General features: G+C 34.6%; 3 protein-coding genes, 1 long non-coding RNA gene, 1 other non-coding gene and 1 pseudogene across 9 annotated transcripts; 2 read left to right on the top strand and 4 right to left on the bottom strand.

The window, feature by feature from the left end:
* The first annotated feature begins 1502 nt into the window (after positions 1-1502).
* LOC130996309 (small nucleolar RNA R71) lies at positions 1503-1609 on the top strand. The gene has a single exon (XR_009092494.1). It is a non-coding gene; the product is annotated as a small nucleolar RNA R71 (small nucleolar RNA).
* An 11989-nt stretch (positions 1610-13598) lies between these two features.
* On the top strand, positions 13599-14252 carry LOC130993999 (phytochrome 1-like; annotated as a pseudogene).
* Positions 14253-20784: 6532 nt separating this feature from the next.
* On the bottom strand, positions 20785-21678 carry LOC130993998 (uncharacterized). The gene has a single exon (XM_057919037.1). The coding sequence runs from the start codon at positions 21676-21678 to the stop codon at positions 20785-20787; it is 894 nt and encodes a 297-aa protein (XP_057775020.1).
* An 8801-nt stretch (positions 21679-30479) lies between these two features.
* On the bottom strand, positions 30480-33486 carry LOC130993635 (uncharacterized). Of its 2 annotated transcripts, XM_057918598.1 has the most exons (7): positions 32942-33486; positions 32768-32854; positions 32490-32699; positions 32248-32412; positions 31927-31980; positions 31674-31820; positions 30480-31053 (listed from the first exon to the last, which is right to left on the bottom strand). In XM_057918598.1, the coding sequence occupies exons 1-7, from the start codon at positions 33206-33208 to the stop codon at positions 30676-30678; spliced, it is 1308 nt and encodes a 435-aa protein (XP_057774581.1). In that variant the 5' UTR covers positions 33209-33486; the 3' UTR covers positions 30480-30675. The 2 variants fall into 2 exon arrangements, with proteins under 2 accessions (XP_057774581.1, XP_057774582.1); XM_057918599.1 differs by lacking the exon at positions 30480-31053 and having other exon boundaries at positions 31615-31849; positions 32942-33467.
* Positions 33487-48497: 15011 nt separating this feature from the next.
* LOC130993634 (uncharacterized) lies at positions 48498-51646 on the bottom strand. The gene is made up of 2 exons (XR_009091727.1): positions 49854-51646; positions 48498-49753 (listed from the first exon to the last, which is right to left on the bottom strand). It is a non-coding gene; the product is annotated as an uncharacterized LOC130993634 (long non-coding RNA).
* A 5886-nt stretch (positions 51647-57532) lies between these two features.
* Positions 57533-69536, bottom strand: LOC130993633 (alpha-glucan water dikinase, chloroplastic). 4 transcript variants are annotated; one of them, XM_057918597.1, is made up of 34 exons: positions 69369-69536; positions 68515-68841; positions 68046-68087; positions 67804-67913; positions 67635-67713; positions 67426-67517; positions 67192-67345; positions 66551-66790; positions 66056-66394; positions 65863-65970; positions 65668-65766; positions 65414-65554; positions 65227-65315; positions 64482-64616; positions 64040-64202; positions 63860-63949; positions 63567-63752; positions 63219-63281; positions 63075-63137; positions 62929-62988; positions 62676-62828; positions 62502-62585; positions 62046-62222; positions 61854-61960; positions 61422-61635; positions 61228-61331; positions 60910-61042; positions 60625-60750; positions 59912-60022; positions 59453-59551; positions 59155-59328; positions 58695-58787; positions 58304-58419; positions 57533-58046 (listed from the first exon to the last, which is right to left on the bottom strand). In XM_057918597.1, exons 2-34 carry the CDS (start codon positions 68782-68784, stop codon positions 57842-57844), a joined length of 4419 nt encoding a protein of 1472 aa, XP_057774580.1. In that variant the 5' UTR covers positions 68785-68841; positions 69369-69536; the 3' UTR covers positions 57533-57841. The 4 variants fall into 4 exon arrangements, with proteins under 4 accessions (XP_057774580.1, XP_057774577.1, XP_057774579.1 ...); XM_057918594.1 differs by having other exon boundaries at positions 68046-68090; positions 68515-68856; positions 69369-69505; XM_057918596.1 differs by having other exon boundaries at positions 68515-68856; positions 69369-69505.
* Between the last annotated feature and the right edge of the window lie 2553 nt (positions 69537-72089).

Raw genomic sequence — 72089 nt, 5'->3', positions numbered from 1 at the left:
GAGAAAGCATTATAACCACACACAATTATCATAATTACGTAAGAATAAACACAGATTAACGCCCGATCCCCCGCGCCCATCCCCTCCCCAACATGCACATGCAGGGGAAAACATGAAAAGTCACAGATCTCAAAAGCTCGTAGCTAGATCAACAGAAACAACATGAATATTGGTCCCCATTTGCTTGGGTAATCATTTCATCGGCTCAATCGGTGCCTGCGCACGCAAATTCGATCGTAATTACGGGTCTACGTGCACCGGCGATCAAAACTCACGTCCTAGCCCAGATTTCCCACAGACGGCGCCAGCTGGTGAAGTATAATCAAACGGATATAGATTTAATCGGTGATTTATTATCGAACTACAAATTATACCTAGTCTTGCTTGGGAAAAGTGAGAGAAAAGTAAAGTTGAGAGCACGAGAATCCGACTGCTGTAGTATTGCAAGTGAAGTAAGCGTCAGTCTACAAGGTACATGTTCATGGCTATTTATAGATTACACGTTAAGGGTAGAATGGTAACTTCATTGCTGGAACATGCGTCTTGCGTGGTCGGGGGTATAGTCGTAATTATGCCCTCAAGCAGGAGAATTTTCCGTTCTTTTGGTGATTCCTCTGGCGAAGACCATTTCTGTGGCAAGAATGACTTCTCTGGTGCAGACCATTCCTCTGGCAAGGCCCATCCTTCTGACTTCTCTGCGGAAGCCCGTTTCTCTGATGAAGCCCGCTCCTCTGGCTTATACCACTTTTCTGCTCTGCACATATTACTCCTTATCACCTAGTATACTAATAGCTTTGCAATGCTCTTTTGGGTTCACAATTGTGTTGCTTGGAAATTGCCCTTGTTGATGTTGGTTGCTTAAGGATTCGGCAATTTGTCCAACTTTCATCTCAAGCATTTTCAATTGAGTTGCTTGAGCCTCCAACCTCTTATCAGTTTTCGTCATGTGAGCTTGTGTGGCTGTCATGAACTTCATTAAGATCTCTTCAAGGTTGACCTTCTTCTCTTCCTTGATCATACCATTGCTCACCGTAAATCCGGGTAGTGGTTGCAAGAAGTTGTTGGGATTACCATAGGCAAGATTTGGGTGGCGATTTGTTTCAAATCCTTGATTGTATTGCCCTTGATACCCTCCTTGGTGTTGAGGATGGAAGTTCCCAAAGCCTCGATTATTGTTGATGTAGTTCACATCCTCAATGTTGGTTCGTTCCTCCACCATAGGCTCCGACTTTGATGTGGACATAGCATCAATTTTGCTATTCATAGCGGTCAATTGAGCCTTCAAAAGAGCTATCGGATTCGAGCTTGTTGTAGCCGCCACTTTCTTCAAAATAGTCCTCTCCACCGGAAATTGGTAGCTATTTGCGGCTAATTTCTCAATGATGTGGGCGGCCTCCTCGTGGATTTTCTCCAACAATGCTCCATTAGCCGATGCATTCATGTCTCTTTGCATCTCACCATTACACCCGGTGTAGAATACACAAATGATTGTGTTTTGATCTAAGCCATGGTTAGGGCACTTCCTTAGCATCTCTTTGAATCTTTCCCAAGCTTCATAGAAGGATTCTCCATCAAATTGGTGAAATTGGACTATGTCCTTCTTCATCTTCATGGTTTTACCCGGAGGGTAGAACTTGTTGAGGAGCTTTTGAGCCATCTTCTCCCATGTAGTGATAGAACTACCCTCTAAAGATTGATACCATGTTTTGGCCATGCCCCTTAGTGAGAAGGGGAAGAGTCGAAGTCGAATGGCATCCTCCGGGACTCCATTTATCTTGATGGTGCCGCATATCTCCAAGAAGTTTCTAAGATGTCCATTCGGGTCATCTTGAGAAAGACCGGCGAATTGGTTTTGTTGCACCATATTTATGAGGGTCGGCTTGAGCTCAAAATTATTGGCATTGATCCTTGGAGCATGCACTCCTCGTTGGGCCACGGGTTGGAACATCTTGCTAATGGGTGGTGGTGGTGGTGCATTCCTTTGAGCCTCTTGATTGATTCGCCCTTGCATGACCTCCAATTGTCTTTCGAGTTGGAGGATCAATTCTTGATTTTCCGCCATGTTTCCCTCCAATTATTTCTCTCTTCTCGCTCTTGCTTTGTTGTGTCGGCAAAAAGCTTCAACTTCAAGGTCAATGGGTATAAGAGGAGCACCCTTAGACCTTGTGTTCATGCACTACCTACCAACCAACAAGAAACAACGAGTCAAATCACAATCTTAAAATAGAAAACAAAAATAAAGCAAGTAAAATGTCTAAAGTAGTTAAGCACAATGATTCAAAATATCACAAACAATCAAACTAAACTAATCCCCTGCAACGACACCAAAAACTTGTTCGCTAATTATTTTCACTACGCCGCAAGTGTACGGTGTAGTTGTAATAAAGGGAAGCAAGGTCGTATTCCACAAGGATTAGTAGTCAAATTCTAGTGATTACCTTAAGTCATTATGCTAGAGCTATTTAGACTAAACAATGAGGTGAATGGTTCGATTATCTAAACAATTATCTACTAATTTCAAAGACAAATGAGATCAAACAAACAAAGAGAATTAAACAAGTGATGAAGATGGTTTAGGGATTAGACATCGATGGATTAGCAATGGACTTCAATTTAGCTCAATATTAGTCTTGATATTCCTATTTATCTAGAGTGATCTCCCAACTAGTTCTAGCCCCTCCCGAACGACTAAGACGGTAGATTACGGGTCATAGTTGTCGTCCCCGGTCAACTTCTAACCTATAACTCCCAAAAGCACAATAAGATCGACAAACTCTCACCCAACTCTCAACCTCCCGGTCTATTGAGTCAATATGTTTCAAGCTCCTAATCTATCATGATTATCTTCTCCCGATTCAAATCACAAATGAGAAATGCATAGAAAGTGGCCAACAATCCATACAAGAAAGAATACTAGGGCTTGAAAAGATAATGACAAGGAAATAATCAAGACATATATTAAGCATAATAATCAATCCATTACATAATCTACTAGCCTAACCCCCAAACCAAAGGGGGATTTTAGCCTACCATGTTCACAAACAACATACTTAAATCAAAGAAAAACATAAATGAAAGAGATAGTAATGAGTGACAAATCCTATTGATGGGCTTTCTTGAATCTTCTCTCCTCTTCAATGCTTCTTCAAAAGGTAGGTGTGAGCATTAATGGAGGTTAGGGTTTTTGTGTGGAGGATTGGGGAAGATGGAAAGGGAGTGTGTGTATTGTTGGGGGAAGATGATAGATATCAAAAATGGGAGCGAATTGGAGATTGGAGATATAAGGTGGATTTTGGTGAATGGAGAGATGGTTCTTGGAGTGGATGGGGAACTAATTACTAACATCTAACATGACTTTGCCCGATCAAAAAAAAAATATATCAAAAATGGGGGGAAAAATGAGTTTTAGAGCTCAAATTCGCGACTGGGGCCCACTTGGGGGAAGCCCCGCCTTTTTCCCGCGGTCACAGCCCGTGACCGCGGCTAAGGAACGTGGGAAAATGGCAGGGGACTCGCGGTCCCACCCCGCGGCCGCTGGTGGTGACCGCGGGGGTCCTCTAGCGTCGAGGGCGAGTTTGCCTCGGTCCCACCCCGCGGCCGCGGGTAGTGACCGCGGGCTACTGGGCTCTTTGCGCAGTCTGCTCGTTTTGCTCCGTTCTCCCTCGTCCGGACTCGGATTTGGTCGCCGTTTGCGCTCACGGATTCCTCTCGAGACGTACTTCAATCTCATGTCTTCAAAATCCTCCAATTAGTCCTTGAGGTTTCCTGAAAACTCTCCAAAAACTACACCAAGACATCAAATCTTCATAAAACTAAATATTCGGGCACAAACAAGCATTCACAAGCAAATCATGAAGGAAAATGACAACAAATCATGTGGAATTGAGGTACGAAAACCATGTTTGTCAATAAACATAATTGGACATTTTAGTAAATTCTCATTCTCTAAAATGTGTTTTGACATTTATAGCCTTCACCAATTTTATGGAAATAAATTTAAGTATCAAATTTCAAATATGAAAATAAATATCTTTCCTTAATAGTTAAAGATTATTTCCCTATATACATTAAATTAATTATATTATGTTTGACTAATTTATTACTTCCTAATATGTATGGATTTATTTGTTGATATATTGACTTGATTTTTTTGTCATTTATTAATTTTATATAAAGCTTTATATTGACTTGATTATATATCATTATTAATCTATATATATATATAAAAGTAAAATAAGCTCTATCCTATGTGGCGTAATAGAATCACTCAATTCTAATTTTCCCCAATTCTCATTCATTCTTATTTTTTTCTAAATTTTTAATCAACAAATTTCTATATATCTAATTTCGAACCTATCATCAACAAATTTCTATATCTGATTTCTTATGCATTAATTATATTGAGCTCTTATTTTATTTACTTCAATCTATCATCTTTATCTCTTTCTCTTGATTTTAATTATTATCACTCCATTCTAATTTTCTTCAATTATCATTCATTCTTATTTATTTATATATTTCTAATCAATTTTTACATTATAGCAAAATAAATCATATCCTACGTAGCATCGTATAATCACTTCATTCTAATTTTCCTCAATTCTCATTCATTCTTATTTATCTATAAATTTATATATATTATAGCAAAATAAATCTTATCCTACGTGGCATCGTATAATCACTTCATTCTATTTTTTCTCAATTGTAATTCATTCTTATTTATTTATATATTTCTAATCAATTTTTACATTATACTCACAAATTAATATGTATATATATATATATAATACATTTATATATAGATGTATTTACTTAAATAATTAACTATATATATATATATATATATATATATATATATATATATGATTGAATATGATTTCAAATTTGACGATGTTGTTTAAAGTTTGAGACGAGATTATTCTCATAACTTAATTATAGTTTCACAAATTCTAGACAAAATGATACTTACAAGTAAGTTATAATCTTCAAGCTCCATACAAGATGATGCTCAAAATTCAGATATGGTATTTCAAACTTCAAAGAATATGATTTTCAAAATTTTGACGTTCAAATGTCGTATGTGGTCTTTAGAGCTTCATATTATTATCTGGTCTTATTAGGTTCATATGAGATGGTACTCAGATGACATATGTTTAATTAAATTATTTCTTATCCGTCAAATTTAAAGAATTTGAACAAACTTAATACTCCCTCCGTATCCCAAACATCTTCCTAAGAGAGGATGACGCGGGTTTTAATAAAAGTTAGTTATGCATTTGATAAGTGAAGAATGAGTCCCACAAAAAGTGAAATTGTAAGAGTGATAGTGAAAATGGAGAACGAGTCCCACAAAAAGTGAAATTGTAAGAATAATAATTAGTGAAATTGTTTTAAAAAATAGGTTAGTAAGATGTTTTGGGAACGAACTAAAATAGAAAAAAAATGAAAATGTTTGAGGGACGGAAGGAGTAAATATTATCGATATACGATTAACAGTAAATGCGACACATCAATCGTACATCATATCATACTTGAAATTTACATATTTTTTTCTTCTAAAATATTCAATCCCACATCAACTTTTTATAAACTTCATCAAATGAATATTTGTATTAAAATGTATTTCTATTATCACAACCTACATTTAATTGGCGAAAGTGATTAAGATTAATATTATTTCAAATATTGTATTACTAATTTAATTTTATCATATCAAATTAATTAAAGAAATAATTTATATATATACTATTTCATATGTTATAGTAATAAAAATAATTATAAATGATGATATAAAATAATTCCCGTCGAATTTTGACGGATTAGACGCTAGTTTTATATAAAGCTTTAGGAATTTCGTTCTCCTATAAAGTGACTTATTTATAAGATGCATTGTTATTAATTTTATATGTGGCCATTTCAAGATTTAGTTTTTGTAAACAAATATTGCATTACTAATTAATAATTTATATTCTTGATTAAATATTTTTATAAAATTTAATAGTATATTTTATTTTATATAGAAAAAAGTGCATATAATTTGACATATATACAAGTTTTATTTTATTTATTTATTATTGAATATAAGAAATAGGAAAGATGACAATGAGTTAGGTTAATATTTGATAGATCTTAGGATCAATTTCTTTTAGAAGCATTACTCTTTTTCATATTTTTTCATTTCTATTTTCTTGTTTTGAATCTTAATTTTATTTTATATTCTTCTAATATTTTTATTTTATTTTTTTTGTTTTATTTTATATATACAATGTGCGACTCTCTTCATTTATATTTTAAATATCTATTCATATTGAAATTTGAGCATTAGAATCCAGTTTATACTAATATGTAAAACTAGGATTACGATATTTCATTAAGTTCCCAACATCATTATCAAATAATTTAGAGGAATTGATATGTTTATTTTATTTTTAAAATATATTTTGCATTTATTTATATTTTAGTTCTATTTAATATTTATACTTATTTATTTAAACATGTCATTTAATTTCGGTGTTCGCCGTGCATAGCACGGATGAGCGTACTAGTGTAGTAGAATATTCTACTACACTAGTACGCTCATCCGTGCTATGCACGGCGAACACCGAAATTAAATGACATGTTTAAATAAATAAGTATAAATATTATTAAAATGCGATTTTATTATAAAAAGAAAAGAGAAAAAGCCTAAAAGAAACCCTTGAAAGCACAAGAAAAGCAGACTAAGGCCCGAGCCTCATTAAAACCTTGTCACAGAAAACCCAGTGGGAAAAACCGTGAAAAGGGAAAAGAGTACCCGTCTAAAAACAAAAGCAAAGGAGGGGAATAGCGGAAGGGAAAGTTTCCGGAACTCCGGCCTAACCATCGTCCCCAAACGATCCCGGCATTTCCCCCCCAAAAAAACAAAAGAGCAGAGGCAAATGGCCGGAAAGAAGCCGTCGCCAAAGTGCCTACCAAAAAGGGCAACACGGCCGGAAAGACACCGACGCCGATAGCCCGAAAAGAACAAACCTAGGGAGCGAAAGAAAGTTACATGGCCGGTTATACGCTGTCGCCATGAACTTTCGACTACATCCAACACGGAAAAGCACACCAAAAGGATAGAAACACGGCCGGTTAGATGCCGTCGCCGGTAATATCCCTCAAACGAAAAAATAAAAAAAAGACGCAAGGCTGCAAGCATCGGCCGGTGAGACTCCGTCGCCGGAACTAAACAGCTCAACCAAAAAACAAAGTAAGTTACATGGCCGGTGATACGCCGTCGCCAAGAACTTTCAACAACAACAAGCACGGAAAAGCACACCCAAAGGATAGAAACACGGCCGAAAAGAAGCCGTCGCCGATAATATCCATCAAACGAAGCCATCAAAGAAAGACAAAAGGCTGCAAGCATCGGCCGGTGAGACTCCGTCGCCGGATACTCACTTTCGTTCGTCCACCACCAAGCCCACCAAATGCTCACGCAGCCATAGTCCCGAGCACTACCAGAGACACTGCCCAACCCAGCCACCAGCAGTAGTAAAAACGCCAAACCAGAAACTCGAAGCCAAGAACACCAAGTGTTCGAATAAAAACCCCAGCGATTTGTCAACTTACAACAAACTCGATCCACCCAAAAACCGTTAATCCAACGTCCCCCAATCTTAAACCCACATCCAAAGCCCTGAGCCTTACCAGAGACGCTGACCAACTCAGTCACTAACTGCAACAAATGTTCCAAAACAGAAGCACAAAACCCAGAACACCAGTTGTTCGAAAAAATGCCCCAATGAGAATTCAACTTATAGCTATTGCGATCCATCCAAAACCCATCAGCCCAACAGCCCAGAATCGTTATCCAACAAAAGAGCACCACTGAAGCACAAGCGTACAGCCCCGTCCAAGAAGAACCTACCCAACCTAGGACAACAACAAGAGCGCAAAGCATTCGAAGAAAGTCCCCAACGAAACCAGACAACCAGGAACTCAGCATTAGAATTTAATACGAACCCTGCTATGCGTGGCCAAATCAAGAGCCACGGCATTCTTAATATCCTCAGTTGCAAACGGCCACCAGCCCTCGGAACGATTTTGATTTGCCATAATATCCGCAGCCGTGTTTCCTTCCCTGTAAATGTGGGACACTTGAAAGTTAAAGTTCGAGAGCAAACTTATTGTTCTCTTCCATAAAGCCATGAAACGCCACGGGACGTCATTAGATCGGGAATTTAAAAGATTAACAATATAAGTAGAGTCTGCCTCAATCCAAAGGGAACGCCATCCTCTATTATCAGCAATATTAATAGCATAAATGGCAGCTAGTAATTCTGCTTCAAAAGCGAAACCGACTCCACCTTTAAAGTGGAAACAACCACGAACCCATCCAAAATTATCACGGAAGACTCCGCCAACGGCAATATTTCCTGGCGCACCCAACGCAGAGCCGTCAGTATTCACCTTTATCCAATGGCCGGCTGGGGGCCACCAATGGACCTCAATCATGGTGGGGGGCGCCGCAGTGCGTGTAGAGACCCCAAGACGTCTGAGAAGCAAATAATCCGTCCAAGAGTTACTGGAACAACCAAGCTTAGGAAAGTGAGAGTCTATTTCCTTAAACATAGATTTAAGAAATCCCGTAATCATATTCGAATGAAAACCAACATCATTGAAAGTCGCTTGATTGCGACAGTCCCAAATTTTCCAGAGTAAATTCATAATTCCTGCTTTCCAGAAAGAGACCACTTGCGTGCTGAATTTCTCATGCCAAGCCGCGACGAGAACGCTATGAATATCATCAAAAGACAAGTACTCCTCTTTTCCAAACCACGCCAAAAAATCAGTCCACACCGTCTTCAACGCCCTGCATCTCCAGAACAAATGATCAATGGACTCCTCATCCTGACAACAGATGATGCAGCGATTAGGGCCCGCCATGCCACGGCGAACAAGCCCATCGATCGTAGGCATTTTCTTGTGAATAATTCTCCAACAAATCAAATATCGACGCTCCGGGATAAACTTTTCCCATATCCAACGACCCCATCGGACCTCTGGAAAACGATGGTTCTGAGCAGCATAGGCCGAAGCCGCAGTCACCTTCCCAGTAACAGATTACTTCCAGAAACGAGTATCATCCTCCTCCCCAATAGGCAGCAACAAAATATCCACTACAATATCCGGAAAATTAATGACAAAATCAGCAGTGAAATGCCAGATTCCATCAAAAAAATAATCACTAACCGCCTGAGTAAGGAAATCCATCATAAAAGGCGGAATATGAAGTTTATCCCACAACTTATACCCTAGCCAATCATCACGCCAAAAGTATGTGTGCTCACCGGTCCCAACATAAGAATAAGATTGATCAATCAAAATATAAATAAGATTGATCAACCAAAAGTATGTGTGCTCACCGGTCCCAACATAAGTATAAATATTAAATAGAACTAAAATATAAATAAATGCAAAATATATTTTAAAAATAAAATAAACATATCAATTCCTCTAAATTATTTGATAATGATGTTGGGAACTTAATGAAATATCGTAATCCTAGTTTTAATGATACCAAAATCAATATGTTTCACTTGTAAAAGACTAGAACTGTTCGAACTCAAGTGTTAGAGTTCTTTTTCTAGTTTAGTTGCTGTTCTGAAGACTGAAGACTGAAGAACGAAGGACTGAAAACTGAAAACTGAAGATGCCGACTGATGTAACGTTAAGGCAAAGTCAAATACTGATATTTGACTTATCAGTCGAAGGATCAATTTCGACTGATTACTTAATACGCGCCACGTGGATTCAGCGGACTGATACTAAAGTCAAGTACTCCCTCCGTCCACGAAATGAGTACCCATTTGTGGACGGCACGGGTTTTAAGAAATGTATGGAGTGTAGTGTGAATAGTTTAAGGGTCCCACTTTTTGAGTGTATTAATTAAAGAGATGTGTGGGGTACACTTGCCAAAAAGGGAAATGGGTACTCATTTCGTGGACGGACGAAAAAGGAAATATGGGTACTCATTTCGTGGACGGAGGGAGTATCAGTTAAACATTCTTCCTCGGACTGAACCTCTAACGTTCAAAGAAAGCCACGCACTTCAGAAGTACAGCCGCATTAAATGCAAAGATCTCAGGATCGTCCTTTCTCTACAGACACTACAAGAAACACGACTTTTTGCGACACGAAAAATGCGTTGCAAACTTTAGTTTTTATATCGCAAAAGCTAATTTGCGATATTTTGTGCGTCACGGAGAATTTTATCGCAAAAGGTTATGATGTTAATTTACGACATTATTTTTCAACAGTGACGCAACATTTACAACACTGTTTGCATCACTAAATTAGACGTAGCGTAAAATTTGCTACACATTACGTGTCATTAATCTTAGTGACGCACCTTAGTTTGCGACACATTACATGACATTAATTATAATGACGCGTCCTAATTTGCGACACTTGCTTGTGACATTACAAATGATGTGACGTATCATTTTTACGACACTTCTTAAATTTATGTCGCAACATATACGAGACTTTATGCATCACTAGTTCTAATGATGCATCATAACTTGCGACAATAGTTCGTGACATTACAATTAATGTGATGTGAAATTTTACGACGCTTGTAGTATCATATTTAAAGTGTCGCATAATATTGCGACGTATAACATTTGTTGCAATATTTAAAGTGTCGCATAATAGTTTTCCCTTCAGGTGCTCACCAATAAAGGCTATGATGGCACTTCATCAACAAATATATGGTGTAGTCTGGTTTTTATTATATTTGACCTAGTCTCAGGTTCCTCTCTATATAAATAAACATATGACCGTGTTTAGTTCGATGTTTCTTTCTTCGCTAATGGGAGTTGTATCCTGTAATAAATTATTTTTTGAATTAGATCTTAAATGAGATGGCAAATTAGAGTAAACAAAAAAGTTTAATTTTGAGTGTTCATTTAATTTCTAGATATTGATTAATTAATCAATTACAGGTTCACATATGTTCTATATAATTTTGAGGGTCTGGTTGATCTTTGTTTCCTTTCGTCTAGCACCTGGTCTGCCTGCTGCTGGTGCTTTGGTTGTTGGTTTTGGAGATTTGGACGTTGGGGGGTGGTCTGGCTACTTGTTTTGGATGTCGGGTTCTTACTGCTCATTGTTTCGTCCGAACTTGCTGGCGTGCGTCTCTGGCTGCTGGAGGGTGGAGTTGCATGAAAGGTTGGGTGTTGTGTTTTTGGCGGCTGCCGTCTTCTTCGCGGCGATGGATGACTTTGGTGTTCGACACCCTTTGCTTCATGTTGGTTTGTTTTCTCTTTTCGTGGTTTTTCTTTGCCTCTTTTTTATGTTTTTCTAGTCCGTCTCGGGTGGTTTTGAGCCGGGATTGTTTAGGGGCGATGGTTAGGCCGGAGTCCCTGAAACTTTCCTTTCTGCTCTTCCACCTTCTTTGGTTTCGTTTATGTTTCTTAGACGAGCACTATTTTTCCTTTTTGCGGTTTTTCCCTTTGGGTTTTCTGTAAAAAGATTTTAATGAGGCTTGGCCCTTAGTCTGCTTTTCATGTGCTTTCAAGGATTTTTAGGTTTTTTCTTTCTTTTTCTCTTTTATATGTAATCGCATTTTAATAAATATTCTATATGATTTCTCGAGTGCAAAGGCTTACATTTCACAATTATGATATGTCTCATTTATATTACAAAATGAAAAAGAAGATTTTGTGTGTATTTAAGTAAATTATTTAGAATTTTTTATAATAATCGTAAAATTCAATTAGTTCGATACGAAATTAATATACAACATCCAAATATTATTTGAACAATTCTCTATAATTAATATAATCTCTGTTATCTGATTGGTCGATTTAAATATGTAGTAACTTGGTGTTTTTGTATTTAAATTGATAGCTTGGGATAAAAGATGGAGACAAGATATATAGATGTAATGGGGCATCAAGTTGGGGATGGCAACCCAATGACTTTTAGTACTTAACTTTGTTGTAAAAATAATAAATTACTACATTTATGTAGTACTCCCTCCGTCCCAAACGAAATGGCCTATTTCTTTTCGGCACGGAGATTAAGAAATGTGTATAAAGTAGATAAAGTGAGTTGGTAGAAATTATTTAAATATTAAGTATAGAGAGAGAGTGTATTGCCAAAAAAGGAAACAGGACATTTCGTTTGGGACAGCCCAAAAAGGAAAACAGGACATTTAGTTTGGGACGGAGGGAGTACATGTCTATTAACAACCGTGGCTTTCTAATTTTCTTACTTTTGTAGAGGCTTCAATTTTTTTAAAATTTTCTTCAGAATAATATATATGTTGAAAGTTTAGTTTGATCTCCACAAGTGTGAATTTTTTATGTTGAATTTTCGATATTTAATCATTTCAGGACTTTTATATTTTTGTATTTCAAACTCATAAATGGGTCAACTTTTTTTTTTTTTTTAAGATAAAATGTTTATTTTGAAAGTTTGCGATTATGACAACATAAAAAGGAAAATTTGAACAAAAAGTTAAAATTTGTGCAATCTTAAATAATGATAAACTAAATTAACTTACACATTTATAAAATGAAGTAATAAATTCAACTCTTAAATTTTCAGGTTAACATCTTTACTCAAATTCCTAGTATTAGTACATAAAGTAGTCTAGAATTATTTTATTTTATTTTATTTATTTTCATTCTACTAAAAATTATTTAATTATATTGAATTTAGTAAAATTTCATATGAGATGGTCATGAATATAGCTCTACTAAAAATGTAAAATGATGTCGTATATCCGATGTTACAAAGATTATGCAAAAAAATTATGTCATAATTAGAAAATGCTGAAAATTGTGCCACAATTGTGCAACATTATTTTAAACGTGTTGTATAATTATGATATTTTATTGAGATGTCGCGAATTAATGTCGCATTTTTGGGATATTAAAATAAGTGTCACATCGATGTCATAAAATTGTGACATAATACTTAGATGACAAATAATTGACGTAAATATATGACATTGAATGCAACGCTATTCTAAATATGTGGTATAATTAAAACATTTTATTGTGGTGTCGCTAATAAATTATCGCAACTTTGAGACATTGAAATGACTGTCGCATATGTGTCACTAAATTACAACACAATATTTAGATGATGCACAATTGACGCAAATATATGACACTAAATGCAACACTTTTATCAAAATGTGGTATAATTATGACATTTTATTGAGGCGTCACGAATAAACTGTTGCAATTCTGAGACGTTAAAACGAGTGTCGCATTTGTGTCACTAAACTACAACACAATATATAGGTGACGCACAACTGACGTAAATATATGACACATAAAGTGTAAGTGTGGTAATTTTACATCACATACATGTAGTGTCGCATGTGCGTATGTCGCAATAGGTCTGTTTTCCTGTAGCTATAGGGATTAGTAGTGTTCCACCACACGTCTCCACGCTATGTCTATTTTTCTCTTCGGTATGCTTGTGAGTTCTTGATGCAGGCGTTTAGTTTGCAACTTTACATGGAGCTTTAGGTGGCATCACAAATGGCCGAGAAGAAGATGATCCATATGAAAACATTGTTGAGTGACATGCTTCTTCGAGATGCTTGAATTTGCATTGTGACTCAGTCCCCTAACATCATGGATCTTGTGAAATGTGATGGGGCTGCACTTTATTATGGTGGGAAATGTTGGTTGCTTGGTGTCACTCCAGTAGAGGCACAGTTAAACGATATTGTCGAATGGCTGTTGAGTAGTCTTGAAGACAACATGGGATTAAGTACAGATAGTCTTGCTAATGCTGGCTATCCAGGAGCAGCTTCTCCATGTGATGTTGTTTGTGGCATGGCTGCAGCGAGAATTTCCACTTTAGACTTTGTCTTCTAGTTTAGGTCGCACACTGCAAAAGAACTCAAGTGTGGAGGGGTTAAACATTGCCCAGAAGACAAAGATGATAGTAAAAAGATGAATCTCAGATCTTCGCTTAACGCATTTCTTGAAATAGCTAAAAGCAAAAGTATACAGTGGGAGACAATTGAGATTAATGCAATTCATTCTTTACAGATTATAATGAGATATGCTTTTCAAGATATTGAAGACACTGTTCCTAAATCTGGCTTGAATTCTAATTCTGATGGTACACACTTGGTTGAAATTGTTGTAGTGGCGACTTAAATGGCCCGATTAATAGAAACATCCACTCTTCCAATTTTTGGAGTAGACTCATTCAGTTTGATAAATGGATGCAATTTACAAAAACAAAATATATGAAGTGTTCTCCAAGTTTATGCTTTCTCTGAAATATCTATGTTCAACTTGATCTTAAGCACCCAGGTTCCTTCTTATCTTATTATTTTGTGATTAATGCTTGGTGAAGGTTTTTATTTCATCACCACGCGTGTCATAAAAAGTCAAAAACCCGACAAAGTCTGACACATCGCCAACACAGAAGTCGTTACCGTGCATGAGGAATACATGATATAGCTAGGAACTTACCATTTTGCCTTCCCGCCTATGTATCTTATAAATAACCTCTTGCCTCATTTTGTAACGTACGATCACTACTTTTCAATATAGTACAATCGATATTCCTCAATCTTGCATCTTTTGTGATTTGCCTATCCTCGGTGAATTCAATTGTGCAGGTAATCAGATGATATAAATTGTAATCTCATTTTATTATTCAGTACATATAATAAGCACTTCTTAAGTAAACATACTTTACTCGCTCTTCAAGTTAATTCATGTATATAATTTCTTCCAAATCGTCAAGTAGAAAAGTTGTTTTTACATCAAGTTGCTCTAATTCCATTTCTTGTTGAACAATCATAGCCAGCAATACCATGGTGAAATAGTGTTTCACCACAAGTGAGAAAAATTCATTGAAGCCTATTTCATTTTGATAAAAACCTCTGGCTACTAACCTGACATTGTATCTGACCTCTTCTCTTCATTCTATAACTTCAATTTTCTTCTTGAAAATTCATTTACAACTTATAGGTTTTTGATGAGCTAATTTATCAACCATAATCCAGGTACCATTCTTTCCAAGAGAATTCAACTCTCCCTTCATGGCAATCATCCATTTTTCAGCTTCGAAACTCTTTATGGCGTCACTATTAGTTCCTTGGTTCATGATACTCAATCTTTTCAGTGGCGCACAAAGTATAATGTATCATATCAGCTTCAATGTACATTGATGATGGTCTTATATTTCTTCTAACTCTATCACAAGCTAGTTGATAATTTTCCAAATCAGATTCCATCTCCACTACTGAATCCTGATCTAACCTTGACCTTTCAGCTTGGGGTTCATCAACTAACTCCACCTTAACTCTTGATCCATCATTAGTGGTAGTCTTTTTTAATACAACTACTTTGTCACAACTGACAGGAATGGCATAACATTCTCATTGAATACAACATTTCTACTCACAATAATCTTGTTAATGCCAAGTTCTATGCACCATAATCTATATCATTTAATCCTTTTTTAATTCCCCAACGTAACACACTTGAGAACCATTGGTTCAAGTTTGTCCTACTTCGCATGAGCATAAGCCACACAATCGAAATCCTTCAAGTTGGAGTAGCTTTCAACTAAACCATACCACCTTTCATTTGGAGTCTTGAATCCAACCGCTGATGAAGGACTTTTGTTAATGAGGTATGATGTATAGAAATTCAAGCTAATTTTCTATCACGAGACATTTCAAGACTGAACCATTTTCAACCTCCACCTCCATGCACCATTCTTTGAATTTATCGAAGGCATCATTTTTGTTTTTCAAGATATAAAATCCACAGTTTTCTTGAAAATACATTAATTATAGACAGAAAATATCTGTCTCCACCTGAAGTTGTATTCTTTGATGTCCCCACAAATCAACATGTGTATAATCAAGAAGTATATTTGATGTGTGTTTTTCCAACTGTTAAGAGTTCTTTTTTGCTATTTCCTAGGATACATTGCTCTTTCCTTGTATGATTAATTCGTTCAAGCCTTTTGAACTCATGTGGCCCAATCTCATGTGCGATAGCACTGTATCATCCTTGTTTACAATATCTGATGTCCCAATCAAAGTTTCAACAACAAGATGTTACCGACCATTCTTTTCGATTCATTTCATCACAACAGTTGAATTATTTAACATAAGCATATACTCCCTTCGTCTCACAAACACATGAATTTTTTGTCATTTTGGATCGTCTCATAAAAATATGAACATTTATATTTTTGCACACTACCCCAGTAAAATCCATTTACTTTTTATCTCTATTTTTCATAAAGTGATACTCTTTTTTCACCCACAATACACTTTTATCTAACATTTCTTAAAACCCGTGTCACTTACAAATGTTCATGTTTTTGTGAAATTGAGGGAGTATTTATTTTTAGATTCAAATATATATCTCTTAGATTTTAACATGCCCAAAGATGTTCGGTTATTTTACAACTGAGAGATGTATCCAATATCAGGAAGAATCTTGACAAAATTATCATACAATTTCAGCTTGATTTTACCAATGCCTTTTACTTTACATATTTGGTTGTTCCCAATTAAAACTGAGCTGTTTTCTTGAAGATCATGATCCTGAAACCATTCCTTGTAAGGACACATATAGAAATTACATCCATAATCCATAATCCATGCATTCTCAATGTGACTGTTTATCACATTCAACGTCTCTCCGTCCTCACATTCCTATGTGCAATCAGCAGTTTCTAGTTGTTTGTAATCTTTCTCAGCTTGCTTCTTCTTCCAAGCACAACAATATTTCTTTAAATGTCCTGGCTTCTTGCAGTAGTGGCATGCTCTGGTTTCTTTATGATTCGATTACTTCCCCTTTGATTGGCCCGATTTCTTGGCCGTAAGGTTTCTTTTCTTGTTCTTGAATCCCTTCTCATTCTTGACGTTCAAACCCTCCCCAATAGCATTGTTCATTCCCTCATTTAGCTTACACAGTTCCTTTGCCTTCAATGCGGCCTTCACTTCTTCCAGAGAGATTGACGTCTCTCTTCTGAACAACATAGCATATTTAAGATGATCGAAAGTCTTCGGTAGAGCAATTAACAAGATAATTTCTCTATCTTCATTGTCGATTGTTACACCTATATTTTCAAGATCATCAAGAGACTTGTTGAAGACTTCAAGTTGATTCTATGTGCCTTTATCCTATGTCAACTTATAGGAATAGAGTTTCTACTTCATGTACAATTGGTTTGCGAGGGGTTTCATCATGTATATGGATTCCATCTTTGCCCAGACCGTCGTCGCAGTATTTTCTATCGCTACTTCACACAACACTTTGTCTTCGAGATAAAGTATTATCGCACAGTGTGCCTTCTCCATCTTTTCTGTCCTCTTTATTTTATCTTCCCTTCTTCAACGGTTCGTTGATCTTTAGGGCATCGGTCAATCCTTATTGAATCAAGATTGCCTTCATATTGATCCTCCATAAGCCGAAATCATTCTTTCTGATGAACTTCTTTGTCTCGAATTTCAATGACAGCGTCAATTACTGAGATTTAATTAACAGGTTGATGACATAATGATAAAATTGAGAATACGAAAGAAAATAACACCAAAAATTTATGTGGTTTGATCTTAAAGATCTACGTCCATGGGAGGTCACCATAAAAGATTCACTATCAATGGCAAGAAAGTACATTTACAAGATTGAGTGAGAAAATATTCTCAACAGCATAGTTTTGCAATTCTCCCTATCTCTCTATCTCTAACTTTCATTTATTTCTCTCAAAAATATGCGCTCTGTGTATACTGTGTATCGTTGCATATCGCAAATGAGCTATGAATATGGCTATTTATAGTACTTAAAATAATCGCCGTATAACCGTCATTCAACAACAAATTTCATTAGTCAGCAATCTCGTCAGGCAACATATTCATATCAGCGGACTTAATATTCAACATTGTTGAATTCAGCACACAAGTTGATACATGAGCCCAATTGAGACTTTCAGCTCAACCAAAAATTTCAGCTGATTCCGTCTACTATTTCACCATCAGTAGCTCCTTCAGCTATGTTGATCTACATCATCCTATGCCAATTGAAGTGACTTGTGCTGAAATTGATTTCCCTTCTTTACACACTACATCTACATATATGTATACATTAACATATGCACATAAGCACATGCATAGAGTTAATTGCATCAAAATACCTGACCTTTTCCCAAAATTTGGTTTTTTGACAAACTTTTTAAATGTAGCAAAAATTTTAGCTACGTTTCAATCTATTGCAATGTCCGTCCCGCGTATATTTCCGGCCAAATTCATGCTAAGATGGACTTCCGTAAAGCTTAGGTGGCATGTCGTGCCGGGTAATGAAACATTGTCGTCTCAAATCCATTGTAATAAATTGAAACGTAGCTAAAATAAATTGGCCGGAAATGAATGGATTTGACCGGAAATATATGCGGGACGGACATTGCAATAAATTGAAACGTAGCTAAATTTTTTGCTACAATTAAAAAGTTTGTCAAAAAACCAAATTTTGAAAAAATGTCAGGTATTTTAATGGTATTTTGATGCAATTAACCCACATGCATATATATATATATAGTAATCCGAAACATAGTTGCTCCATTCCATCTTATAAGAAACAACTAATCTACATGCATGGCCGCCGGCCTGCTATAGATTGCCTGGGAATCTTAGCTATTGGGCCCTACATGTCTATTTTTGAGTGAATTTTATTCAATTTTATTATCTAATATTATATTGTTCACTTATGCTGGAATTAATACATTGTACATAAATTATATTGTCGACAGCAATATATAACATAAAGTGTAACACATCTATAAAATATCTTTAAGAATATTATATACTCGCCTGCTAGTGGTCGGCGCAATTATCGATCTGTATTACTCACTTAATTAATGTAAGTCCATTATAATTTAATTGCTTTTGTTTATGACTGAGTTTGATATCCTTTTTTAGAAGATTTAAGCGCCACCACTCAACAATATATAGCAAACATGAAGTCATGTAGTGCTAGTCAAACTACAAAACGACAAATTTATTTTAACATTAATTAGATCATATGATCAGGCTCCGGATAAATTGCAATTGAATCGAGGAAGTAATTTAACGATTTAAAATTCTAAAAAAGGAAAAGATAATCATTTTTTTTTTTGGTGAAATGTTTCTTTTTTTAAGAAAAAATACGTTTTTTATGAAGAAAAGTTAATTTTGTTCAAACAATGATCAATTTACCATAATATACTACTATGTTCCATAAGAATATGCTCACTTTTGTTTTTTGTGTGTATCATAAGAGTATTTATGTACAACTTTTTTTTGGGCATGACTCGATTACTATAGCCCACTATTATTTCTTCACTCTATTCATAATAATTATCTCATTTCTCCACTCACAATACACTTATATATAACATTTATTAAAATTCGTATCGGACGATTTAAACATAATCTTCTGAACCGGAGGTAGTACTTTTTGTTGTTTGCCCAATTTCTGGGGAATGGTCACTATGATTCATCTATATATACAGCTTAACTTTTGAGAAGTTTAATAGAACTCCAAATTAAATAGGTGTCCCAAAAAACATAATTTGTAAAAAATAAACATTTTAATAATTGCTATATCTTGGCATTATGTTGTTCGATCGTTCATATGTATCTATGATAAGACTTGTGAAATTCGCATCATACGTAGTGTACTATTTTGAATTATTGCTAGTGAAGATGCTAATTATATATAATTAAAGATATTAACCAAAACTGGCAGACATAAAAACATGCATGTATAATGAGTATTGAAGAAGATGAATGGCATGTGCAAGCCATGACTACACATGTCCATGTGCAAAGTTATCCAATGCATGTGTCCATCACCATGAGTGACAACTTCACCAAAACGACAAAATTTGTGTAGTTTTGGAAAATAATAGAGCAGATTACATTTTGTGAAGGTAGAGTAATAATTTTAGAATTTCATTAATATTTTTGCGTTTGGTATTAAGTCTTTCATTCACCAGAGATTTATAGCTAGCATAGTTCCATTTCTGAACGTTCAATTTTAAATTAATTTAAAACATAACTTAATTTACATTGAGACAGGACATTAAAATGATTTTTAATTTATATATAGTGCTAGCTAGCTATGAGAATACATCTTATATCCAGTTAAATACAGTGTTTTATGGAGGTCACCTCAAAGTCTTAATAGTAATGATGTTTGTATCTTTTATAAGGGCGAGAGACTTGTTATGATTGTGAATTTCTCGTATGATCAGCTGTACCCTCGAATTTCAACGAAGTATCTCTTTATGTTATACTTAATTTATATGTGGGAATTAAAAATATAACTTCATCTAGAATTATTGGTAAATGGTAATAATTTCTGATGAACACGTCATCTTTAGGTGGCGGGAATTTTGACTACAACTATAAATTGAACAAGAAAGATAAATTGTATGCTATATTTATAATATTTATAAATTCGAGCTAAAAAATCTCCATGAACTTAAGTTTGGGCTATTTATTAATAATAACCTATATTATACATAGTATAACTCTAATCACCCATTCTCATTTCAAGCCTGTATAGTAATCTCGCCGACAGTGGCGGAGCCAGGATTTTTTTTGGGGGGGGCTGAACTGTTACGGGGGTTCGCCCCCGAATTTTTTTTTTTTGAGGCATTCAATACATTTTAGACATTTTTTACTAGAATACAAATATAATAATTTTTTTTGGATAAGAGAAGGAATTTATTAAAAAGAGAAACGAAGGTACCAGCAGTACCAAAAGAGAATTACAACATCAAAGGAGTTGGAACACCCGCAATCCAGTCATCTAAGCTCAAATCAGAATTAAGAAACCCGAAGATCTTACCCCAACCCCACATTCTCACCTTAATTTCCGAGACTACTTTGGAAATTTCCCATCCTTTTCCTTCGAATCTGCTCGCATTTCTACATCTCCAAACAACCCAAACAACACAACACCACAGCGCCGGAAGGAATTTCCGACTTTCTTTCCGGTTTCCAAAGTTGGTAAAGAGAAGGAAGTGTGAAACCACGCTTTGTGGTCGCACGAAACAGATGCCAAGCCATCTAAAGATATCATCCCAAACTTTTTCAGTCTTTGGGCAGTGAAAAAGCAGATGGTTAATCGTCTCCTCGCTATGAAAGCACGCGTTACAGCCGGTATCAACTTCATTCAGCACAATGTTTCTTCTTCTAAGATTGGCGCAAGTAGGTAGTCTATCTCTTAGCGTCCACCAGGCCATGACTCTTGCTTTAAGCGGGACTGGGCTTTTCCACACCTTGGAGAGGATCTCATTGATCGCTTCCGAATTTTGCCTTTCTTGTCTTGTCTCTTTGATGGCTTCGTATGCCGACTTGGTGGAATAAATACCATCTTTTGCGGCGGACCAGAACCAATCATCAGGCACTCCTGCAACAAGGTTAGCACCAGAAATGAAAGACAACAGGTCATGAACCCCACTCTTTTCCCTTTCGAAGAGCTCTCGTCGCCAACTCAGATCCCACTTCCAGCCCCCATTCTCCCAAGAACCCGACTCACTAATGAGGGCTTCTTTATTAGCACTAAGGAGGTACAACCTAGGAAACATCAGCTTGAGAGGCATCGACCCCGCCCACTTGTGATCCCAGAATTTTGTGGACTGCCCATCCCCGACAAACATTTTCATAGATAATAATAATACAAATATAATAATAATAATAATAACAACATTTTCATAGATAATATAGTTCAAAACATTTACTAAATTTTTTTGGGGGGGCATTCAATACATTTTAGACATTTTTTACTAGAATACAAATATAATAATAATAATAATAACAACATTTTCATAGATAATATAGTTCAAAACATTTACTAAATTTTTTTGGGGGGGCATTCAATACATTTTAGACATTTTTTTACTAGAATACAAATATAATAATAATAATAATAATAACAACAACAACATTTTCATAGATAATATAGTTCAAAACATTTACTAAAATTTTTTTTGGGGGCATTCAATACATTTTAGACATTTTTTACTAAAATACAAATATAATAATAATAATAATAATAATAATAATAACAACAACATTTTCATAGATAATATAGTTCAAAACATTTACTAAAATTTTTTTTGGGGGCATTCAATACATTTTAGACATTTTTTTACTAAAATACAAATATAATAATAATAATAACATTTTTAGACATATTATAATTTTTTTTTTCAAAATTTGGGGGGGGCTCTAGCCCCCCCTGGCTACGCCCCTGCTCGCCGACTCTCTGAACTCGTTTGAATTAATAAAAATAAGTTGTTATAATATTTGGTTATGTGTCTCAATAAATCCAAAAATTTAAATATCAATAATAAATAGTACTCCCTCCGTCTCATTAGTAATGTACCCATTTCTTTTGGGCACGGAGATTAAGGAGTGTGTGGAAAGTAGATAAAGTGGGTTGGTGGAAATTATTTAAATATTAGGTGTATATATATATATATATATATATATATATATATATATATATATATATATATATATATATATAGGGTGTGGTTATAGTGAGAACCACAATTATCGTGAGAACATAAGAACCAATAAAATTACTGCATCTGCTATACAAATTAATGCATCCGCTATTAAATTTAATGCATCCGAAAAAAATATTTTTTTTGCTCCCTTCAGGATTCGAACCCAGCACCTGCATCCATCCACCAAGATGATGCATCCACCGTAGATCTTGATGATCGAATGACTTAAAATGGTTCTCCGTTCTTATTTTATTAGTGGTTCTTATTTGAACAGTAATTTTATTGGTTCTTATGTTCTCACGATAATTGTGGTTCTCACTATAACCGCACCCTATATATATATATATATATATATATATATATATATATATATATAGAGAGAGAGAGAGAGAGAGAATATTGCCATAAAGGAAATGTGACACTTCTAATGGGACAACCTAAAAAGAAAAGCGGGACACTACTAATGGGACGGAGGGAGTATTAATTAATAAAATATACGTGATATTCCAATTTATTTATAATCTTCAATTTGTGAAATTTTCTAAAATATCAGTTAGTCGATCAAAATAATGAGGTTGGGGTTCAACCACGCAAACATGTCTAAGAGAAATACACACACACATGTACCTATCTCAAACTACTAAAAATAATTTTATTACTAATTTTTATCTCAAACATGTGCAATATATTCGTTAATTATCTTAATTTATTTGAATTCATAAATTTATGTTGTTACACTAATTGATTATCCGTTATTAACAAATCGACTTTACAATGTAAATGTATACGTTAAAATAGACTAAATAATAAAAGATTAAAAGATAGAAAATTTCATGTAGGCATATTGATTGATGTTAGGAACTTAGGATCCAGTTTACAATTTATATACTAATATATATCTCAAATCTGACTTAAAAAAAAATTACAATCTATTCTTGATGATATCCAAACTCATTTATAAAATATTTGCTAACTCATTTACAGTTTATAATAGTAATATCTGTTGATTCCCAAACTCATTTATAATATATCTATATGACTAAATATAAATTGTTGTAATAATTGGTTATATGCATCAACAAAATCCGAGTAAATATTTATAATAAATAATATAAATACTTGCTGATTAGTTTTCTCGTCTCAAATCTATATAATAATAGCCGCTAACTCAAATTTGATTATCATTTTAGAAGCAATTGTTCAAATTCTATATATCATTTTATTGAGGTTCTAAATTAGTGACATCTAATGAAAATTTTATGTGTGTCCTTTTATATAGATTTTTAATTGGTGAAACTTCATGAAAAAATCAATATGAGATTCAGAATAAAATGGACCGAAATGATATTGTGCTTTTCATTATAATATTGTAAATACACATGCTATCACGTCTATCTTAGAAAAATTATTTATATTTTAAAAAAGATATATGTATTTGTAGTTAATGAAAGATACTATGAATTTAGAATTAAAAAAAAAACTTTAGAAAATTTGTGATACTATAGCATCCAATAAAATAAAGAGAATAAAACATATCGAAGAAAGAAAATCATAAAAATGAAAGAATATCTGCAAATAATAATAATAATAATAATAATAATAATAATAATATTTATTTCACTGTCCTATTTCGATTTCAACATGCCCAATACCTATAATCGTTATTTTTTTCTATTACGGAGTTTGGCCAAACTAAATAAAAATAACCTATTTATGTTATTGAATTAAATTAAATAAATTATAAATAATAAAAGATTAATAAATAATAAAAATTTCACGTAGAAATACTGTCTAATCTGATCCTACAAAATTTTCAAAAACATATCATTCAACAAAACAAAATATCATGAAAAAACGAAATAATGTAATAGAAAGCAATACAGATTAAATTCCCCTTATTTACTAAAAAAAATTATTAACTTCATTTACACACTTCACTATATGAAAAAGATGCATAGAAGTACAAATTCTCACGCTTGAGTATCAAGTTGACAAAACATCATACACTATATATAATTGACGAGGAGTAAATCCTGCATCAACGCTGACGATGCCATTTCAAGAATAGGAAAATACCTCACGTAATAGGCCATCATGAAACATCTAACTAAGGGAAATACCTCACGTAATAGGTGGTCGGAGTTGTGGTGTGCGGTGGTCAGAACAGGAAGGGACGGCCGGGAGGGGAGGAGATTTCGCTGGGCGGCGGAGAATTGTTTTTTTAAAGCTAACGGACACTTAACGATCGTTAGAGGCCTGAGTTTAATTGCACCCTTTTCTTTAGACTATGAGAGGGTATTTGCACCAAGGTCGAGAATCGGGGAGGGGAGGGGGCGGTAAACGCTCTAAGGGCCTCTACTTCAGGTGTGAATCTGCACCTTAACCCTATATAATATTTTCAAATGCAATAAAAGTTCTGTTGTGTAAAATAAGAGAGAGGAGAGTAAAAAATATTTTATTTTGAAGCTTCTAACTTGTATAACTTTCTTATTTTAATCTATTATTTATGTATTATATATCAAATTAAAGCTCATTAGTCACTATATGAAAAATGTCAAAAAATAACACCAACATAGACAAAGAAAATTTATCGTTTTTTTTATTTATTTCAGAGACAAAATGCAATGATAATTTTACTGTGTGTGTGTATGTGAGAGAGAGAGAGTAGCGTGATTTTACGGAGAAAATTCAATGTGATTTCACTCAAAGAGAAAGAGTGAGAGAGAGAGAGAGAGAGAGTTCAACGTGATTTCACACGCAGAGAGAGAAAAGAACATTCTTGAAATCTTGTGAGAATTAGACATAGTTCACATCTCGGTGGCCTTCATATGAATCTTGTCAGTTTTCTAGGTTTTCACATTAATTAGTCCCTGAGCTCAACATCGACATCTAAGCTTTGATATCCATGATTACAAACGACAACTTCAGACCCCAGGAAGAATCTGGTGTATTTGCAGAAGAAGACATTTAATAGTTATGAACCCTAAATTCTTAAATAACATTCATGTCTCATGATTCTGCGCAATTTGAATGGAGAAATATTTAGTTTTTAAAGAAACGACAACGTTGAGATGATGGGTCCACGATGTAATTTTTTTAAATATTTGATTTGTCCATATCAGCATTTTGATGTGAACATCAGTTTTAATTTGGATAAAAATCGGATTCGTGTTCAAATTGGTGTAATTTTTGACATTTTATGTAAATTGTGTTAAAAATTATAATTGACCAAAAGTTATTTGTATTTATGCACCAATAATCCAATATTGCATTACTAACCAAAGTGGATATTTTAAAGAAAAAAGAAAGACAAAAATAAAAACAAAAAAATATATATATGTTTCGGTTGGAGATTTGCATGTTGAGAGATAGATAGAGAGAAACATTATTGGAGATATAAAATTGAATGATAAATTAATATTAAAGTGATTAGATAAAAGATCTTAGTAAAATAAAAAATAAAATCTCACAAAATTTCACATAAAAGAGAGAATTGTTATGAACGCAGAAATCGCTAATAATCGTTTTATATAATTATTTCTGAATTCACAAAGAAAAAATAGGAAAGGAAAGAATTGGAGGCCAATCCAAATATCACAAATCACAAGGCATATATTTCAGGAGTCTAACTAAGCAAATCAAGCCCAATTGGAAGCCTAAATATTGAAGTGCAAAAGGCCCATTATCTTCCAAGCACCTCGTAAGTCGTATCACACCTCATATGATCTATAGCTATGACTATGAGTTACTATAAATTAGGAGCTAGTTTGGTCATTGTTACAATTTCTTATTTAGATTTTCTTATAGTTTCACTAAAAATAAGCTTTTTGGGTTGCATATGCAAATTTCTTAAAACGTTGACCGGAAAATCATACGTTGTAATATAAACTTGTATTTTTCGGGACCTTTTCCTTTAGATGATAAATAAGATTGACAATATATAAACTTAAGTGTTTGAAAGATTGCATAATTAAATAAACTAAAAGAATATTCAAACTATGAAAACATGTTGTTACTCCTTAAGTCCACAAAAATTTTGTGACATTATAGACGACACGAGTTTTAATAACATATGAGTGGAGTTATTAGTGGAGTAAGAGTGCTACTTTAGATATGAGTGGAGTGGATCCTACTCCTATAAATGGATATGACAAAAAAAAATTATGGATGAACCGAAAAAGATTTTACGGCAAATTTTTCGTGAATGAAGGGAGTATGTATTAATTTACATTATTTTTATCTATCTAAACTTTCACGGGAACATCATATACATAGTTCTTATGGTAATTGTGCAAATAATCAATCATGAATAAGCACGCCTTAATCAAAATATAAACAATTTTCATGATAGATCTACCTCTCTTTGTCTAAGTTATAACTATAAACTGTCAGGTTCTTAATTAAGCTTATTTTATACTTATATTTTGAGTATATTTGATTGGATTTTTATGCTTAGTTCATGCCAAATACTCTATCTGTATACGAAGATTGCAGGTTTATTACTATTTTCGTTCATTCATAAAAATTATATGTTTTTCTTTTTTGAAAACTGTCTTTTATATTTTAAACTTCATTCACTTTCAATATTTACAAAATACTCAACCATTTAACACATCAAGTTTGGTGAATCCCTTTTTTTCACTCAATTTTGGTGGTATCTCTTCTACACTTTACACATCTCTCAATTATTTATTAAAATTCGTGTCCTTTGCTCCGCCATACAATCTTTGTGGACAGTGAGAATATCACTTTAAAATTTAATTGCAGATTTAATACCTTTCAAAAAAAAATTGGAGATTTAATAATTGTTTTACTGCCTAGAATTCCAAGTTGACGAGAAGATTTTGTGGACCGAAGTTCTTTTATTTTCTTAAAGGGCTTTGTTATTTTATTTTCTTGGACCTAAACGTGTTTTGTTGAGGCTTGCTTGCCTCTGCCTTTCCTTGTAGAAATAGGTTTTTGGACGCTGTGAGGGAAAAAGTTCACAAGCTAGGCGTAATTTACTTTTCTCTTCATTATTTTCTTCATAATGTTATTTAATTTACTAGCGTATAAATCCGTCGAGATTCGACCGGATTTTAAGTTATGATTTAAATTATTTATATTATTTTTATATAATATAATTATTTTTAATTAATTAAACTTAATGTAATAGAGTCTACATTATATTATGGGTTAATTATCGCTAAATCCACGTACTTTTTGATTTTTGGGTTTTTTCCCGTGATATGTGATAAAAAAAGGAGAAAAATATATTATTTTCTCATCTTTTTCTTATCCATCATTTTTCAATAAAAATTTTACAATCAAAGTACGTAAACGCATTTTTAGCCAAAAAAAAAAATGAGAGAAAAGAGGAGAGATAAAAAAATGGAAAAGGAGAGAGAGCGAAATTGACGTAAATTAATTCACATAATCGAAATAAATGAGAGGAAAGTTATAGAGAGTGAGAGAGAGAAAATATTTACCTTTGAAAATTTTATATAATTCCTCTCTCCGTACTATTAAAGATGGTTCATTTCTTTTGGATACGGAGATGAAGGAGAATGTGTAAATTGGATAAAAGTGATAGAACTCACGCATTTTTTGGAGTTAAATATGTACTTCATCCGTCCCTAAAAATTGTGACTTTATTACCATATCGGGATGCCCTTGAAAGTTGTGACATTTTCTTATTTGGAAATGACCTCATAAACTTTATCTCTCATTATTTACAAAAAAAAAATGTGAGACTCAATCTCCACTCAAATACAACTACAACATTTTTTCTTAAAACCTGTGCCACCTCAATTTGGTCACAATTTTTGGGGATGGAGGTAGTAACTTCTATTGAAATGTGTCATTCAAAATGAAAAATGAGGCATTTTTAATAGGACGAAAGAGTATATTTTTTTGTTTTAAATATATTTTTAATTATTTTATATCAAATTAAATTTTTTATCATGATTTTAAATTTAAGATGTATATTGAATAATTTTTTTATGAATAAAAGAACATTCAATATAAATATCTTATATAGAATATAAATATTTTTTATGATAAAAATATTTTCATAAGAAAATATTTCTAAATATTTAATATTATGTCTTTATTTGTTGTTAAATTATTAATAATTTAATTTTTTACTTATAAAATATGTTTAATAGTGTTTATGTTTATTCGTTGAAAATATCACTTAATTTTTATAATTATCGTATACTGCACAGTAAAATGTACTCCATGCGTTCCATCTATCTTGAGACTCTTTTCATTTTGAGCGTCCCACTTATCTTGAGATCCTTTCTTATTTGACAAAAGTTTTATCCTTTATTCACATTTTCATTTAATATACATTTCTTAATTTGCATGCAAAAAAAGAGTTTCATTATAACTGGGACTAGGGGTGTAATCGAATCGAGTCGAACCGAATAATGGTGTGCTTAAATTTGGTTTGTTTAGTATCGAATCGAATCCCGAACTTTACTTACCGAATACTTTGAGGCTCACGAGCGGCTCATGAGCCTCATCAAGCATATACAAACTTTCTAAATTTATATTTATATTCAAAATATTGATTATTTTATTTTAAAAATAAATTATTTTATTCAAAATAGTAAATATATTAATTATTTTCTTATAAAAAATAAAATTAATTAGAGATTTAATACAATTATTATTAATTTTAGTGAATAAATATAAGTTGTATTTACTAATAATTAATTTATATTTTACAAGCTGAATCACTTGACGAACATGTTCACGAGCTAACCAGCCGAATACTACTAATCTCAAGTTCGGTTTGTTTATTTATTGAGCTTTTGTAAACGAACTTGAACGAGTTTTTTTTTAGCCGAGCTCCTAATAGTTCGCGAGCGACTTGGTTTGTTTACAGCCCTCACCGAAATGGAGGGAGTAGTAATTTTTTATGATTGGAGAGAGCATTGAATAAGAAAGTCAACAAAATTGGCCATCAATATTGTAGATGGAGTAGTGAAATGGCGGTGGATGGCTTGATTGAGAAGAAAGCAGAAGACAGATATAAATAGCAAACTTTCATTTATGTATGGTGAAAATGGAAAGAATAAATAAGTAATTGGCATAGAGTAAGTGGTCCGTCTGTTCATACTGATGAGTAATCCATCATCACCGATTTCATTTTGCGTTCGCTTCTGAACTAAGTAAAATGATTCTACCATTCTGACTTTTACACATTTATAGACAAACTGGTCTTTCGCTACTTTATATTTATTCCATATATATAAATTCAAATTCTTCAACTTAATGTGAAACTCTCTAAATTGAACTTGGCCTACATTTTTTTTTCTTTGATTTTTCTCTTTTGATCTGGGGAGAGGACTGGGATCGAAATCAGGTCTCTCATTCGTACATGCATGTGGTGCATTCATGTTAATGTTGTTTGAATGAGTAGATTTTAAGAATTTTATAATTAATTAAGCTAGCTACCTCATAACATTTTTTCTACTTTATTTTAAGATATTTATGAGATATTTCGTAAGTCAATAAAAATCTAATTTCACTTAAAAAATATGTTGTCGCAGTGTACAGATAAATTGAGCTTAAGTAATATATATACTTTACTAAAATATAAGAAAATTTCCAAAGATCTTTTTTACTCCTTGTTTTTTTACTGAGAGCTTATACACCATAACAATTTGTTTGGGAAGCATTTTTTTTTTTTTTCTGTTCTAATGATTGTCAAATACATTGATGGAGCTTTTAAGTTCTAAATCCAATAAATTGTATTCAAAAGCCAATGAACTCGTCCAAACACACCTATAAAAAACTTCTAATCGTTCCTTTTCCTAGTGTGAATTGCTTAACTTTTCTGTTCATATTCCTAAAACTCAATTTGAATTGAAGTACGAATAATGAGCTAGCGAGTCAATTTCCCATTGTTGGTGACTTGGTGTTATTGATTTGTTGTTGAGTTATTCTAAGAGAGAGAGAGAGCAAAATGACAGTATATTAATTTAATATTTCCAGTTACCATTTACAAGCCCCTAAGTATAATTACTGGATCACCTGAATCGAAAGAATAACCCAAGTTGAAGGACCATCTTGAGAGGAGATAACCTAAATTCACCCCAAAATAGGATATAATTAAAAAAGAAAAGAAAGAATACATAAAAACTGAATTCTTTTTCAAGGACACTTGGCATTTTTTCCTGGGCCTCCGTAATAAAAATAATTCCCCCAAACCTTATTGATTCCCCCTTGTATATCATAACAATTCGGATGATCCGCCAAAACTCGGAGATTTGATAATGGTATCAAATTATTATCCCAATCAACAATTTGAAGATTTCGAAAATAAGATGCTTTTCCGAATCCTTCACCTGCAAAATGTCCACTCCCCATTTGTGTTGATGTGTGTGAACTTGAACTTTCACTATTCACAATTTCTCCCCCAAATTGAACCATGCTCGCGTGATCCCTTAGATGTGTGAATAAAAACGACGGCCAATAGCCCACTAAAACGCCGTTCCCAAACTCCAACCACCAATTTCCGTGTTTCGGATCCTGTCATTTAATTTAATTTAATACAAATAATTATCAAACTAGGGCTGGGGGTACTAAATTGAACAAATTAACAAAGTAGAGGGGCTAGAGGGGAAAATATCTTTGCTTGAAAAAGAAGAATGGGAAGAATCCTAGAAAGCATAAAAAGGTAGAAAGCAAAATAATGGTGTCGATGGAGTAATTCTACGGTAAGACCAATATTGTGTATGGTATTGGTGTATCTTACAACATGCGTATGTTAGCTAGGTGGTGAACATGCATGATGAAAGTTGAGCTCCTTCAACCTTTTTCCCCTCACTCATCCCATTTTCCAACCCCATAAAGAAAAAAGAAGAGAGTATAGGACTTTATTTTTCGTTTTATTCCTTTTCTAAGATAGTACAATTACTAGTAATTTTGTTAAATAAATTGGATGATTCAACTCTAAGTTCAGATTTCTTCTTCATTTAGGTTCCTAAAGCCCTGGCTGATTCTGCTCAAATTTGAAGTTTCTAATATTTGAATTTGATTTAGTTATTTCTGATGCATTTATTTCAGCTATATAAGAATAAGAGAAATCAATAATTCCAAAAGCTGCATAAAAATATTATATATTAAAAAAATATAGTGAAATTAATTACCTTCCATACTAACAAGCTAATGTCAAATTGACCACCATTATACGATGAAGTTGGTGAAATTGCTGCACCAATGGCTATTTTGTTGTTGGTCTGAACAAATCCTGAGCAGAGCAAATTGTAACACCCTGTTGCTTGGTAAGCATCGCTCTGCAATTAATCAATTTAAAGAACAATTGCTATAATTAAAGTGTGTGCATATTGGACACAACATTCATAAAGATGAAGATTTCCTTAATAAGCAAATCGAACTTACAGTCCAGTATGTGAAGAACCTTGGATAGTTATCCCCATAAAGCTCTGGGCTAACCTGTTAGTTCAAAAAAAAAAAAAAAAAAAAAAAAAAAAACCTCAAATTAATACATTCAGATGTAGCAGTTGAAGATGCAATATAGGCTATATAGCTACTTTAATGAGGTTTGAAAATTCCAGTAGTATTTCACAACGGCAGAAACCGCGTTTCTTAATTCTCGAAAATAACAGAGTCGGCTATCAATTCAGAGTTTGAATTTCTGAAAAAGGAAAAATATAAATAAATAATTTGTTTTTTGGGGAAAAAAAATAGAGAAAGACATGCCTGCCAGCCAGCTTCAATGGTGTTGAGATCATCCCCAAAGGAACCTGCTATAACCCACATTTGTGATAAGCTGAATTCATATTGATTTGCAACCACAGGAGCCCAAACATTTATACTTGCTTTTGCTCCATAATATTCATCTCCACTCACATATCCAACCGCATGCTGCAAAAATAGTATTATAAGCAACATTTGATTTGTAAAAAACAAAAACACAAGTTTGTGGTATGTAGGAGTATAACCTCATGGCCGTTGCTGGAGGTATCTCTGACAACGGGGCGAATTTTCTTCCCAAATGTTTGAATATTGGTGGCTCTCACTATATCTTTGACTCTAGTTCTTCTAATGGGAATCGTTCCTTGTGGGCAAAACTCATTAGACATGCTCCACATCTGGAAGTTTTCTTCATACATACCTCTTGATTTCGGCCCTTTCGGCCTCTCCGGTGGATCCTGCAAAAACCAAACATTTTAGGTTTTGAAAGTAATATTGAAAGAGGGGAGTATGTTTGATTAGTTACCAACGGCTTCTGTCCTTTTAATTTGGGGTGATCGAAGGCTGGCTGCTTGTGCGATAGCACGCAGTCAATGATATCACCATCGGGGCTCTGTGCAAAGCAACAAAAACAGTTTGAGAAGAGGACAAAAACAGAGGAGAGAGAAAGAGACAGGACAAAAAAAAAAAGACAAGTTGCCTGAATGGTCTTAACGGCGGGCTTGTTAATCCTGCCGAGATGGGCTCTGAGGAGCTTCATCTTCTTTGGTCGGAAGTCGTGATCGGTGTCGTTGAAGTTCTGTGATCGAACGGGGCACACGCACACCAAGAATACGAACAAGACCAATGTCCAAATTATTTTGTAGCTTCTTCCTCCTCTACATTCATGTTGTTGTTGTCTGCTTCTGTGATCCAAACATCTACGCCATGTGTTGCTAGAGTTTGCGAATTGCCAATCCATCAACATACCAAACGCTTCACTTTCTTGGCATTTCCTATACTTTTTGAAGAAAATGAAGCTCTTTTTTTGTGATTTGGCTCCTGTTTATGTTATTTTCTGACAGAATGAATGTATGATTTCTAGGCAGAAATAAATGGGATTTTTAGAGTTTAGTCCATGTGGAGTTGGGGGATATAAATATAGGAGTTTCTGGTTGCTAGCTACTGATTCATTTCTTGGAAGAGAGAATGTGAATGGGGAGAGAAAGACTCAAAAGAATGTGGGCAGTGAGGGGTTATATATTTTGGTTTCCAGTCTCCAATACAAAGACTCAACTTTAACTTTTTTTTTTTCCTTTTTTATATTGAAATAAAATATTGGGCAAATTAAATTGTAAAATCCAGGTGAGTTAATGAGTGGTGGTTTCTGTTAAATTATTTATTTTGTGTTTTGGTTTTTGGAGTATAGTAGTATTTCATTACACTTGGTTTTATGGGTTTCCAAAGTCCGTAGCTTTGATGTTTCTCTTTCTCACTTCCCAAGATGTTCTTTCTGTCAGCAGCCACTGTATATTCCCAAATGCCTTCTTCTTTTTTGTTTTTTTGGGTCATAATTCTAAAAGGAGTTTCAAGAAAATTAAGATGAATATTTGCGATTTTATTGAGTTTCAGAAGAGAAAAAAAAAATGAAGGGTTTGGTTTGCATGGCATTTTATTATTGACGACAGCATGAGCATGAATAAAATAGGATTCGATGACATGGCAGTCCATTTTGAAGGTGGTATTTTTGTTTAGAGAGACGCATTAATTTAATGAAATTGATAGAAGGCGGAGATGTTGGGCATGCGCATGGTTATTTGCACTGCGTGCTAATGCAATTGCATGTGCATGCGCATTATTTTGAATTTCTCATTATTTTGGGGGACCTATCCAAACAACAAGATTCATTTTCATTTTCTTTTCTAGATATTATCCTCCTATTCAATTCTATCCCATAAAGGTGATTATTAGGTTTATTTGGTGGTTTCAAAATGTATACCTACGGCTACACTGCATAGGAGTCTTGCTTTACTACATTTGGTACTCCTATTATGCTCCATTTGTCTCACTATAAATATTTTATTATTTTGAACATAGAAATTGAAATATATATAATTAGTAAATAAAGTGAATTGGTGAAAATTTTTAAATATTAATTAAAGAGAACATGTTGCCAAAAAAAAAAAAAAACTAGACATTTGTAATGAGACATTTCATTATAAAAAGTGGAACATTTGTAATGGGACGGAAGAAGTATATTATTAGATAATTTTGATATATATATATATATATATATATATATGGAAAGGCTAAAATAAGAACGCTTCTTAAAATATAAATTAGGAACCATTTTCAGCCCTTAGATCATCAAGATCTACGGTTGATTCATCACCTTGTTGGATAAATTCATGGTCCTGAGTTCGAATCCCAAAGGTAGCAAAAAATTATTTTTCGCAATTCGTACCTTTATACCTTTATACAGTTTATTCATGCATGTTATGCATAAAATTCATGCATTTTTGCTGGTTCGCAATTCTTAAAATAAGAGTGGTTCATTGAATAACTGCTCCCTATATATATATATATATAGGGAATGACTAAAATAAGAGCATTTCTTAAGATATAAAATAAGAATCATTTTCAGCCCTTAGATCACCAAGATCTACGGTTGATTCGTAATCCTATTGGATGGATTTATGGTCCTGAGTTCGAATCCCAAATGTAGCAAAAATTTATTTTTCACAATTCATACTTTTATACAGCGAATTCATACGTGTTCTACATAAAATTCATACAATAAAAATTACTCTTATTTCTTATTTTAAGATGTGCTCTCACGGCAGCCCACCCCTATATATATATATATATATATATATATATATATATATATATATATATATATAGGGGTTGGTTATAGTGAAAACCACAATTTAAAATGAGAACTGAGAACACTGCACTGGCATGTAAAGTTACTGCATTCGTGTACAATTAACTACATAATAAATAAAAAAATCGCTTCCTTCAGGATTCGAACCCAGATGGTGCATCATCCATCAAAATAATGCATCCACCATTGATATTCATGATCCAAGGATTGAAGATGGTTCTCCGTTCTCATTTTAAATCTTGGTTCTCATTTGAACCTCCCTATATATATATATATATATATATATATATATATATATATATATATGGTTCTAGAGAGAACTACATTATTTGTGAGAACGTGAGAACCATCAAATCTAATGCATTCACTGTAAAAATTAATGCATTCGCTGTTAAAATTAATGCACTCAAAAAAAAAAAAAATTGCTCCCTTCAGGATTCGAACCCAGGATCTGCATTCATCCAACAAGATGATACATCCACCGTAGATCTTGATAATCAAATGGCTGAAAATGGTTCTCCGTTCTTTTTTTATTTATGGTTCTTTCTTGAACCTCTCCATATATATATATATATATATATATATATATATATATATATATGGGAAGGCTAAAATAAGAACGTTTCTTAAAATATAAATTAGGAACCATTTTCAGCCCTTAGATCATCAAGATCTACGGTTGATTCATCACCTTGTTGGATAAATTCATGGTCCTGAGTTCGAATCCCAAAGGTAGCAAAAAATTATTTTTCGCAATTCATGCCTTTATACAGTTTATTCATGCGTGTTATACATAAAATTCATGCATTTTTGTTGGTTCGTAATTCTTAAAATAATGGTGGTTTATTGAATAACCGCCCCCTATATATATATATATATATATATATATATATATATATATATAGGGGAAGACTACGGTATAACCACTTTTTAACATATAAAATACGAACTAGTTAAAATGTATGAATTATATGTAGAACACGTATGAATTCGCTGCATAAGTGTATGAATTGCGAAAAAACATTTTTTTGCTACTTATGGGATTCAAACTCGGGACCATGAATTCATCCAACAAGGTGATGAATCAACCGTAAATCTTGATGATCTAAGGGCTGAAAATAGTTCATATTTTATATTATAAAATGTATTTTTATTTTAACTCACCCCTATATATACAGGGGAGCGTTCCAATAAGAATGTGGTGAGATCTTAGATTGATTTATAAGCGTCGTAAAAATAAGACATTTTTCGGCCGATAATTGGCCGAGAAATGTCCTGCGGGTGCAACACTTATTAATTAGTGTCCTATTTTACTCTAAAAAAATTAGTGTCCTATTTTTACAAGTTCAAAAGTTTTTGTCCTAATTTCCAAATCAACTTAAGTTACTGTCCTAAAAAACCCTCGAACTCTAATGTATCTTATAGCTGATATTTATCTGGAGGGAGAAAATTTTTACTGGGTTCGAATCCTGAAGAAAGTGAATATTCACTAATTTTTTTAATATCGGTATTCAACACTATATACTGTCTTATTCATTAGTTTCACGTTCTTACGAGAAATAACAATTTCACTAGAACCTACCCCTATATATGTAGATAGATTTATTTTCAAACTCAATAAATATTGAAGGATGATTTTCATGGATTATCATATCGATAGAACAATTATTTAACTTGACGTACACTAAAATCTACTTGTACCTATAAATATCATTATAAGATATTTAAAAAAGACGTACATATATACTTCTTTCGTCCCAATTTTTAGTATCCATTTGAAAGTAGCACGTATTTTAATAAAGTAGTTAGGTGTGTTGTCAGTAGGATAAGAGTCTCATCTTTTATGTAAGTGCTAAAATAATTAAAGTGGAGCAAGGGTCCCACTTACTTTTACTAAAAATAAAAATGGATACTAAAATATGGTACGATAAAAAAAGGAAAGTTGGATATTAAAAGCTGAAATGGAGGGATTATATATCATGATCCACCGAAGAGTGTACCTAAATACTCCAAAGTGTATAGTTTGGTCTAGCATGTGGCTAGATTCACATTTTAATTACCACTTCGAATATCAGATTGGTTTAACTAACGATCGACTCAACTCAAGAGATTTTTATTTTTCTGCAGTCTACAATTTTATTTTTTTTCCGCGGACTCCTGCAGGACAAACTTCACTTGTGTTAATATATAAGAGTAGCCACTTTTATATAGTGAAAATAAATTTTACCCACTCAAATAAAAACATAAAAAAATACTCACTTTTTGTGTTAAAGGACTAAATTACCCTTCTATATAAATGGACAAACCCTAATTTCCTTTCATTCTCTCATTTCTCTCTCTCTCTCTACCCGCTCTCTCATCTCTCTCTCTATACACGCCCTCTCTCTTTTCTCTCTTTCTCTCGATCTTTCTCTTCTAAGCGGCGCCGCCGCATGCTCTTCACCACGCCGCCGCCTCAGCACGGCCACCGCCAACTCCGTCCTTCACCACGCCGCCGCCTCAGCACCGATTTCTCTCTCTCTCTCTCTCTCTCTCTCGATCTCTCTCGATTTCTGCTTCCGATCGCGTCCAGCGGAGCCTGGCCTCGGCCGCACCGCCCCGTCCTTCACCACGCCGCCGCCTTGGATCTGCATCGCCACTGGATCTGCAGCGCCCACGCAGTCTGGAGAAGCACCAGAGACTTCGCCTTCTGCCGCGCCGCCGTCTACTTCCTCCCGGCGCCGACCGCTACGAGCCGGAGGTGGCGTACAACGACCGCGCGAAGTCCGCAAAGGTCGGCGTGAAGGGAGCCTGGCCTAATTTAGTTTCCTGATTTGGTTTTTGATTTAGTTTCCTGATTTGGGGACATCGTGCCCTAATTTGAGGTGAAGTTGGGGCTTTTTTAAATTTTTCTTATTTTGGGGATTTTCGATGTTTACAAGCGATGTATTTCGTTTCAAGAAAAAAAATGTAATAAATTTTCTGCATAAGCTTTGCTTTGATTGAATACTAAGTATATTGGATCACAGATTGAAGAAATTGATGAAAATCGCGCAATTTTGTACAAATGATCTTGAATTCACAACCAAGTTTATGAATTCACAATTGAAATAGTGTTGATTGTGAATTGAAGTTTTATTGGTTGTGAATTCACAACTTGAAAAAATGTTGGTTGTAAATTCAAGTTTTATCGGTTGTGAATTCACAACTTGAAATAGTGTGGGTTGTGAATTCACGCGAATTCACAACTAACACTATTTATAGTTGAATTCACAACCAATACTTGTTATTCAGTTGTGAATTCACTGGTTGTGAATTCGTGGGTATTTGTAAAAAATTTATATGCAAGGGTAAAATTGATAAATGTGGATATTTTTTTAAGTTTTTATATTAGTGGGTAAAATTTATTTTTACTACATAAAAGTGGCTATTTTCAAAATCCACTCAATTCAGTTTGATATATAATTTCTTTGAGACAATAATACTTTATTTTGGTTAGGTGTTCAATTACAACTTTTTGTTTTTTAATTTATTATTGATGTATGCCGGCACACATCCATATAATACATGCACATCGTAGTTTAGTACTACTAGTTTTATGCATCGTAACGATCATCTACAAATATGCTTAAATTAAGCTTGCCCCCGTGTCCAAGAAGCACGATAAATTAATGTATATTTCATAAAATGTATACATATTAATATATCGTATCACTGTGAAAATTCTTGTTATATATACTCGTGGATTTTAAAAATAGCTTATTTGTTTTAATAAAATTAAAAATTGACCATTAAAAAAAAAATGGCCATTGTTACCATTTTACTCTTTAAACATCACCCCTTTAAAAATTCGCGCATTTCACAATCAGTCGAATTCACAGTCAATTTTTTTTGGTTTTGAATTCACAACCAGAATTTTTTGGTCGTGAATTCACAACTAGTCGAATTCACAATCAGAATTTATTTTGGTTGTGAATTCAAGTAGTTGTGAATTTGAGTTTTTAAAGTTTGAATTCACAACTAAAACTAGAAGGTATTTTGGTTGTGAATTCATAGATCTGGTTGTGAATTTAAGAACATTAAGTCTTGAATTCATAGATCTGGTTGTCAATTAAAAAACATTAAATTATAAATTCATAAATCTAGTTGTGAATTTAAAACCATTAATAATTTCATAGGAGTGAGTAGTCGGTGGCAGGGGGAGAAAAAAAAGTTTGGCTTGGGGGTGGGTGGTCCCCGGGGTAGGGGGGCTCGGACGGGGAGTAATTTTTTTTTTTAGGCTTGGAGGTGGGTGGTCGGGGGGTGGAGAAGTAAAAAAAAATGGCTTGAGGGTGGGGGTGGGGGTGGGGGTGGGTGGTCGGGGGCAGGGGCAGGGGGAGTAACATTTTTTTTTTTGACTTAAGGTTGGGTGGTCGGGGGGTGTGGAGTAGGGTAGGGGGCAGTAATTTTTTATTTTCTTTTTATTTTGGGATGAGTGGCTAAATTTTTATATTTTAATGTTAGGGATAATTTTATATTTTTATTTAAAAATTGATATTTTTTAATATTTTTATTTTATAAATTAGATTTTAATTTTACAATATAAAAGTGGACATTTTTATATATTAACTCTTTGACATATCCCACTTGACTTTAAAAAATCTATAAGCAAATACATAGAAAAACATGCATATGATTATAATTAAATCATAGAGAAATGGATCAACTCAGACAGAATTTCCATGAAAAGCTGCAAAAGGCTTAGGTTTGCTTTTAAGTAGAGGGGACACTATTATAAATAAATGCGTTTTTCTTATATAATTTAGAGGGCCATCTTATAATTATGAGACCACATGACTGTATAATAAATATTCATAAGTTGATCAACCAGATCATGCATGCGTGTGCACGACTTTGGATCGAGTTGGAATTAGCATGCAAAAAATAAAACAAATAGATACTTATTTGTTAGTTTATTTCTTATTTGAATTTAATGAACAACACAAGTGCAGATAGTATACAGTGATGTTTGCAGTGAAAAGCAAGTAAAATATACTGTATTAAGGGCATGGTAATTAATTAATATTCACTGAAAAAATAGATAAGAAATAGACTAGTGCTATTAATTTGGACAAAATTTGTCCGGACAAAAAAGGTTAAATACTCTAAAAAATTAATTTAGTTAAAAGATTTGGTTCAAATTTAAAAATAATTTAGTTACTTTTATTGTTTTTTTCACATTGTAATTTTTTTGTAATTTTGTAACAATTTTTTTAATTTAATAAATGTTTTTGTAGTTTTTATACTTTAAAAATAATAAAAATTCAAAAAGTTATTAAAAAAATACAATAAATTTACAATGTGGAAAAGAAATTTGTATGTTATACTTCATGCTAAGGAAATCTACAGCCGCTGCATGAAGTCCGCACATACTAATTCAACTCTTGTGGAATAATCTACAAATGATCATACACATGCAAGGCTTGAAAAATCAAGCATAACGAACTTAACTTGATATGAAGTCGAGACATTTAGGGTGTGTTTGTTTTGGTTGTAAAAATTTTGCTCGAAATTGATGGATAAGAAAAGATGAGAAAATATTATTTTTAATTTTCTTATTTTTTATCATATGTTTACTATAGATCAAAAATGAGAAAATATTGGAAAATATTTTCACACCGCTCACTACAAAAAAACGCGAAAATAGCGGCCAAAATTACCGACGGCGGCGCCGCCGCCGGCAATTACCGACGGCACGGCGGCGGCAAAAAAAGCGACCCGCCTTTTGACTATTACCGGCGCATTACCGACGGCAAACGGGCCGCCGCTAATTAGCGGCGGTTACACCGCCGCTAATTTAAATATATATTAATATAAATATATATTGTTTATTACCGACGGCAATTGCCGTCGGTATTTACCGGCGGCAACCGGCCGCCGCTAATCACCACCGCCGGTGACATCCGGCGATAGCACCACCACCGTCCGGCCAAAATTACCGACGGCATTTTTCCGCCGCTAATTACCGACGGCAAATGTTAATTACCGAGGGCAAATGCCGTCGGTAATTTATTTTATTTTTTTTAAATTTTTTTTTAATTTTTTTTTATTTTTTTTATTATTTTTTTTTTCATTTTTTTTTTCATTTATCATCTAATAAATTGATCAAAGATAAAAATACAAAAACATTAAAATCAAATATATATTGAAATACAAGTGAATTTAAACATTGATTATTACTAATCTAAGATTATTACTTTGAATTCAAGATTCTTAGTAAGAAACTTATAATTATAACTTAAGAATGTTAATTTGATTAGTGATTCACTCATCAATCATCACTAATCCAAGATTATTACTAAAAATTTAAGATTCTTAATAAGAATCTTATAATTATAACTTAAGAATGTTAATTTGATTAGTGATTCACTCATCAATCATCACTAATCCAAGATTATTACTAAGAATTATCAATCATCACTAATCCAAGATTATTACTAAAAATTTAAGATTCTTAATAAGAATCTTATAATTATAACTTAAGAATGTTAATTTGATTAGTGATTCACTCATCAATCATCACTAATCCAAGATTATTACTAAGAATTCAAGATTCTTAGTAAGAATCTTATAATTATAACTTAAGAATGTTAATTTGATTAGTGATTCACTCATCAATCATCACTAATCCAAGATTATTACTAATAATTCAAGATTCTTAGTAAGAATCTTATAATTATAACTTAAGAATGTTAATTTGATTAGTGATGCACTCATCAATCATCACTAATCCAAGATTATTACTAAGAATTCAAGATTCTTAGTAAGAATCTTATAATTATAACTTAAGAATGTTAATTTGATTAGTGATGCACTCATCAATCATCACTAATCCAAGATTATTACTAAGAATTCAAGATTCTTAGTAAGAATCTTATAATTATAACTTAAGAATGTTAATTTGATTAGTGATTCACTCATCAATCATCACTAATCCAAGATTATTACTAAGAATTCAAGATTCTTAGTAAGAATCTTATAATTATAACTTAAGAATGCTAATTTGATTAGTGATTCACTCATCAATCATCACTAATCCAAGATTATTACTAAGAATTCAAGATTCTTAGTAAGAATCTTATAATTATAACTTAAGAATGTTAATTTGATTAGTGATGCACTCATCAATCATCACTAATCCAAGATTATTACGAAGAATTCAAGATTCTTAGTAAGAATCTTATAATTATAACTTAAGAATGTTAATTTGATTAGTGATGCACTCATCAATCATCACTAATCCAAGATTATTACTAAGAATTCAAGATTCTTAGTAAGAATCTTATAATTATAACTTAAGAATGTTAATTTGATTAGTGATTCACTCATCAATCATCACTAATCCAAGATTATTACTAAGAATTCAAGATTCTTAGTAAGAATCTTATAATTATAACTTAAGAATGCTAATTTGATTAGTGATTCACTCATCAATCATCACTAATCCAAGATTATTACTAAGAATTCAAGATTCTGAGTAAGAATCTTATAATTATAACTTAAGAATGTTAATTTGATTAGTGAATTAGCCTCAATCATCACTAATCCAAGATTATTACTAAGAATTCAAGATTCTTAGTAAGAATCTTATAATTATAACTTAAGAATGTTAATTTGATTAGTGATTCACTCATCAATCATCACTAATCTAATATTATTACTAAGAATTCAAGATTCTTAGTAAGTAACTTATAATTATAATTTAAGAATGTTAATTTGATTAGTGATTCACTCATCAATCAACACTAAGGTTATGAATGGTGTATAAACTAGATTGATAAAAAAAAAAATCAAAAATTAATAATAAATTAATTAATAAATATTTTTCCGACATAAAAATAAGAACGGAAACGAGCCCAATCCGTAATTAACAACATTTTTTGTATATCATCTCGACATATTCTAAGGTTATGAATATATATGATATTGTATATTGAAGTAGACTTTAAATGAATTAATAGATACTATATATATATCAATAATACGAGTGTTCTGTACTGGTGACCATTCGAAAAGAACTTCAAGGTTAAGCGTGCTTGACTTAGAGCACAACTAAGATGGGTGACCGACTGGGAAGTTCGTCTAAATTATGCAATACTGTATAAATACCGAAATAAATTGTGGATATACAATAAAATAAATAAATAAATAAAATAAATAAATAAATAAAATAAAATAAAAAAAATAAATTAAAAAATATTACCGAGGGCAAATGCCGTCGGTAATGCCGTCGGTAATTACCGACGGCATTTTGCCCTCGGTAATACCGTGAACAACTCCGGCGTGTGCGCCACCACCGTCCGGTAGAAATTACCGACGGTGATCTCGCCGCCGCTAATTACCGACGGCAAACGCCGTCGGTAATTTTCCGGCAACTCTCCGCCGTTCAACGGTGGTATTTAACGGCGGAAATGCCGGCGGCTTCGCCGCCGTTAATTGCCGGCGGCGGCCGATCGCCGTCGGTAATGGCGTTGCCGACGAACCATTTAGCGACGGCGAGTTGCCGCCGGTAACACTATTTACCGGCGGCCATCTTTTGTTACCGACGGCATTTCGCCGTCGGTAATTCACGATTTTTTTGTAGTGGCTACCCAAAGATAATATTATCCAATATTAGAGAGAAATTGAGTGAAAAGGAATTTTGTATTAATTTTAATATGAATTTGTAAATAAAAAATTAGTATATATCTTATAATTAGAATTTTAAAAAATTATATAGATTTATTTAATTATGTGTACGAATCATATGTGTTGTTACATTTTCCCTTTTTATATCATGTTTCTGATTTTTTTAATTTAATTTTGAGCTATTTAAATTTGAACTTTTAATAATAATACAATTCTAAATTATTAAGAGCCCAAAATTGTTATATTAAATGACGGCTATTATTTTTGTTATATTGATGGTTTAGTGTTATTTGCACAAAATGAGGTTGACTTAATGTAGACAATTAAATTGTCGTCGAATTAAATCGTGCCACGTGTAAATTCATGAATTAAATATTCAATTATATTTTCTATTTTATTAAATGGGATTTTATTCCTAATTAAATAGATATATATGATTAATATTTAATATAATGAATTAATGGGCTTATTGGTCACCTAAAGCCCTAAGGCCCATACATGGAGGCCCAAAACCCATAAAGCCCACGAAGCCCATCTCTAAAATCTATAAATAGAGGTGTTGGGAGCTCATAACAAACAACTCGAAGGAGCGGAAGATCGAAGAGCATAAAGAATTCTCTCTAGTATCACAAGTTGAAGTGGAAGATTGAGGAGTTCAAAGAATTCTATCAAGTCTTCAAGTATTCATCAAGTATCCTTCAAATCTTCAAGATCTTCAAGGCAATATTCAAGTATCCTTCGAATCTTCAAGTATTTGAGCATTCAAATCTTCAAGTATCCTTCGAATCTTCAAGTATTTGAGCGTTCAAATCTTCAAGTATCCTTCAAACTCTTCAAGTATTCCTGCAAATCTTTGAAGTGATCTTCAAGTATCCAAACAAATAAAGTTCAAGTGATCAAGGCGTTCTTACAAATTCCAAGAACGATCTTCCTCAAATCAAATCAACCAAATCCCAAAGCTTCAAGGCATTCTTACAAATTCTAAGAATGTTCTCAAATCAAATCAAGTTCAACGTTCAATTCAAAATCATGACTTGAGTCCTTTGGATTGGCGTCATCAAAACAAGTATTTCAAGAACCTTCGAACTTGTTCAAGAATCAAATAGAAGAAAAGAATCAGAGGATTAACTAGAGATTGCAACCCGCATAAATCTATCTTCAAATCTATCAAATTATCTTTGTAACGCGTTTTGTATTTTATCAAATTGAAATACAAAAATTTGTGTTTACAAATTTTGGCACGCCCGGTGGGACATCTCTACCTCTCATCTCTACTCTTCACCAAAAATCTTGAACTATGTCTACTCAACCAAATGCAACTGCTCAAGCTTCATCTAAAGGTTCTTCGGCAAACGTTGGTATGATCACGCGAAGCAAATCGAAATCATTGCAAAGAGTGTCCAAGCCGATCTTTCATCTTCCATCTATCCATGAAGAAGATGACAACTTTGAGAGAAGCTTCACATTCCCCACTGAAAATTATCAACTCCATGCAAGTGTCATGATGACAAACACTTCCACCATGGAGGAACAACTCTTGAACTTGACAAAGATGGTTGAATCTCTAACCAAGCACATCCAAGAGCAAGATGCCCAGATTGCAAAGCTCAAAGGAGAAAAAGGAGATTCAAGCCACGCCAACAACGATAAGGAAGACGAAGAAAGCGAAGAAGATGGAGAGAATAACGATGAAGAAATCTCCAAAGACAAGCCAAAGAGTGATGGAAAAAGGCCTTCAGGAAATGATACTCTCTTCTCGTCTGGTGGCCTCATTCCCATCGACAAACTCAAAGAGTTCATCGAAGCAACAATGAAGAATAACTCCGGTGGAAGCTCCAAATCATCGTTGACTTACTCCAAGCCATATACTCGGCGAATTGACAGTATGAGGATGCCTCTTGGCTATCAACCACCAAAATTTCAACAGTTTGATGGCAAAGGAAATCCAAGACAACATGTGGCTCACTTCATTGAGACGTGCAACAATGCTGGTACTTATGGAGATCACCTAGCTAAGCAGTTTGTTCGCTCATTGAAAGGTAATGCCTTTGACTGGTACACCGACTTAGAATCAAACTCAATTGATAGTTGGGAACAACTGGAGCATGAGTTCCTCAACCGCTTCTATAGCACTAGAAGAACTGTCAGCATGGTGGAGCTCACAAGTTCGCGTCAATTCAAAGAAGAGCCAGTCATTGACTACATCAACCGATGGAGAAACCTTTGTCTCAACTGCAAGGACCGATTGTCTGAATCATCTGCCATCGAAATGTGTATTCAAGGGATGCATTGGGGCTTGCAATACATCTTGCGAGGAATCCAGCCTAGAACATTCGAAGAACTTGCTACAAGAGCTCATGATATGGAGTTGAGCATGATGACAAGCGGGATCGAAGAACCACCCATCCGAGAACCTCGCAAATTCAAGCCAGAATTCAAGAAAGGAAGCAAACCGTCCGATGAAACACCAAAGAAAGAATCCATGGCGATTAAAGCAACTTCGGTGAAATTCTTAAAGAGAGAAGCTGGACAAGGAGACAATCAGAACTCTTCCCGAGACGTGGGGCAAGGAAGACCTACCTTGAAAGAAATGCAACAAAAACAATATCCATTCTTAGACTCTGATGTTTCAGGAATTTTTGATGACTTGCTCAAAGAAAAGCTTATCGAGTTGCCAGAAATGAAGCGACCAAATGAAGCAGGGAGGACAGACGATCCAAGTTACTGCAAATACCATCGTCTGGTTGGGCACCCCATACATGATTGCTTCATCTTCAAAGACAGGGTCATGAGGTTAGCTCGAGAAGGGAAAATATCTCTTGAAGAAGATGATACTGCTGTAAATATGGTCTCCACCGACTTGAATGACATAATAGAAGGTATTGGAGCTCTGTATGATACATCCAATCAAGTAGATGAAGAACCTGAGCTAAATATGGATGAAGACGATGATGCATTGGCAATCACATTCTCCAATGAAGACTTGCAGCTTGGATCTGAGCCTCATAACAGGCCATTGTTCGTGAGTTGTTATACACAGGAGCAAAAGGTCAATCGAATTCTCATCGATGGAGGCTCGGCAGTCAATATTTTGCCACTAAGGACTTTGAAGCAATTGGGAATCCAAGTAGATGAGTTGTCAAACAGTCGATTGATGATCCAAGGTTTCAACCTTGAAGGGCAAAGAGCTCTTGGAACTATAAGGTTGCGATTGTTGATGCAGGACATGGATTCGACGGCATTGCTTCATGTTATCGATGCCAAGACGTCCTACAATATGCTTCTGGGTCGACCATGGCTTCATGAAAATGGTGTTATTCCTTCTACATTGCACCAATGCTTCAAATACTATCAAAATGGCACCATAAGAAAAGTGGTTGGTGATCACAAACCTTTCACAAAAGCAGAGTCACATTTCGCCGATGCTCAATTCTATTTGGGAAGAACTAAAGCAACAATGGTGGAAAGGGATGTACCACAGGAGGAGTCAGGATCCCGACAAGAGAAAGAATCTCGCCCAGAGATGGAAGGTTTCACCATCCCTTTGACTAAGATTGATGCCAAAAAGCCCATTCCCCAGCCACTCAAAGATTTTGTCCGACCAAAGCAAAGTGGCGCCACAGAACATGGAGATCTCTTAGACAAAGAACTCTCAAAGCACTTTGGTCCGAAGGCATATAAACTCCTCGTGAATGCTGGATACAATCCTCAAAAAAGCTCTATGTCAAGGTCTCATTTGGAAAAGACTGGTAACGCAGGCCAAAACTCCAAAGCAGGTTTGGGATATACAGTGCAAAGCCCCATTCGAATTGCCATCAAGAGAGCCACTGCTAACTATGCTAGCACCAAGCAAATCCTGGAATCTTCAAGCAATCGGAGAACCCAAAGGGTTTCTATTTTCAATAGGATGGGTAGAAGAGAAGCTCAACAAGTATCTGTCTTTAAAAGACTTGGCAAAGGCAAAACATGGAAACGAAGCAAGACAAAAGGGAGTGATGAACTGCACATAACAGAGAAATGGAGAAGTTTGATCCCTCCTCGAATGAAAAGATACACCACTTTGATTATGTCATGTGGGAAAAAAATGAAAGCTCAAATGAAGACCACCATCTTCACACGAGATGCCATAGATCAAGAAGATAGAGAAAGTGTGGCTTCCTCTTACTACACTACTAATAGTGCTAGTAATCCAGTTCCTCTTCCTCATACTACTCAAAGTCAAGTGCGTCGTGAAATTGCAAGTCTCGTTAGAAGTGGCGTTATCACAACAAGCGTTGCAGAAAATATAGCCTTCATACGCCAGAGAAATGAAAGCATAATGACGTGTTTTGATTGCAAAGATCCTCGCCGAAAAGATGAAGACGATGTCACAGCAAACCATATCACCTCCTGCGAGAAAATGGTCGTTGGAGAAGAGAATTCGCACTTAAGCCCCAAAGAACTGGAAACTCTGGATGAAGAGAGACTAGAAGTCCAGCAAAAATTGGAATACTATCAAGCTCTTCCTTCAAGATCCTTCAACAAAGCAGTGCGAGCGCCCTCTTTTCAAATTGGAGACATGGCCCTCGCTGCAAGGAGGCCAATTGTTATCACTCTCAACGGAAAGTTCTTGAAGTACTACTATCCTTGAAGGGTGGTAGAAGTTGAAGCATGTATATATGTGTATAGTTATTTAAAAAAAAAAAGCCAAAAAATAGAAAAACAGAAAAAAAAAAATAGAAAAGCAGAAAAGCAAAAAAAAAAATGAAAAGCAGAAAAGCCGAAAAGATGAGTCAGATGAGAAACCAGAAATGAAGAAAAACAACAAAATGAAGCGTATGAAGACAGCTCCTTGACGCACGAGCCTAAACTGCATGTTACTCCTGGCCCGCATGAGTATAAACTGTGCACGGCACCCAATCTCAAACACCTGTTGATCCTATGAACTACGTTTTGACTTGATCCCTTTCAAAAGGGTACGTAGGCAGCTTAGATAATTTCTAGGTTCAGTCATGAATTGTGTTTGGCTCTTTTCAATTTATATCATCAAAGTTATGATTTAAGTTGATTATATGAAGCCGAATATGTCTCAAATTGGGAAGAAAATCAAGCCATCAAAAGAAGCACAAGCATTTGGAGAAGATGTCAAAATATCCATCACAAACCAAATAAGAATCATCAAGAGAGAAATGATAGAAACTGCGGTTTGCACCAATACTAAGTAAATGGGTCTTGATCCTCCAAAGTTCTCTGAGCAGAGATCAAAAGTGACTCTGAAGTCTTCAAAATTCCGCAGCATTTCCTCATCAACATGTGCAACTTTATGTTTGTCAAAATCTCTTTTGAATTCTGGGATTACACCTCGGACAATATGAAAGGAGACACTATCTTGCTTGAAGGACAACGTCATCTCTGTCTTCCACCTCTCTATCATAGCAAGCACTTCCTTGATCAAAGCAATTCGGACGATGGCTTCATTCTCCTTGGCTTAAGCATCAAGAAGAAAATACTCAATCTTCTCGAGCCGTTGTGCAGAATTCTCCCAACTTCGTGAGATGCCAAACATAACAACAACCTCACTCAAACCAGATTCAAACAATCCCAGGCCTGAGCGCACCCAAGACCTGTCAAAGAATTGAGTCATCTGGCGTTGAGCCTGCTCAGATACACGCAAATAGAAGATGTAACCAGCAATCTTCAAAGGTTAGACTCACAATGGCCCAGATCCGAGCGCACCCGAAATCTGATTAAAAGCCAATTGAGCCACCTGAAGTGCAAAGTAAACATCACTCAAATAAGGTCTTAGATGGGCTGCTGCTAGACTTTTGGATGAATTCTCTAGGATGGTCTTTAGTCGGGCTGACAGAGATGTCAAGATTGAAAGAAAGATGACAATAGACTCCGAACTTTGCAAATACTCAAAGCATCTCGTTTGGGGCAAAATCTTCCATAAAGTTGGTTAATTCGCCAATATTGTATAATGTTTCAAGGTCGCTATCATCAAGCTTTTGCTGCCGCCAACTGCAAAAAAAAAAAATTCGTATTGAGACTTTACTTATATCAATTATCAAAGTAAAAAAAAAAAATGCGAATTTAAATTATTGAATGACAATAAATGGACCTGTTTAGATAATTGGTTGAATAAAAAAAAAAGGCCCAATTTTACTTTTCTCCAAAGAAAAAGGCCCAACTCAGAAATTTCTCTCTCAAAATAGAGGCCCATCAGCCTGAAACCATCTCTCTCTCTCTGGGAATCGCCGCTTCGTCTCAGCGCCCTCTTCCACTCTCTTAAAACCTCGCTATCACGGACCTCCCTCTGGACCTCCGGCGAACGGCGGCGCCTCCTTCAAAATCAGTAAGGCCGGTGCCTCAAATCATCGCGAATCGTCGCCGCTGAATCCGGCGAGATTGCGCTTCGGCTTTTGGCGTTGCCGCCGCACAACCCTCTGCTGTCGGTTATTCCAAAATTGGTGAAGAATCGCCATGGATGAGGCCGACTTCTCCTTCCGATCATGGTCCGCTGCCTTCCAACTCAGCCCCACCGAAGGAGCCACTCCCGCTGCCGTTCTCTCAGTCTCTGAAATCCGGCGAAGTCGCGTCCCGGTTGTTGGGGCCGCCGCTGCGCAGTTACATCCCCTCTGTCGCCGCCCAAATTCAGCCGCCTCAGCAAACCCTAGGCCCCAAATCGCCCACACTCTTCTCCCTCGATTTCTGGCGGTGACAGCGGCTCCTCGCCGCCGTCGTGCCCTAACCTCAAATTCCCAGCAACGACAGCCTCCTTGGCGCTCTCCAGCCTGGACCACCCCAAGTTCAAGGCCACTGACTCCTCAATCTCCGGCGAACGGCAGTGAGAAGCTCCCTGCTCTCCTCCTTCCACCGACAAATCAACGCCCTCCTCTCCATCGCCCTTGACTGCCAAAGCTCGATCTCTCTTTTCCACTGACACCACTATTTTTTTTATGCATCTAGAAATCTCTGTGCTTTCTGCCTCTTTTTGGCCTTTCCGCGTCTTAATTTGAAGTGGGGTTCTGCGGAAATACTCAAGGAAAATGGCTGGCGGGGAAGGAGAAGGGACCAGCTTGGAGTTCACTCCGACGTGGGTGGTCGCCGCCGTGTGCACGGTTATCGTCGCCATTTCTCTCGCCGTTGAACGCTTCATTCACTACACTGGAAAGTATTTGAAGAAAAAGAAACAAAAGCCACTCTATGAAGCTGTACAGAAAGTTAAAGAAGAACTGATGCTGCTGAGGACGAGCTTCTTGATAAGCCTTTGAGCCTTGAGACGTAGATACGGGGGATCAAGAACTTCGACTGGGCAAAACAAGCTTCGAATCCGAGGGCCAGGGGTTCCAAAACTGCCATGAAGGAAGGTATACATAGCTTTCTCTGCATCTGCTTTGTAAGATTTCAAGAAAATTGAGCAAATGCAAGTTTGCAACTTTGCATGTTTTTGAGTAAAGGAGTATTTGCTATTGCTAAGGGAATTGGTGAATGAGGAAGAGTGGCAACATTGTCTGTATTTATAAGCAAACTTCTCACCAAAAATCCTAGCTACCTAATCCTAGCTGCCAGCATACAAGAAACGTGTGGAGTTCCAGCTGTTCTTCCAGCTATGAACAGCCCTTCAAACAAGCTGCCAAAGCTTTAAAAGTACTACATTTAATGCAATAGAGGACCTTTGCCCAAAAGCAGCAGTATGCGGTCCCAACACGCTCCAAGCCAAAATACATTTGGTATATTGTATTGTGACCACTTTATAATTCTGAAAAGATGATGAACGGTCCAATTTGTTTTGTTTGCCTTTATCAAAATGGCTGAGTGAGGTACTGCTTTACACATGGATTAGCATTGTTATGTGCTGGACCTAAAGTAAATGATGTGAATTGGGCTTGTGATCGATTAGGCTACCCATAAATTAGATCACAAAACTCGAGAAATGGTGTCAGATATTGTGACTAAGAGTATTTTATTTCTTATTTCAAAGATGTGGTTAAGCAATTAATTATTTAATTGTTAAATTCCAATTCTTTGAAATAGAAAATACAAGGCTCGACCTCCATGGAAATATCAAATACGAACAATTTGCAGTTTAGGCCAATCAAATCAAGTGAAGAAGTACATTCTCAGCTCAAAATCAAATCAAGTGAAGAAACACATTCTCAGCTCAAAATTATGGTGTTCAAAATCAAATGAAGAACTCCTAAATACGAGTATAAACTATTTACAAAATTCAAAGAAATTCAAGCACTCCTAAATACGAGTATAAACTATTTAAAATTCAAAATCAAATGAAAAACTCCTAAATACGAGTATAAACTATTTAAAATTTCAAAATCAAATGAAGAACTCCTAAATACGAGTATAAACTATTTACAAAGTTCAAGAAATTCAAGAAACTCCTAAATACGAGTATAAACTATTTAAAATTTCAAAATCAAATAAAGAACTCCTAAATACGAGTATAAACTATTTACGAAATTCAAAGAAATTCAAGAACTCCTAAATACGAGTATAAACTATTTACAAAGTTCAAGAAATTCAAGAAACTCCTAAATACGAGTATAAACTATTTAAAATTTCAAAATCAAATGAAGAACTCCTAAATACGAGTATAAACTATTTACGAAATTCAAAGAAATTCAAGAACTCCTAAATACGAGTATAAACTATTTAAAATTACAAAATTCAAAATCAAGAACTCCTAAATACGAGTATAAACTATTTACAAAGTTCAAGAAATTCAAGAAACTCCTAAATACGAGTATAAACTATTTAAAATTTCAAAATCAAATAAAGAACTCCTAAATACGAGTATAAACTATTTACGAAATTCAAAGAAATTCAAGAACTCCTAAATACGAGTATAAACTATTTACAAAGTTCAAGAAATTCAAGAAACTCCTAAATACGAGTATAAACTATTTAAAATTTCAAAATCAAATGAAGAACTCCTAAATACGAGTATAAACTATTTATAAATTCAAAAGAAATTCAAGAACTCCTAAATACGAGTATAAACTATTTACAAAATTCAAAATCAAGAACTCCGCGATAAGAGTTTAAACTATCAAGATATATTTCGAGACTCGTCTATTACCAAAGACATTTCGTCCATAAACAAGTCTCGATGGGGCAATTTGTAGACAATTAAATTGTCGTCGAATTAAATCGTGCCACGTGTAAATTCATGAATTAAATATTCAATTATATTTTCTATTTTATTAAATGGGATTTTATTCCTAATTAAATAGATATATATGATTAATATTTAATATAATGAATTAATGGGCTTATTGGTCACCTAAAGCCCTAAGGCCCATACATGGAGGCCCAAAACCCATAAAGCCCACGAAGCCCATCTCTAAAATCTATAAATAGAGGTGTTGGGAGCTCATAACAAACAACTTGAAGGAGCGGAAGATCGAAGAGCATAAAGAATTCTCTCTAGTATCACAAGTTGAAGTGGAAGATTGAGGAGTTCAAAGAATTCTATCAAGTCTTCAAGTATTCATCAAGTATCCTTCAAATCTTCAAGATCTTCAAGGCAATATTCAAGTATCCTTCGAATCTTCAAGTATTTGAGCATTCAAATCTTCAAGTATCCTTCGAATCTTCAAGTATTTGAGCGTTCAAATCTTCAAGTATCCTTCAAACTCTTCAAGTATTCCTGCAAATCTTTGAAGTGATCTTCAAGTATCCAAAGAAATCAAGTTCAAGTGATCAAGGCGTTCTTACAAATTCCAAGAACGATCTTCCTCAAATCAAATCAACCAAATCCCAAAGCTTCAAGGCATTCTTACAAATTCTAAGAATGTTCTCAAATCAAATCAAGTTCAACGTTCAATTCAAAATCATGACTTGAGTCCTTTGGATTGGCGTCATCAAAACAAGTATTTCAAGAACCTTCGAACTTGTTCAAGAATCAAATAGAAGAAAAGAATCAGAGGATTAACTAGAGATTGCAACCCGCATAAATCTATCTTCAAATCTATCAAATTATCTTTGTAACGCGTTTTGTATTTTATCAAATTGAAATACAAAAATTTGTGTTTACACTTAAATTATTTGCTTTACAATCTGTAGAATTACTTATTTTTATATAATACTCATTAAATTTAATATTATACTTATTAAGTTGATATTATTGTTATGAAACACTGTTTTAAATCAAATACTAATATTTAAATTAACAGAATTTTTTATTACTAATAAATCTAACTTGTAAATAATGACATTTTGACATAATTTAAAATTTTAAAAATAAATAAATATATTGTATCCTGGGCACCACACGGAAGGACCTACTAGTATGAGATAATAAATTTGTATGTTTGAGTTAAAATGGAAGTAAATAATGAAAGAGATGTTAGTAGTGCTTTTATTTGTGAGGTTGACAAGCATTTGAACTTTGTGGCAAAGGCAGACTATGTTGTCTACCTTCTTGCAATAGAATGTTGGGAGAAGAAAAGCTGAAATCTCAGGATATTTGTCTACAAATATGTCACAAACAAACAATTTAAGGCAGCATTGTTGAGAATCATGAGTGTACGCTGTGTTTTTGTATACTCCCCACAAGCTAAATATATACTCCCTCCGTCCCAGCTTTTTGTATCCACTACTAAAAGTGGATACAAAAAGCTGGGACGGAGGGAGTATTTTTTATATTTGAATATTTAGTAGTAGTTTATATATATGGCAAAATAAGGGATAGGTATTTTGATTTTTTAATATTGTCTATATGAGATACTTGGGCATGGTAAAAGATGTTTTGGACTGAAAATTTGAATTGGGTAGTTCTGATTTGGACATTTAGTTTAGCTAATGCGGCAGAAATCGGATGCTAATAATAGAAAACCAAATGCTAGTTAACTTCTCTTTCACAAATTGAAAAGGTTGGTGAAAATTTACTTGGTATACATAGCAGAGTGCGCTAAAGTGTTCAAACGCATAAAATAAATTTTAATTTGCACAACGGCTATCTGTGTTTATAAATAAAATGTAGCAAAGTAAAATTTATTCTAGATTATAAGTTTAATTAATTATTTGTGATATATTTAGAATCAATACATAATTATTATTTTGTTGAGCGTAAAGGAAAAGAAATAAAAACGAAGTGGGTAGAAAAGGCCCAAATCTTTTGAAGGGATTACATTTTGGGCCCATTTTTTGTTAAGAATATGGCAGCAGAATTTGACCAGTGGCTGCTTTTTCTGTCTGTCCACAGTTTCTGTTTCTCATGCCTAAGTTTCAGTCACTATAATGTTAGGCTCAATTCATTTAACATAAGTATATATTCAACCATCATATTTTTTTATTATTATTACTAAGTATGGAGGCTAGGCTATAGGCCAAAAAAAGAATACCGAATAGGATTACCCATTCATTTCTTAGAAAATTTTCAATTATTAGAGGACTAAAAATCAAAATATAGTGGAAAACTGTCTAGGTACGTATTTTATTATACTGAACTGCATAAATCAATTCCTCATTCAGTCACAGCTCCTATTTGAGTAGCATGCATATCAAGATTCCTCAATCCAAGAGATGGAAGAAGTGAAAAAAAATGAAAAGAATGTCACAAACTCTAAGAAAAGCAATATCATGTACTCCAAAATTAATGTTCCCCAAAATTGAGGAAAAACTATGGTTTTTGGAAAGGAATACTAGAGGCTTCTTTGGGTTTCGTTTTTCACCTTTTGCAAGATCAAGTATCCATCACAAATTTAAAGCTGGACTAATACAAAGTGACACTTTCAAACATGAAATAAAGAACATGGGCAATGATTATGTCCCAACTTTTATCTAAAGCCAATATATAAACAACCAATAGATACACAAAAATTACGTATATTTATTTTGAAACACAGTAATTATTATAGGTCTCATAGGGCAATGGATGTGTATTGTAAACGTCCAAAGTGAAATTTTTGGTAGGCATGATTGAAGAAGGGTGGGAGTAGTATCTTAATTAAAAAAGGAAGGATAGAATGTTTGTTAATTGTGGGTTTTGGGTGACGGGATGATGGCTAATCCATGCTACCACCATCATACCTGTTGGCCCATTACTCCATTACTCATTATCATCTTCAACAAGATGATGTTGTTCATTGCATACATATATAGGCATGCACACCCCATATTCACGAAACTAATTCTTTTTGCTTCATGCCACCTCTACATTTTGTATGTCGATTATTTTTTTACGCAAGTAGTAAAATTTATTCACAAAACGCACGAGAGGTGCCATTTAATAATGAACCATATATTCCAAAAACTTGCAATCTATACTAATAGAAAAAGAGCCTAAGACATTTTAAGACACAACTTGTGGATTGCCTATTTTACCCATATTATATATTTTATTTTAAAATTATTTTACATATTATATATTTATAAGAATATATTAATTCATTAGATATTACACTAAATCTATGTGATATATTTCTATAGCTATTGATAAGGCTTATAAATGAATATATCCATCCAATAAATAATCTAATAAAAGTAATGAATTAATAGATTTTTTAAAATAATAAATTATCAAATAAAATAACATTAATTACACGTACAATGTACGTTCTTTCTGCTAGTTATAATAAAACAAGATCATGAGATGGATTACAAATTCAATTTCCCAAGTTAAAATAAGACGTGTTAGGAGCTAAATTTGAGATGCAAAAGCAAAACCTAATTAACTTTGATTATCTCCACTAAATCTTCGCCATTTGCCAAGGAGTTCTTAAACACCACCCCATTTCTATAATTCCAAATATTTCAAACAACACAAATTTTATAAAGTTTTACAGGTCTAACCGTTCTTTTCTTCCTTGTAAGCCCCATATGTTATTCAAAGTGATTAGTTGTGTAAACGTGATCAATATAATTGAGTGCAAACCAACTAGCTATAACATGAGCTGACCCAAATCTTGTATGTCGACTATGTGAATATGAAACCAAGGGACTATAATGAAATTATTAAGAGGTAGTTAGAGAAATCACTTTGACCCAACAAAAATATGAACTATTTAAATATATATACCGACCTAAAGATTAGAGGTGACAAGACTACTAACCACAAAATACATTGTTTTGCCAATGTTCATTTGTGGATGTATATTTTTTAGGAAAGTAAAATGACTTTGACCATCTGAATTGAATTCTGTCGTGGGCTTCAATAGTCCAATCATCAGTGGAAAAATATGACAAGCAAGGTTACTATGGCTGGTGATTTTTTTATTATTTTTTTTCTGTCTTTTTTTTTTTGACCAAACAAAAAAAAAATTGACAGATAATCTGAATGGAAAAACCAATTTGCTATTTCATCATTCTCTCACAAAAAGTTAGCCTATGTTCTTATTTCCAACAACGAACGATGATTTTATATTCTATATTATTCAGTTTTGATTATTTTAGTATTTTATTCAGTATATTCTATATTATTCAGTTTTGATTATTTTAGTTTAGTATGGAGAAGAGCTACTAGTGACTTCTATCATGGTCTCTCAGCAATTTGCATCATCATCCTTATAATATGTGTTTGCGTTTTGCTTGTTTTCTTCATGAATTAAGAAACCCATCATCAGTTATTGAACCACCAAAATAACTATTCATCTTTCCTCAAATTGTGCCTTTTGTTGCACTTCATGTGAAGTATTCATTTATTTTTTAGTTGATGAATACTAATACCATGTCGTCCAAACAAGACCACAACATGGTATTAGTGGATGATGTCTGCTATCATGGCAAATAGTTCCATCTCCCAGTAGATGTATTTCACCAGAAAATACCATTTCTATACCATTCTCCCAATGCTTATGAAGTTATTATAAATAAAGTGAAGAGTATGTATAGAGCGTACAACAGATGCAGACACAGTATAGCTTGAATATGAACACTGAACAGGCGTGTTATTGCCCTATTTGTATCATTTGCATCAATATATACTGACACTTGATATATAAACTACCACTACCTGATTCTTTTCAGGCACCTACCTAGTGTATCTGCGAGAGACATTGCCCTTATAGTCGATGCTGCTCGTTGGGACTCGTGTTTAGTCGTAGTAGGCCATTTGCATCCCAGAATTCATTTGGATTCCAAGTAAATTGATCACATTTGTGGTCTTGTTTGGACGACATAAATTTTTCCATCCTTGACAACGCCTTCAATATCTTGGGGGGATCCATATAGCTCCTCAATGGCATTTGCTGCAACGGCTATGCTAGAGAGAATTGAATGACGGAAGTCACCATCAATCATTAATGCATCAGATGAGTAATCAAGCACCACTTTATCCTCTTCGTCCATTGGGACACTGCAAGAAACAGCAACCAAAACTTAGTTATATTATTCCGAAGATCATGTGCCATTAAAAGAGCCACCTTTCGGATACTACTTGTTTTTGACTCGGAGGTATGGTAATGCCACCTCAACTGAATTACTCAATATTATTGTTTCTTTTATGGTTTGGAACCGTTTCTGATTCAATGGCACTAAATATGCTACTTTAAATGTTAAACGGAACACAGAGAGAGAGAGAGAGAGAGAGAGAGAGAGAGAGAGAGAACTTACCTATCATAAAGCCCAGCACCAGCATAACCTTCTAGATCCTCACCATTTGAATCTGACCGGAAAATTATAGACCGCCTAATAAAAAGGCCAATAGGTTTGCTGGGGTAACCCAAAATCTGGAAGGACAAAGCATATGAACAAAATTTTCATCAGTCAATAGTTAAATGCTTTATGCAAAAATGACCTCATACAATTCTCATGATGATAAACTGTGCACTAGATTTCTTTAATCTTTATGGAAGTAGTAATATTTTGCAGGAAAGCTCAACAAAAGGGTAGAAAATACGAAAATATAATCTCGACAGTACCACTATTGACATAAAAATATACCATGTCACCCAAGGGATATGACACATCCAGATGTGCTGCAAGCCTCAGGTTAATAACTTACATGAGGAGATTTCAGGTCATTTTTCTTGCAAATAAAGCTTAGTGCACGACCTGGATACGCTCCCACGAGTGTCTCTCCAAGCCCCTTGACAACCTATTCACGACAAAGCATGTGTTACCCTTTGTTAGATAGTTCAATACCTCAGAACTACATGAGATTTGGAGATCTTCAACAGAAAAGCTTTTTAAGCAGAAACTTTTCATACGTCTTCTTTAGTTAAATTCAACACCAATATCTTTTCATATAATTTTTCTGTGTGGGCCCATTCTTCGGGTTTTGCTCCAATTTTTATGTGTTTTTGGATTTTGATTTTAGGTAGGTGATGCTTGACTAGTTTTTCTGTACCAGCTCTTGGGCTCACATGTTTTTTTGTTATCTCTGAGGTTATGGACATCGATTGGGGCGGTCTACCAAAACCTGCCTCTACCAAAACGTTTTAACAGTTCATAAAGTATATTACCTCAGCATATATTTCTGATGAATCCCCAGAAGATGGATTAGTGGTATGGATAACAAATGCATAATCAGCATTTACTATTTCTTGAACTAGGACAGCCATGCAAAGACAGTCATGATCAAGCTTCACTTTTCTTGTACTGAAGTATGCCCTCTCATTCCATTTTGAGGCCCATACCTAGAAAATGCAGATAACTAAATATTTGGCTATATAAAGATCAGTTCTTGAATCAATGGTTATCAAAAGATGGCAGAGTTTCCATAAAATGTGCAAGTATTGGTGCCTTTGTGTATAAGCTTACCTTCTTTATGGCCATCCATGCTTGTTCCCATCTCTCTGCACCTTCATCACCAGGCCATGGCATGCCAGAACTTTGCATCTTCTCCTTGAGCTCTTTAATCTGAGACAAGGTTTTTCAAGTAAAATATGGGACATCTGAAATGATCACTTTCTCAAGACTGCCAATTTCGGAGTAATCTTTTTTATCTCAAGCCCATGTAGTAATTTATTATGTCAGTTACAAAAACTATCATTGAGGTTTGACCATCAACATATAAGGCCAATTTTATGTTTGCATAAATGATGTCAAGGTCATCTTTGTAGTTAACCATAAACTAAACTAGGTTGATAGGGTTTAGATTCTAGCTACTGATTTGCAGGATTGCAGCACTTATTGGAAAGCACAGGGTAAATCTGCTCAATTTAATAAAATGGTAAATGCCCAGTCACCAAAAAGTGATGCCACTAAAAGGGGACTTACCAACTGTGGTGGTGCTGAAAGTTCCAAAACTGTATTTCGAATCTCACCAAGGCAACTGAAGTCTCCTTCATATAACTTTTTCTTCAGAACTAGCAATTTTTCTGCCACAACCTGCCGAGTTCCAGATTAAAATGGAAAATCAACAGATTGTTAAGCAGTTATGTTCACATCATAGTGTGAAATGATGATGTCAGGGATTTCATTTCATAAGAAAATCTGCTACCACAGATACATACCACCCATATGTCCTGAACTAAAAGGGGATATACCATATTAGTGTCAATCAACCACATAAATGAGAACATTCTAATTCAATTTAATTCTTCAAATGATTTAATCCGTAGAGCTTTTAGAGAAAGCTGTAGTTTCACAATCCAAAGCGCACCTGAAAACTTTCAACGAGTAATGATCATAGAGCGGTTGCGGTTTAAGAAATTTAATTTTCATTAATTGTCAAAAGAGATTTTATAAAGGAAATATTGAATTTTCTCTTGACTACATAGAGTTTTATCCATGAGGCTCAGTGAGAACACTGCATATTTTCAGAGGAAAAGTGTTCCTAAGAGGCTAAGAGCATTTTAAGCCAAATGAAAGAAATGGGTACAATTGCACAGTACCACACAATCATGCAGATAAACGAATTTAGAAGAATTGGATGAAGGGTAATGTGTACAAAAAGGAGCATGAGAAGGTGTGTAGCAAAAAAGTATAACCTGATTTAGATTATTTGAAAGGACTGCTTCAAAAGTACCAAATGGTAAAGCAACAGAGGTTGGAATGTTAACCCAAGATGGAACTTTTCCTTTTAGGTGTGCGATATTGCGTGATTTGGCTCCAACCTGGACAAATTTAAAACATACATTTAGTATAAGTTTAGTTTACAGCTGAATCTCCAACAGGCAGATTGTCCTCCTAGAGCTTTAAATGGATAGAGAACATGAAATAAGATAACAAAAGAGGAGACATTAAAAGTATAAAGTTAAATGTAAGAGGCCAACCAGTTCATTAGTGAATTCCTCAGATGCTATCGCATATCTTCCAGAGAACTCCTTTCTCTCCAAAGACAAAGATGGAGCAGATGAAGCTTCATTTGAATTAGCTGAACTTACTAGCTCATCATCTTTCATCTCACTACAGCAAAGATACAAATAGGAAGGATCAACTTTCGCCTTCACAAAACCATAAAGTGCAGGATTTCTGGGTCTAGGATTATTTGCAAATGTGAAGAAAGAAAAGAAGCAAAAAAGAACTCAAGTGTCCCTGATCTCTTTGATTTTAATGAACATGAACAGTAAACTTGGTTTATCCTGAATTACCTGTATACCACATCTGCAGATGTAGGTTTTAAGCGCAGCAACTTTCCTTCATGTGCCTCGATGTTAGCCAATATGTTGGGATCAAAGCAAGTGGCAAAACAAACCTACAAAAAAGAGAACTCTTAGTGGAGCTACGGAGGGATATTGAGAGCCAGCAATCGCACCGAACAACTAAGCATTAACAGAAATACAACCTTACTGTTCCTGGCTCGAACAGAAACATGCGAGAGAACATCAGGCATGTCTGGTGTCAGTACTGCTACAGCACCATCAGGAATTTCTTCCTCTCCTTTAACAGATTTTGCAACCAATATTGTTGGTCTTGAGTAAGACTTATTCTGAACAGAAAGCAATTGATCAACTACAACAACATATCCAACAGCTTCAACTGGACTGATGACCTGCCAACTGAAACAAAATATGGGACACACGTTAGTAAGCTATTAATGCTAGTTCAACAACTATATGTTTGCGTTTTCATATGATCTCAGAAATGTCATCCCTCGTCTGACTGAGTAAACATGGTCAGAGTTCCCTGGTGCTAAAGTTCTTAGGAAACATTATTGTAACTGGATTGATGCAAAATTATAAATTTTCTATCTTGGTGCGCTAGTAAAATTTATGACCTTCCTAGATTAGCAGTTTTTCGAAGAACTGGATCAAGCCGATTGAGAAGGGAGGACAGTGAAGCTGCTGATCCTGCCCGAATTATTTCTTCAGTAAATATATTGACCTGCACGAAATATTTACAATGTTAATTATGAGTTGAAATGAGAAAAGGCTCCAAAAGGACTACACAGGTTCCAATGTTTACATACAGCCCCCTGATCCACCCCAAGCAGTGTGCCAAGATACTCTGCTGAAGGTTGCAGTAACTGATGGTATGCCTCGGCCTTGCTTGCAAGTGAAAGCCGAGTTCTGTCAAGGACTGATTTGGCAAACAATGCCCAGTGCTCATCCCTGCTCTTGAACATGCTCCGGGCTAAATTCCACCCCTTAGTATGAGAAGAAAACTAAAATCAGCAAAGCGAAAAAATCTTCCATCACCTAGAAAATGCATTAACGAAGAAAGATCATACATTGCAGACGTGTATTATAAGGAAAAAAGGTATGAGGCCTCCGAAATTTCCATGAGCAAATAGAATTATGTTAACTAGAAAGTTCCAAATGCATGTAGAGATGTTTATAAGGACTCAAAATATGAGGCATATTGAAGAAACATTAGTTCATAAATATGAACAAACAACTGGCACTTCTGTTTCATTGCTCCTCACCTTTAAGCAATAAAGGAGATCTTCATTATCGCCCACGGAAAGTGTGAGGTTCTCAGCAACAAGAGAAATGAAGTACATGATTTTCTGCAGAATTTGCAGTCCGATCAAATTATAATAAAGGAGGGGGGAACATAAAAAATTAGTTAAAGGACAATAATAAGGTTTATATGATACCTCAGGGCTAGCATTATTTAGCTCTTCATATCCACGTTCTACAGCTGTTCTAACTGCAGAGTCTAGGGCAATATCCAGGAATAAAATATCCTTCAAGCGGTCATTCGATTGGGAAAGCAATGGTCTAAGCTCCTGACGAGCCTCAAGCAATCCCTGAGTGCAAAAGCATATCCACCAGCAATGCATTAAAGGGGCTGACAAACTAAGGGTTTTTCAAGATTAAAAGAGGAACTATCACAAGAATTTGATATACCTCAAGCAGGGCTTCAACATTCCTATCTTCAATGTGGTTTATAACAAATCGGAGTAGTTCCTGTTCTCATAATCAGAAAGATTTAGCAAAATAATTCAGAATTTCACTATGCTAAGGATCATTGCATATTGAAGAATTGGCACTACCGGAAATCCTGCTGGTAAGCCTTGGACAGGATTTATCTGCACTCCAACCATGAAACCTTGTCCCTGATGTGAATTGAATACCACTTAGAATCATTGCAGGAGGGATGAGACTAGCTGATAATGAATTACTATGAATGGAATTACCTCATCTTTGTATCCCAAGCAATTTGTGATGGCAGACTCAAGATCTGCACCTGAATGAACTGCCTGCACCGAAGTAGAATAAAATTTTGGAAATTAAGCATGATTAGTTGTTAGATACTGCTCAGAAATAAACCAGCTGGCCAAGATGTAGTGGAAAAACAGGGAATCGGAAAATCTGCAAGTCTTTATTATGTGAAATGAAAATTTTTGGAATTAGAAAACATTTTATATCTTATTCTGCAGGCATTAACTTTGAATGACTCGGACGCATACAAACAAGCAGTTATTGGAATCAACTGTGTGTGCCAGTGTTGAATTGGTCATACAGACGTGACAAAAAGCTCTAACCTTCAATGTTCGCATGTAATGTCCAAGATCACGCAGAAGTCCATCCTTTTGATCCCGCCTAAAATTAGGTTCAGAGTGTATAGCACGGTCGTAACTAAGGAGACGCTCTTTTGTTATTCCATTATCATTTAAGGTCTTCCAGTAAACACTAATGTCAAAGTCACTCTTGAGATAGTCCATCAGTGCCTGTGATAGGTGTGATTAAAATCATTTGGTGAAACTTGTAAACATGCAAGTGAGTGTGTGCTGTTAAGATCAGTCAAATGATTGTTTGCTTATTTCATCCTGAATACCTGACAGATTACAACATCATCAGGACTAGTGTTATTATGAAGTTTTTGATGCCATTCTTCCATCAGTCCACCTTTGCAGTCATTGTTTCTCTGGAATTGGATAATAAATTGTGCAGCATTATCAAACCCAAAGATCCACAAAGGAGGGGGGGGGGGGGGCAGCATGCTTAAGAAAACTACCTGAATGACTAATATTTCATCCCTAATTCGTTGCCCCACATCACCTTCACCTCCACGTCCGACAGTTGACAAAATCATGCGTAAGATTTCACGATACTCAGGACAGCTTTTGTAGACATTCTGCAGTAAATCTGTAAGCCTGTCTTGAGCTTTGCTTATCTCTCTGCACCAAGACAAGAATTTAAATTTCAACTAAACTGAAATTGATAAGAGTTAGAAGAAAAAAAAGATACATGTAGCACATGATCCTCTGCCATCCATTGCAGAGGCCCTTTCATTCAACTTCCTCAAAAACATATGTTACGGAACCAAATATTTTCAGAAACTAAGAGCTTGGGCAATTCATAGGATACCCTATCTGTGGACAACAGAAAGGAGGGGACCCAGATTTCCAGGAATGGAAAACCCACCCATTAAAACAATTGCAGATTAGGAATCCTACCGTGGTTTTACATTGTAATTTTTGTTCCAGATGAGTTGTCTTGTTGCCATATATCTCATCCACACAAGAATGCCAGCAAGACCTACTTCACCTGCACTAGTCGCTTGTTCCATCAAGTCTGCTGCAATATTGAATCTGTAGGAAACATCATGGTGTTAACACATAGTAAATTATCCTAATATATGATATGAAATAAGGTACATTGAGTGGAATATCAACATATAATCTGTTTTCCTCAAGAACAAAAGGCTACAAGACAACATCTCCCCCCATAAAAATGAGGTGGTGGGTCATACATCTTGAATGTACAAGCAATGTTTCTAAATTAAAGGAGCAACTTGACATAGCTAAAGAAATAAGAAACGTTTCAGAATTCATAAACGCTGAGGCCATGCAAAATTAAAGAAGTCACTTTTGAAGAATTTTTAACTCAGTTTGTATGCATCTCAGCTCCAGTTGACAAGTCAAGGCCCAAGATCCAGAAGCCCAAGACTCGGTCGCATGCATTGGGTTGTCATAATAATACTATAAACTCTAAGCAGGAATTTTAGAATCTGTAGGATATACATGTTACACACCACATAATATATCATGCCCCCAAAGCCAAAAAGTAATTCCAATATCAATAGAAGCTTGGATATAAGGAAAATGAAGAATGAAATTGCTCATAAGAAATGTTATCATGAGTTTGGAATGTGAAAGAATGCTCTATTCAGACATTTAGAGATACAAGTAGATTTCTCACCTATGCATAAATGACTTCTGGGCTTCACTTTCCAAGTCTGCTATTTTATCCAACAAAAACTTTGCTGTTCCCTCCCCGTCTCCTGCATCCTTTTGCCATAAAATAAACATCCAGAATAGTCAATATATAATATGGAAACAGATGTGCAATGGAAATCTAGAAAGGACAAAAAGGAGGTTATTCATACCTTTTGAACCTTCGCAGGGCTAGTTTTGAACTCAACATAAAAGTCTGAGCCGCTGTTCTTAATCCAGTTTCCACCAGACAAAAGAACAAATGGCATCCCCACAAAGTTTTCATCTTCAACTGCTATTTCCAATGATTGAATCTGAAAGAGTAGTCTAGGAAGAAGTTATTTTCTTAAGCTCATGACTCATGAGTTGATATCTAGTCTTTTGGTATCAAGGCACATGGGAAACATACAAAAGTTCATTTCCAAACCTTGTATGGCTGATTATTGACAGAAATGGTTGTGAAATTTGTTTCGGCAGCCGTGTCTAAAGAAACTGAATCAGGGGGCATCATAGTTGAGGGAGGTGCCTGGAACATATTCAGCCATTATCAACCGAACAGTCAAAACTACAGTACTAACTGAAAAAAAGAAAATACTAATTATTAATAGGTTTTTTGACGTACTGTCCATTCTCCAGCATTTTTGGACAAAGCCCAGTGGAGAACAACAGGATCGGGAAGATCTGTAGCCAGATAGACTTTTGTCTTGCCTGAGGACTTCGCTACAAGTACCTTAAGAAACAAAACAATATCATAAAACATTTGCTCAATGTTTAAAATTTTGTAAGGGAGAATATATAGGATATTACAGACATACCAGGAATTCCTTATCACCAAGCTTATAAATTTTCTTGTTCAGAATAGGGCCATCAATGTGAGCTTCCTTATCCATAGAGAACTGTTTAATAGCAGATAAAACTTCTGGTGCAGGGGAGATATTTTCCTTGATGGACTTCGGTTCAAACTTAGTGAGAAGTGACATTATGTCCCTTTTCCTGCGCTGAACTCTATCATTGGAGAAATTAGTTTTTGTGGCCTGTTTCTTGGGAACATTGGTTTGTATCTCTCCTTTGGTTATCTTTTTCCGTATATCTTCAAGAGATGAACCCTTGTCTAGTTCAACTTGCAACTCTTTTCTCGCTTCTTCAAATTCTTTCTGTCAAAATGAATGGTATTTAGATAAAAAAAGGTGTTAGGAACAAACAGTAGACTTCTAACCCCATAAATAGAGGTAGCATTTACTATGTGAATAAATGATATGCAATTATTATGACAACTGCTACAGAAAGCACACGAAAGATTCAATATTTACAAGTTTCTGCTCGGCAGAGAAGTTTGGCTTTCCCGCTTTTTCCCATCTTATATATGCTTGTATTTGAACAAGATCATCAGGTATATTGCTCTTTGATGCAATGCTCTTTGATTCAGAAACAAATTGGTCTTTGCTTTCACTTGTACCACTTTTACTTGTTAACTTTGCTCTGAGGTCCTGTGTGGAAGCACCCCTAGCTACTTCTTCCAACAGCTCCATTCGAGCAGCCTCGTACTCCTCCTGTTTAAAAGACATGAAAACGTGAGTAAGAACAAAATCAAACAGCTATATGACCAATAATTATATGAAAGACCCCAATATCAACTAGCATATTACAAAGGATCAAAACTTCAAATAAACCAAAAGGCGGGCAACTGATTCAACATTCAAGTACTAGAATATATTTGACAGTTTGTACATATTAATTCAAGACATATTACTAGATCTCACATGTAGTGATTTCAATAATTATATCACATAAAACATCAAATTTTCTTCATCATTGTTGAGAAACCAGAAAAAGTAATTCCAGGACAGAACTAATCATTTTGTGCGAAACCAGAAAAAGAAACACATGGAACCATCATTATATGGCAGCTACTGCGTTCGTAAGCTGAAGCTAAAGCAAGAACAATACACACCTTCTCTTGTTCTGGGGTATACATCTGTTTCCCTTTCCTCTCCCACCTCAAATATGCTTGGATTTGAACAAGATCCTCAGGAACAGAAATGTTTGGAATTGTAAATTCCGTCTTTGGCAAATTAACATGAAAATTTCCCCCATTGTACTTATACCTGAGAGCATGAGAAAGACAAAGCTAATGACATGGTTCAATACATATGCCTCTAAAATTTATAATAGAGCTTCACTCTACCATTTATTCTGGGCTTCGTCATATATCAGAAACTCTAGAGCTTCTATCGCAGGATCATCAATCTCTATACTCAATGCAGCATTAGCACCAGACTAAAAAGTGACATCACATGAAAAAGATGTTATCTACCAGAAATGATGTAGTTCTGCCAATTATAACAACTCAGGAGACACATTCCATTCAAATTCAAGTGGCATTCTGAAGCTTACTTTCACAAAAGGACTCCTAAGTGCTCTATTTTTGTACACCATAGTTCCAACTGGACGACTTTGCGGAAGACTCCATTTACTGACCAACCAAGAGAAAAGAAATATTAAAACTCGATATATGATTCTGTTTTACAGTAAATAGATACGTATATACTTTAATTGCACTTACTCCTGTTGTTTTTTTATCGCTCCCCAATGTAGAAGTAGGCTGTCACTACTGCTTGTAACTTGAATATTTACTACTGAAGCAGAACCAGATGTCGGAAGCCCAACATCAACCTGTTTATTTACATCCAATATTCTGATGTCAATACATTGGCTTGCACCTTTCGTCAAAGTATCATCCTATATGCACAGTGGATAAAGATGTAGTTTGCATCCCAAATCAGAGATCAGTTTTTGCATGCATACCTGTAACTCAACCTTCTCATCGAGTCTGAACTTCTCCATTTGCTGCTAGAGTACAAAAACAGTAAAGACAATGAACTGAGATACTGCATTCACCACATGGAGGAGTAATGAAATATCCTAAAGAAACTAGTCATGGTATTGCCACAAAAAAACTGAAAATTTTGTAAAATTCAAGCCTTTCAGTATAGATGAGGGCGACCATAAAACCAAAGAGACTTTGAAAGACAGAAATGACTATTACCAAGTAAATTGACTGGCACATTATTATATTAGATGGGGAGAAAAACCCCTATTAAACGAGTGAAAGGGTTCCAATAAGATCTTGATTCATACATCTTGATCAAATCAACTAAAATTATTAAACTGAAATGATCTCAAGCTACTATCTCTGGAGATGTGCATTCCACTAGAAGAAACAATAAAGAAACTAATATAATGTTAATTCTACTCAAAAGTTTCGCAATGTTACCACAGAAGATGGATCAGCAGCCAAGACAGCCTTCGTGGATCTCAAAATAGTATACATCTTTCCCATCTGTAATTTATTTTTCTGCAGTGTAAGCCTTCTACCCCGGAACTCAGTAGATATAGGAGCTCGGTGTGTCAGTGAATTTGCTTGATGCTGGAGAAAGGTATTCCCCCAAATTGAGGTTGAAGTATTGCTTCGACTCTGATGCTCTAAAACTGTCGGAGAAAGCAAACTCTGATGCAGCAAGTTATTCCCAATCGTGTTGCTCATGTTTTCTCAATTGTATGATTAACTCCAAAATTCACAACTTCGACCTCAATATTTATGCTGTCAAAGAAGGAACTAAATCCCAAATCATTAACATAGACCACCATGGTTGGGATATACGAGTATAAACATAATCACATTCACACACATAAACTATTAGTCGATATTCAGAAAAAAAGGAAAGAGATACAAAATCACTATTTAGAGGATGATGCGGCAGAGGGTGGTAGTTATTTCCAAAAATAACGTACAAACACAGCTAACATATACATAGACAAAAATATGCGAACATTGCAGCAACGAAACTAACAGCATATAATTAAATTTGAACTTCATTAGTACGATACAAAAGCTTTTCGACTCCACAGAGATCACAGTTAGAATCTCATGGAATGAACTTAACGATCCACTGCACAAAATAAGCATTTAGCGCAATCATTTATACAAACAATTGGCGTGCAATCAAATTAGCTACTCCACAGAATAATTAAATCAAAGTGCAAAATAGAATAAAATTCGCATAATATACAGTTTCACAAAAAAAGTTTCAACATTGCAACCAACAATTCAGCGAAAAACCAATTTACCTGAAGCATAAGCAAATTCGGACAAAAAATGTGGACAGAATGCAATCTAAGAGAAGTTGGAAGCTCGAAGAGAGTGAAGCGATGATGGAAAGTGGAAAGATTTATTTAGAAAGAAAGAAAGAACGGTGTTAATACGTTACTGCTGATATTATTATCATGAGGGAACGGGACACGTGGCAACATGAGAGAGGTATACGAAAAATAAAGGGCGTTTAGGGGTCTGGAGATTAGTCACGTGCCCGGAGCATGAGGCGTGGGGTCCGTGACTAGCGGTTGCCTTGTTGGGTTGTGTTTGGATATTTTCCATACTATTTCAGATTTTTTATGGAAACTTCCAATTACGGTTGTGTAAAGTAATTTAGTTAGGGCTGAATTAATTGACAAAATCTGGGATTACATTTTACAGATTTCGGGAATTGAATAAACCCAATTTGTTTTAGTGCATGTTCATGTAGCAGAGGACATGCACCACGTGTTCTGTTACGATGACTTCCACATCTTTCATTAAATATATTTCCATGTAAGCAATTGTTACGGACCTACGGTATGGGCTTATTAATTGATAAAACTGTGATTTTTTATTTCTATTTTTATGGCAAAGTAAACATGATAATTTCATTCAACTAAACTACCACTGGTACTTAGAAGAGTAACAAAACAGTTTGGATGAATCCAAACTCAAATACAAGACCAAAGAGCTCAATTAAAGATTAATAGGAGTACAGTTAAAAGGGAACGAGCTCCAATCGTGAAGGGAAGCATAAGAAGAAGACGGATAATGTGATTTCAGCCACTTCCATAAGCAAAACTTGATACTTTTCACAATTTTTCCTGTATCTGGTGTTATACTCTTGAAGATCTTGTCGTTTCTCACTTTCCAGATCCTCCACAACGTACATTGCCAGATAGACTACAAATTTTATTTTCTATTTTGTTGTGACCACACCTCAAGAAATCATCAAAGTTTTTTGTGATAAGAATTCTCTAGTATTACTTTTTTTTTTCTTGAAAGGCAGTATTACTTTAGTTTGAGTACTATTTTTTCTTGGAAACTATTAATTGTAATTTGTTTTCTTTTTACAGTGAATAAAATAAAACTCGATGTTTTATTATGATGTGTTTATTTTGATTGTAAAATTTTCGTTTAAAATGATGAATAAGAAAAAATGAGGAAATTTATTTCTCATTTTTTATCATATATATGTTTACTAGAGAATAAAATGTTGAAAAATATTTTCAAACCACTACCCAAGGGTTGCAAGATCTTCTGACCTATACTCGTCGACTGAAAAGGTTGCACGATCTTCTTGTTATTAATTATTTATAAAATATTCTTCTTTATGCACATTACTAAATTATCGTTCATCCACTCATTTTCTGCACCCAACTCAATTAGCACTAAGACTACTCAAATTCAATCCAAAATTTTCCCTCGAGTGCATACTACTGTCAAAATAAATCAATAAAGAAAGTAAAGGAGTAAGGTATACTTACATGGTCAAAAACGTTGGGTTCAAGATCGTAATAAGCTATTAGTAAAAGATAAGAAGTGGTAGCAATGTCTATCAACCTATCACTACAATTGTCAGTACAATTGTGTGCAACTGCACTATCTAGAGCTGGAGGTGTGCTCGCAGCGAAGTGAGCGTCTTTGCGACGGCGTGGCATACTGGTTGTAGTGGGATTGCCGTGGTGAAACTGTCCAACAAACTTGTGTACGGTATTTTAACCGACTTAATTTTCGATTCAAGAAAAAGATGTGGCGGTTAACGAGTTATGTGTTTTTTTTTTTGAAACAGAACGAGTTATGTGTTTAGTGTACACTTTTTCTTAATTCAATTATGCATTTTTTTTTAATGAAAAATTGAGCCCACCCTAATTTGTATGTTGCTATGTCTGCCATTATTGAGGTATAATAAATAAATGTCTACTAAAAATTGATAATCTTTTAGTTGATTTAAATACTAAATATTACTATGTTAATTTCGTAAAAGATTATTTATTACTATAAACTATGCAATTTTTTTATTTTTTATGAATGACTATATCTAGTTATTGGGATTTCTTGTTGTTATTATTGATATTTTGATGGAAGTTCTTGGAATTTGTGGCTCCAATATGATTGAAGTTCTTGGAAGCTGGAATGCACTTTTGATCCCCATGGGAGAAAAAAAGCATGAAAAGTTAGAGAAATTGACCGTTGGGAAAAATACGTTCACGCTATTTATATCAGTTAATTAGGGGTATTTTTTAATAGAAAAACATACCTTTTCCACATGGGATCATAACTTTTTCCTACCGACATCAAATTCGATTGATCCAAAAACACTGACGAAACTCGAAAGGATAATCCATGGGAGTATTTCTGTCCTCGCGAATACTTTTTAAAATTATCTACGTACGATGACATTCATTTTTTTTTTTGGTCGATAAAAGAAAATATATTAGAAGAAACGAAAACAAGGTACCAGTGGTACCCAATTACAGAGAATCCAGGAAAAAATCCTTAGAGCACCACAAAGAGAAAGGAATGCTTATGTCCACAATGTGAAAAATAGAGTTCCAACTCCACATCCTGCTTTTAATCTCCTGTGTAACTTTTTGAATTTCCCACACCTTTCCTTGGAACTTGCTCTCATTCCGACATCTCCACAGAATCCAGACCGTACCAATCCACAATCCTTTCAAGAATTTCCGCCATCTCTTTTCTTTGCTAGAATG

This window comes from Salvia miltiorrhiza, chromosome 7 (assembly GCF_028751815.1).
Source record: "Salvia miltiorrhiza cultivar Shanhuang (shh) chromosome 7, IMPLAD_Smil_shh, whole genome shotgun sequence".
Taxonomy (NCBI): Eukaryota; Viridiplantae; Streptophyta; class Magnoliopsida; order Lamiales; family Lamiaceae; genus Salvia; species Salvia miltiorrhiza.
The sequence above is the reverse complement of the archived record's forward strand: the minus strand, read 5'-3'. Positions and strand labels throughout refer to the sequence as shown.

Bases quoted from the DNA above. Each gene is read 5' to 3' on its own strand.
- LOC130993998 (XM_057919037.1), bottom strand. From the start codon at position 21,678: ATGTTTGTCGGGGATGGGCAGTCCACAAAATTCTGGGATCACAAGTGG.
- LOC130993635 (XM_057918598.1), bottom strand. From the start codon at position 33,208: ATGTTGATGGATTGGCAATTCGCAAACTCTAGCAACACATGGCGTAGA. The intron at 32,700-32,767 runs GTAACTAATCAA...TGGTTTTTGCAG, and splicing joins TAAAAGGACAGAAGCCGTTG to GATCCACCGGAGAGGCCGAA. The intron at 31,821-31,926 runs GTAAGTTCGATT...GATTAATTGCAG, and splicing joins GGTTCTTCACATACTGGACT to AGCGATGCTTACCAAGCAAC.
- LOC130993633 (XM_057918594.1), bottom strand. From the start codon at position 68,784: ATGAGCAACACGATTGGGAATAACTTGCTGCATCAGAGTTTGCTTTCT. The intron at 65,971-66,055 runs GTATGTCTGTAA...TTGTTTCTTAAG, and splicing joins TTGGTGATAAGGAATTCCTG to GTACTTGTAGCGAAGTCCTC. The intron at 62,989-63,074 runs GTAGTGCCAATT...TTATGAGAACAG, and splicing joins GCTTACCAGCAGGATTTCCG to GAACTACTCCGATTTGTTAT.